General features: G+C 44.3%; 2 protein-coding genes across 2 annotated transcripts; one reads left to right on the top strand and one right to left on the bottom strand.

Moving 5' to 3' along the window:
• Positions 1-1660: 1660 nt before the first annotated feature.
• LOC142312291 (uncharacterized) lies at positions 1661-20440 on the top strand. The gene is made up of 6 exons (XM_075351217.1): positions 1661-1884; positions 1964-2416; positions 2498-2621; positions 2705-2802; positions 2999-3089; positions 18960-20440. The coding sequence occupies exons 2-6, from the start codon at positions 2168-2170 to the stop codon at positions 19826-19828; spliced, it is 1431 nt and encodes a 476-aa protein (XP_075207332.1). The 5' UTR covers positions 1661-1884; positions 1964-2167; the 3' UTR covers positions 19829-20440.
• A 23372-nt stretch (positions 20441-43812) lies between these two features.
• LOC142312988 (uncharacterized) lies at positions 43813-71764 on the bottom strand. Its single transcript, XM_075351977.1, has 5 exons — positions 71510-71764; positions 71305-71428; positions 70345-70442; positions 70057-70147; positions 43813-45657 (listed from the first exon to the last, which is right to left on the bottom strand). Exons 1-5 carry the CDS (start codon positions 71762-71764, stop codon positions 44516-44518), a joined length of 1710 nt encoding a protein of 569 aa, XP_075208092.1. The 3' UTR covers positions 43813-44515.
• Positions 71765-72089: the final 325 nt, after the last annotated feature.

Here is a 72089-nt window from a genome sequence, read left to right as displayed (position 1 = left end):
AATCCAGAAGGCTGACCGAGGTGTGACTACACAGGCGCATAGTGATCAGGTCTCACACATGTACCTTTGAGAGGACCCCTGGGGATCCCAGGAGGGGGAAAAGCCTTCACCTCCACTGGAATAGTGGAGGGGGCCAAAAGCCTCCATCTCCTCTCAAGGGGTGTGGTAAGAGAGTCTGGTTGCTAGGTGGCGTAGGCAAGAACAGGAGAGGAGGAGCAGTGAGCCAGTTCAGTGCAGAGTCCAGGGAGCTCGAGAGAGGAGCAGATCCCGTGGGCTGCTGTAGTCTGACAGCGTCCGCGCAGTGGCTACCGACGGGGGAGAACGGTCAACTAGGAGTGCTACCCGAAACCCATCTCAGCTAGAGAGAGAGCACGGAGTGGGAAGTAAGGAGACTGCTAGGGAGTACCAGGCCCAAACGGGCGGCAGATCCCGAAGCGGAGATAGATCCAGCTTTCTTTTGCTAAACCTGCCGGTGTGGGGCTCTCAAAGCCCACGCCACAACACCACAAAAGCCGCAGCCACGTAGCCACAGATAGGGCCCATAGGTCACAGGAGGCAAGTAGCTGGAGTGGCCTGGTCCAGGCGACAAGCAAACGGCAAACGAAGGGGAGTGAGGCTTCAGCAACTTCCCTGGGTGACCCCCATAGGGACTAAAAGTCGGGGTTACCCCAAACCACCAAGGGCTAAGGAAGGCGAGTTGGTAGTCACCATCATCGGTCAGCCTGAAGGATACCTGGTTCCAGCCTGGTTAATCCCAGCTACGCCCGGGTTACTCACCCTGCCATCTGAAGTGAGTAAAACCCCTGAAAGACATTCTGCTTGTGTGGAGTTATTCTGCGCCTTGTGGTTCTACACACCTACACAGGGCCCTGGGGCTTGCCTCACTCTCAGGAGGCTATTACAACTGACTGCATCCACCATCAGCCCCAGGCATCCCTCAACCTGCAGTGGCGGTCCCCACTGACCGCAATACTGAGAGTGGCGTCACGATCAACAGAAGATTTCCTACCGGTGACAAGATCCAGCCGCGTGGAGTCCCTGAAGGTAATGCACCGACACTGCATCCGCGGGGCTTCACAGAAACGTAGACAGATTCAGGATGATGGTCGTATCACTCAGAGAGAAATTGTAAGCAAAATCGACATTTCACAAGAACGTATAGTCACATTATTGCTCTGCTTGGTTATGGGAAGATCTGTGCACGATGGCTGCCCCGGATGCTGACGTCTGATATCAAAGCCGCAGACTGGACATTTACCAGGAAATCCTCTCACGTTACGAGAATGAAGGTGACGCCTTTCTGCCTTCAATTGTGACCGGAGATGAAGCTTGTGTACACCACTACGGACCGGAGCCGAAACGTCAGTCCATGGAATATCAGCACAAAGGCTCGCCCCAGAAAAAGACATTCAAGACCCCGTCCTCAGCCGGGAAATCCTGGCCTCAGTGTTTGGGGCGCAGATGGCGTTATCCATGGGGATTTCCTACAACGTGGAGAAACAATCAATTCAGAGCGTTACATCACAACACCGCCAACTGTGAAACAGCGACTAACATACACTGAGGAGCTGACCATGTGACCCCCTGACTCCTCCCCTCCATGTGACATCATCACAGGTCCTGGAAGCACAGAGCAGCCATATATCTAGTGTGCGGCTCTGCAGGTGGAGGTGTGTGGAGATTCCCCATTACTGGGGCAGGGGGCATTAACCCCTTCAGCTCTGAGACTATTTGGGGCGGGGCGAGGTTCCTCTCTCCCCCTCAGATATAATGGCGGCGGCTTTATCTGTCTCGGTCACATACATTCTGCTGATATTCCGGCCTCTGCACTGGGAAATGTCGTCTCCATCTTGTTCTATTCTCAGGGTTTTCCCTATAGTGAAGGTGTTTTTTGTATCTCCAGTAATTGTATTATTACAGCGGATTCTCTATGATGTTACATCGTCATCTTCTCCCCATTCAGGTCCCTACAATATCGGATCCTCTCAGTGGGGATCTTCTATAGAAGAGAATTCTCCTGATTGCCCCGTGAAGGATGGATATGGACAGGGACAAGATGGCGGAGAGGATATTACACCTCACCCTAGAGATCCTCTTCCGGCTTACTGGAGAGGTGAGAGATTCTGATGACGTCACATTACATCATTCTTATCTATGGGAATAACAGATGGACAGAACTGGAGAGGTGAGGACTCTGGAAATGTCTGGAGTGAGATTTCTTACTGTGTCTCTCCATAACCAGGATTACACAGTAGTGAAGAAGACCTCTAGTGAGCGCTGTCAGGCCCCTGTGTCTGAGGGAAGACCCCTGAGCCCAATCACGGGGCCTCCACCTCACCCCCCGATACATGAGGACATCAGTGACCAGAAGATTCTAGAACTCACCTACAAGATGATTGAGCTGCTGACTGGAGAGGTGACACTGCTGGGAATGCTGGGACATTATACAGTAACGCTATGAAGGGATCGGGGGTGACGGTATCATTGTATGTGTCAGGTTCCTATAAGGTGTCAGGACGTCACCGTCTATTTCTCCATGGAGGAGTGGGAGTATTTAGAAGGACACAAAGATCTGTACAAGGACGTCATGATGGAGGATCCCCGGCCCCTCACATCACCAGGTAATAGACAGGACTAAATACACACGGCCTATAATTATCTGTATGTAAGGAATGAATTCAGTCCCTGTATGTGTCTCCTCCAGTTCTATCCAGTAAGAGGACAACACCAGAGAGATGTCCCCGTCCTCTTCTCCCACAGGACTGTAAACAAGAAGACCCCGATGTTCCTCAGGATCATCAGGTAGATGGAGAGAAGGTGTCATGAAATCTCCCTATGATGTGTAGACGGCTGTGAAGGTCTCGTGCTCAGTCTTGTTTTATCCCCAGTATTATATGTGTTATACTTGTGTAATCAGAGCGGTGGAGATGGCAGGATTAGAGCTGATCATAGATGGGACTTCTCCATCTGTCTGTGACTTTTACAATATTTGTTTCAGGGTGAAGATCTGACCCATATTAATACTACAGAGACATATGTGAGGGGTGATGAGCGGAGTAAAGAGGAGATTCCTACAGATAACCGCCCAGGTGAGTAGTGACCACTAAATGCAGAGAAGTCACAGATTCTTCTCAGTCACCGGCTGTGGCTGCTTTATCAGGGTTGTAGTCCGGCCATATCAAATGGTCACCATTCTGCTGCTAGACCACCACATGCTCCTCCACCCAAAACTGTCCCCATTATTGTGGGCATTGGAGGCCTTTCTGTTAGGCCTAAAACACACTTCCGCATAAAAAAACGTCCGTGTGACACGGTCCGTTTTTCGGGTCCGTGTTATTTTTTTTGGGGCGTTTCTCCGGTACGTATGGCATCCGTGTGATGGCGTATGCGAGCCGTGTGTACATGTAAAATGTCCGTGTTTGTGTGTAAAATGCCCGTGTATGTGTACGTGGAATGTCCGTGTGGAATGTCCGTTTGTGTGTTGCACAATGTCGTTGATACATGTCGGCTGACAGCAGACAGAGTTGCGCGATAAGAATGAACTCAGGTGAACTTCACCCGACTTCATTGTCATGCCGCGGCTCTGTCTGTGTGCCGCGTACTGATTAGCGGTCACCTGTGAAGGATTCACCAGTGACCGCTAATCCCCCGAGTGACTGAAGTGAGCAGCCCTCTCTCATACTTACCGCACCCCGATCACCAGAAGGGTGAGGAACTGTTGTGCAGAGAATATGCAAAAAAAACAATTACTTTGAATATGCCGGCCGCTCATTAATCAATCTCGTATTCCCTGCTTTCCCCGCCCACCGACGCCTATGATTGGTTGCAGTCAGACACGCCCCCCACGTTGAGTGACAGCTGTCTCACTGCACCCAATCACAGCAGTCGGTGGGCGTGTCTATACTGTGCAGTAAAATAAATAAATAATTAAAAAAAACGGCGTGCGGTCCCCCCCAATTTTAATACCAGCCAGATAAAGCCATACGGCTGAAGGCTGGTATTCTCAGGATGGGGAGCTCCACGTTATGGGGAGCCCCCCAGCCTAACAATATCACTCAGCAGCCGCCCAGAATTGCCGCATACATTATATGCGACAGTTCTGGGACTGTACTCGGCTCTTCCCGATTTGCCCTGGTGCATTGGCATTCGGGGCAATAAGGAGTTTTTGGCAGCCCATAGCTGCCAATAAGTCCTAGATTAATCATGTCAGGCATCTCCCCGAGATACCTTCCATGATTAATCTGTAAATTACAGTAAATAAACACACACACCCGAACAATTCTTTATTAGAAAAAAAACACTAACAAATTGCCTTGTTCACCAATTTTATAAGCCCGAACAAGCCCTCCATGTCCTGCGTAATCCAGGATGGTCCAGCGTCGCATCCAGCTGTGCTGCATGAAGGTGACCGGAGCTGCAGAAGACACCGCCGCTCCTGTCAGCTCCACGCAGCTAATAAAGGGAATAGCGCGATCAGCTGAGGTTACTCGCGGCCAACGCTGAATACAGCTGATCGCGCTATTCCCTTCATTAGCTGCGTGGAGCTGAGCTATGGGCTGCCAAAAACTCCTTATTACCCCGAATGCCAATGCACCAGAGCAAATCGGGAAGAGCCGGGTACAGTCCCAGAACTGTCGCATATAATGTATGCGGCAATTCAATTTCTTTTAGAAAAAAAAGGAAAGTAATTAACACAAAGTTCTGATATTTTTACCGTCAAGAGCCGAAAAATATTTTCTTTGAATTCTATAAATGTCCATTATTGGAGTTGAGCGAGTACCTAACTAATTGTACTTGCTATACTCATAACGAGTACTGTCTAATACTAGCGTATGCATTCCGAATAGCATGTGCAATGCAAGTCAATGGGGAATACTCGAAATGTAATGAGTAACCCTAATTCCGCACTGTTCGCACGGGCAGCAGTGATTGCACCGTAAGTGATCTTGGCATGTTGCTCCCCACTCTGTCGCTCACCACCAACTTCCTCTGCCACTCACCCCCCCCCCAATGTGTGCTCACCTCGGGCCTCCGCTCCTCGTTGCTATGTACTGTGATCGCTGACAGGACAGGCTGCCGGGGGCACAGGTCTGAGGAGAGTGCATGCGGCTGGAAGCTGTGATGGCAGTGTGACATCTATAGTGCAGTGCCGCTCAGGCTGCAGATCACCCCTCCTCGACGCATGTCACCTCGGATCACGGCCAGCAGCACAGTATATGGGGGAACTGGATACAGTGGGGCATTGGGATACAGTGGAGCACTATGCAGCACAGTATATGAGGGTACTGGATACAGTGGGGCATTGGGATACAGTGGAGCACTATGCAGCACAGTATATGTGGGAACTGGATACAGTGGGACATTGGGATACAGTGGAGCACTATGCAGCACAGTATATGAGGGTACTGGATACAGTGGGGCATTGGGATACAGTGGAGCACTATGCAGCACAGTATATGTGGGAACTGGATACAGTGGGGCATTCGGATACAGTGGAGCACTATGCAGCTTTAGACACATTAGGATCATTTTGCGGTCACCAGCAAAATGGCTCTGCATTGTGATCCTAAACTTCATTCTCTCTTATCCTCTTGGAAACACCCAGAAAGGGAGGTGGAGGGGTGACAACACACACGAGAGCAGATTGCACCCACTTTTACTGCAGTTGTAATGTGATTTTAGTTTTACAGTAGCTCTACAGCAGGATTTCAGCAGCTGCTCCCCCTAGTGTTTAAGACTGGAAAATATCAAACTTTTAATTTTTTTTATATGCCGCTTAATTAAAAACAAATTATAGTCTTTAAACAAAACATTAAAACATTAATACTTTACATTCTTTCAGTTATTGAATTTTTTTTTTTTTTTCACGACACCCTCCCTTTAAAGGTCACCAGATTTGGCCACTATAAGCTTCGGCCACCACCAGTAAGCCCTTACACTGCCTGGCGAAAGTATTCGGCTCCCTTGAATTTTTCAACCTTTTCCCACATTTCAGGCTTTAAACATAAAGATTAAAAAATTTCAATATTATGGTCAAGAATCAACAACAAGTTGGACACAATTGTGAAGTTGAATGAAATTTATTGCTTACTAGCTGTACTACCCGGCTTTGCCGGGTTAATAACTGCTGTTAACAAAATAGAATGTATTAACATTCCCAGGATAGAATGTATAAATAGAATATATTAACGCCCGGGATAGTAACTGTCTCTCTGTTTCTCTACCATTCTCTGTCTGTCTCCCCTTCTGTATATATCTCTCTGTGTCTCTCTCTCTCTCTTTGTCTGTCTGTCTCTTTCCCTGACTGTCTCTGTCTCTTTCTCCGTCTGTCTCAATCTCTTTCCGTCTGTCTGTCTATCTATTTCCTTGTCTGTCTGTCTGTCTGTCTGTCTGTCTATCTATCTCTGTCACTTTCCCTGTCTCTCTTTCCCTGTCTGTCTCTTTCCCTCTCTTTCCCTGTCTGTCTGTTTCCCTGTGTCTGTCTGTCTCTTTGTCTGTGTCTGTCTCTTTACCTGTCTGTGTCTGTCTCTTAACCTGTCTCTCTCTTTCCCTGTCTGTCTCTTTCCCTGTCAGTCTGTCTCTTTGTCTGTGTCTCTTTCCCTGTCTATGTCTGTTTCTTACCCTGTCTGTGTCTGTCTCTTTCCCTGGCTGCATTGTGACACGCCAGCATTCCATATAAGGGCATGGATGCGCATTCTTCTGAAGTTCTGGCTGCACTGTGGCTCTCAGCTCCATTCGCTTTAATGGAGGCAGGTTTTTTGGTGAATAACTGTAAAGAGCGGGGTTAAAATTTCCCCTCAAAACATAGCCTATGACGCTCTCGGGGTCCAGAAGTGTGAGTGTGCAAAATTTTGTGGCTGTAGCTGCGACGATGCAGATGCCAATCCCGGACACACACACACACACACACACACACTCAGCTTTTTTATACAACACTAGCTGTACTACCCGGCTTCGCCCGGGTTAATAACTGCTGTTAACAAAATAGAATGTATTAACAAAAATGTATTCTGCACACAAAAACCACAAAACAAATAGATAGAAATGTAAATATTAAATTGTTGCCTATATTAACCAATCAGAGCTCAGATTAATTAACTGTAGCAAAATAGAAGCTAAGCTGTGATTGGTTGCTATTGGCAGCCTGATAAATCTCCAGGCAACAGAAAGCCTCCCCCTGACAGTATATATTAGCTCACACATACACATATAGACAGGTCATGTGACTGACAGCTGCCGTATTTCCTATATGGTACATTTGTTGTTCTTGTAGTTTGGCTGCTCATTGATCAGATTTTTATTTTTGAAGGATAATACCAGACTTGTGTGTGTTTAGGGCGATTATGTGGCGAGGTTGGTGTATGTGTGGTGAGATGTCTGCTGAGGGTGGTATATGTGTTCAAGCACGTGGTAGTGTGTGGAGCATTTTGTGTGTGTGTTCATATCCCCGAGTGTGGCGAGTATCCCATGTCGGGGCCCCACCTTAGCAACTGTACGGTATATACTCTTTGGCGCCATCGCTCTCATTCTTTAAGTCCCCCTTGTTCACATCTGGCAGCTGTCAATTTGCCCCCAACACTTTTCGTTTCACTTTTTCCCCATTATGTAGATAGGGGCAGAATTGATTGGTAAATTGGAACGCGCGGGGTTAAAATTTTGCCTCACAACATAGCACCCGGCGCTGCCCGGGATAGTAACTCTGTCTGTCTCCCCCTCTGTATATATCTCTCTATGTCTCTACCTCTTTGTCTGTCTGTCTCTTTCTCCGTCTGTCTCAATCTCTTTCCCTGTCTATCTATCTCTGTCACTTTCCCTGTCTGTCACTTTCCCTGTCTGTCACTTTCCCTGTCTGTCTCTTTCCCTCTCTTTCCCTGTCAGTCTGTATCTTTGTTTGTCTATCTCTTTGTGTCTGTCTCTTACCTTGTCTATGTCTGTTTCTTACCCTGTCTGTGTCTGTCTCTTTCCCTGGCTGCATTGTGACACGCCAACATTCCATATAAGGGCATGGCTGCGCATTCTTCTGAAGTTCTGACTGCACTGTGGCTCCGAGCTCCATTCGCTTTAATGGAGGCAGGTTTTTGGCAAATAACTGTAAAGAGCGGGGTTAAAATTTCCCCTCGAAACATAGCCTATGACGCTCTCAGGGTCCAGAAGTGTGAGTGTGCAAAATTTTGTGGCAGTAGCTGCGAAGGTGCGGATGCCAATCCCGGACATACACATACACACACACATTCAGCTTTATATATTAGATTATATATTAGATTTTAAACTTTTGTAACATATAATAAACTGAAAATTGGGGCGTGCAATATTATTTCTATGATACTATGATTGATTACTTTTGTCAGATTCAAGTTATTTCTGTGACCATTGTGGGTTTTTCTTTCATTAAACGAGGGGCACCAAAAATTTTGACCATGCTTGTATATACAGTGCCTTGCAAAAGTATTCGGCCCCCTTGATTTTTTTTTTCAACCTTTTCCCACATTTTAGGCTTCAAACATAAAGATAAAAAAATTAAATTTTTTATGGTGAAGAATCAACAAGTGGGACACAATTTTTTTCTAAAATTTAAATTTATTGCTGAAAAGTGGGGTGTGCAATATTATTCGTCCCATTTACTTTCAGTGCAGCAAGCTCACACCAGAAGTTCATTGAGGATGTCTGAATGATCCAATGTTGTCCTAAATGACTGATGATGATAAATATAAGCCTCTGTGTAATCAAGTCTCCGTATAAATGCACCTGCTCTGTGATAGTCTTTTAGTGTTCTGTTTAAAGCACAGAAAGCATCATGAAGACCAAGGAACACAACATGCAGGTCCGTGATACTATTGTGGAGAAGTTTAAAGCTGGATTTGGTTACAAAAAGATTTCCAAAACTTTAAACATCCCAAGAAGCACTGTGCAAGCGATCATATTGAAATGGAAGGAGTATGATACCACTGCAAATCTACCAAGACCCGTCCGTTCCTCAAAAATTTCATCTCAAACAAGGAGGAGACTGATCAGAGATGCAGCCAAGAGGCCCATGATCACTCTGGATGAACTGCAGAGATCTACAAGTGAGGTGGGAGAGTCTGTCCATAGGACAAGAATCAGTCGTACACTGCACAAATCTGGCCTTTATGGAAAAGTGGCAAGAAGAAAGCCATTTCTCAAAGATATCCATAAAAAGTGTTGTTTAACCCCTTCAGCCCCCGGCCTATCTTGACCCTAAAGACCAGGCCATTTTTTGCAATTTTGACACTTTGTCACTTTATGAGGTTATAACTCTGGAACGCTTCAACGGATCCCGGTGATTCTGAGACTGTTATTTCGTGACATATTGGGTTTTATGTTAGTGGTAAATTTAGGCCGATATTTTTTGTGTTTCTTTGTGAACAAAACGGAAATTTTGCGAAAATTTTGAAAATTGTGTAATTTTCAAACTTTTAATTTTTAAGCTCTAAAACCAACGAGACATATGACACAAAATAATTAATAAATAACATTTCCCACATGTCTACTTTACATCAGAACAATTTTGGGGAAAAAAATTTTTTTAAGGAAGTTATAGGGGTTCAAGGTTTATGAGCAATTTTTCATTTTTACAACAAAATTTACAAAGCAACTTTTTTTAGGGACCACATCACATTTGAAGCAATTTTTGAAAGGTCTACATGACACAAAACACCCAAAAGTGACACCATTCCAAAAACAGCACCCCTCAGGCTACTCAAAACCACATTCAAGAAGGTTATTAACCCTTCAGGTGCTTCACAGTAACTAAAGCAATGTGGAAGGAAAAAATGAACATTTTACATTTTGCAACAAAAATGTTAATTTAGCCTCAAATATTGCATATTCACAAGGGTAGCAGGCTTAAATGAACCCCCAAAATTGGTTGGGCAATTTCTTCTGAGCACGCAGATACCTCATATGTGGCAAAAAAACACTGTTTGGGCGCACGGCAGGACTTGGAAGGGAAGGAGTGTCATTTGACTTTTTGAACAGAAAATTAGCTGGAATCGTTAGCCGCACCATGTTGCGTTTGGAGAGCCCCTGAGGTGCCGAAACAGTGGAGCTCCCCCACATGTGACCACATTTTGGAAACTAGACCCCTCATGGAATTTATCTAGATGTTTATTGAGCACTTTGAACCTCTGAGGGCTTCACAAAAGTTAATAAAGTTGAGCCGTGAAAATAAAAAAAAAAAAAGTTTACCACGAAATTGTTACTTCAACCAGGTAGCTTTTTTTTCACAAGGGTATCAGGAAAAATTGCACCATAAAATGTATGGTGCATTTTCTCCTGAGTACACAGATACCTCATATGTGGTGGAAATCAAATGTTTGGGCGCACAACAGGGCTCGGAATGCAAGGAGCGTCATTTGACTTTACAAACGCAAAATTGTCTGGGATAATTAGCGTACTCCATGTTGTGTTTGGAGACCCCCTGAGGTGCCGAAACAGTAGAGCTTCCCCACATTTGACCCCATTTTGGAAACTAGACCCCCATGGCATAAAAAAAAAATCAGGGCGCACACACGGATGTTCTGCAAAAAGGGGGGGGACTAGGTGGGATGGAAAAAAGAAGTCCTGTCCAAAGTCGAGTACGACTGCAGGACGATTGCTGATCAGGTACCTAATTGTTCAAGTTTTGTCCTTTTTTTTTATTTGGGGTGCACAAAAAAAAGCAAAAACTCGAGCAACAATTACGTACCTGATCAGCCAATCACGTAGCTGATCAGCACTTGGCTGCAAGCGGGTGGGGGAGGAGGGGGGGAGAGGGAGTGGGAGATGCGATTGGGGATCGTTAGAAAAGAGCCACGAACAATACTTACAGGATGGATCAGAACAGCGGCAGATGGGGGGGGGGGGCGCAGATGGGGTGGGGGAGCAGATGGGGGAGCAGTGGCATATAAAGAGAGCATCTGTGAATGTGAGACGGCGGCGGCTGGGATAGGGTGGCGGTGGATGGGAGAGGGCGCAATGGATGCAGGAGCGGCGGAGGATGGGAGTGGGAGGTGAGATTGGGGATAGTTACCTTACAGGATGGATCTAGGCAGCAGGATCACAGGAGATGAAGGAGGCAGCAGATTGGGGAGGGTGAGAGGTGGGAGAGGGAGCGCAGATCACGGGGGAGACAGGTGAGCAGAGCACAGATCACGGTGGTGAGAGGTGGGGGAGAGCGGACAGCAGATCACGGGGGTGACAGGTGAGGGAGCACAGATCACGGGGGTGACAGGTGAGGGAGCACAGATCACGGGCGTGACAGGTGAGGGAGCGCACATCACGGGGGAGACAGGTGAGGGAGCGCACATCACGGGGGTGACAGGTGAGGGAGTGCACATCACGGGGGTGACAGGTGAGGGAGCGCACATCACGGGGGTGACAGGTGAGGGAGTGGCAGCCGATCACGAGGGTGACAGGTGAGGGAGCGGCAGCTGATCACGAGGGGGAAGGGGCGGGCAGCCTATCACGGGGGTGAGAGGTGGGAGTCTGCGGGCAGCAGTTCGGGGAGAGCGGTGGCAGATGGAGGAGGGCGGCGGCGGATCGGGAGGCTTTTCGCCGGTTTGATACAGTACAATGGCAGCGCGGCAACTTCCAGGTTCCATGCTCCGGTCACATAACAGCATGGGACCGGAGCTTGTCACCCTGACATTGTACTGTTACACTCACTGTACTGGCATGCTCAGGACCGACAAGTGAAGCTGAGGGTGCGGTCACCGGCACCAGGTCCATGGTGAGTGGAGAGATCGGTCACAAGGCCGGTCTCTCCAATCAGAGCTGCTGGAGCAAGGGGAGGGTGAACCAGCTGAGGTCACCCAGCTCCAGCCAATGGCTAGTGCTACAGCTGCACTGATCAGGGCTGGATTTCAATGTTTCAGCCACTTTCAATGGCTTACACATTACAGTGGCTGTGATTGGCTGAGCGACGTTCGTCAGCCAATCACAGCCTTCGTAGGTCCGGGAGGAGGCACCACCCCTCCTGAGGTAAGGTACAAATCCCCTCCTTCCCGAATCTGTGGTTTGTGTGAACCGATTGCAGTCACCGGGGCTCCGGTGCCGCGATTCCGCCATGACGGAAAGATCTGTCATGGGTCTTTAAGTACCAGGGCACCATGACGTATCTTTCCGTCAAAGGTCGTGAAGGGGTTAAAGTTTGCCACAAGCCACCTGGGAGACACACCAAACATGTGGAAAAAGGTGCTCTGGTCAGATGAAACCAAAATTGAACTTTTTGGGCATAATGCCAAACGATATGTTTGGCGTAAAAGCAACACAGCTTATCACCCTGAACACACGATCTTCACTGTCAAACATGGTGGTGGCAGCATCATGGTTTGGGCCTGCTTTTCTTCAGCAGGGACAGGTAAGATGTATAAAATTGATGAGAAGATGGATGGAGCCAAATACAGAACTATTCTTGAAGAGAACCTGTTGGAGTCTGCAAAAGACCTGAGACTGGGATGGAGATTTATCTTTCAACAAGACAATGAAGCAAAACATAAAGCAAAATCTACAATGGAATGATTCACAAATAAACGTATCCAGGTGTTAGAATGGCCAAAGTCTAGACCTGAATCCAAGCGAGAATCTATGGAAAGAGCTGAAAACTGCTGTTCACAAATGCTCTCCATCCAACCTCACTCAGCTCCAGCTGTTTGCAAAGGAAGAATGGGCAAGAATTTCAGTCTCTTGATGTGCAAAACTGATAGACACATATCCCAAGTGACTTGCAGCTGTAATCGCAGCAAAAGGTGTCTCTACAAAGTATTAACTTAAAGGGGATGAATAATATTGCATGCCCCAATTTACAGTTTTTTATTTTTTAGAAAAGTTTAAAATAAGCAATAAATTTCGTTCAACTTCACAATTGTGCCCCACTTGTTGTTGATTCTTCACCATAACATTAAAATTTTAAGCTTTATGTTTGAAGCCTGAAATATGGGAAAAGGTTGAAAAATGCAAGGGGGCGAATACTTTCACAAGGTACTGTATATACAGGATTCTAGAATACTGTTTTTAAGAGCCCAGGCCACTCTGTATAACATAAAAAACACTTCTATTGTACTCACCTAGGGGGCGGTCCAGTCCGATGGGTGTCACTGCTCTCGGGTCCGGCGCCTTCTCTCTGCTGCGATGGGCGCCTTTCTTGTTCACAGGCCCATATGGATGATGTGTCCTACGTCATCAACTAAGGCCAGCATTGCAGTCCTGCGCAGGCGTACCCTGCTGAGAGCAGATCAAAGTAATGTAATGCGCAGACGTGAGGAAAGATTAAAGACTGCCCGCACATGCGAACTACAGCAGGGCTGATCAAAGTGCACCTGCACAGGACTGCAATGCCGGCCTGTGTGGTTGACGTAAAACGTGTCATCCACATGAGGCTGGACAGAAGGTGACCAGCCATCGTAGCAAAGAGGAAGTGTCGGACTGAAGACCAGCGACACCCATCGGACCGGGCCCCCAACTGAGTAATATAAAAGTGTTTTTTACATTATACAGAGCAGCTTGGGCTCTAACTTACAGTATTCTAGAATGTTAAATCAAACCAAAAAATGGAGTAACACATCCACTAGAATATATCATTTATTGAAAAATTCTTTATCGCATATATCAAATAACCGTACAAAGGTCAAAATATAAGGAGGAAAATTATAGACCTAAATCCCACTAGTATGGGAGGAGCCCCAAGAAATTCCAATTACATTCAAAAGGAAAATCTCTGACTACAAAGCATCAGTCTCAGGTTGGGATAGCGAGTGTGTGTGTATGTGTGTATATATTTATGTATATATATATATATATATATATATATATATATATAATATATACATACAGTACAGACCAAACGTTTGGACACACCTTCTCATCTCTAGAACAACTATTAAGAGGAGACTTTGTGCAGCAGGCCTTCATGGTAAAATAGCTGCTAGGAAACCACTGCTAAGGACAGGCAACAAGCAAAACAGACTTGTTTGGGCTAAAGAACACAAGGAATGGACATTAGACCAGTGGAAATCTGTGCTTTGGTCTGATGAGTCCAAATTTGAGATCTTTGGATTCAACCACCATGTCTTTATAGAAAAGGTGAATGGATGGACTCTACATGCCTGGTTCTCACCGTGAAGCATGGAGGAGGTGTAACCGTGTGGGGGTGCTTTGCTGGTGATACTGTTGGGGATTTATTCAAAATTGAAGGCATACTAAACCAGCATGGCTAGCACAGCATCTTGCAGCGGCATGCTATTCCATCCGGTTTGCGTTTAGTTGGACCATCATTTATTTTTCAACAGGACAATGACCCCAAACACACCTCCAGGCTGTGTAAGGGCTATTTGACTAAGAAGGAGAGTGATGGGATGCTACGCCAGATGACCTGGCCTCCACAGTCACCAGACCTGAACCCAATCGAGATGGTTTGAGGTGAGCTGGACCGCAGAGTGAAGGCAAAAGAGCCAACAAGTGCTAAGCATTTCTGGGAATTCCTTTAAGACTGTTGGAAAACCATTTCTGGTTACTACCTCTTGAAGCTCATCAAGAGAATGCAAAGAGTGTGCAAAGCAGTAATCAAAGCAAAAGGTGGCAACTTTGAAGAACCTAGAATATAAGACATATTTTCAGTTGTTTCACACTTTTTTAAGTATTTCATTCCACATGTTTTCATTCATAGTTTTGAAACTCTTTGAATGAGAAGGTGTGTCCAAACTTTTGGTCTGTACTGTATATGCATATAATATTGAGATAGCGACACAAATGTTGGCTGTAAATAAGCATAATGTGTCGCAGTGGAGAAGGTGCCGTGCGACATGAACATGAAAATGTTACTATGGGACCTGTAGTTCCACAAGTCTTGGTATTGTATTTAAGGGTCAGGTTAGGGCCGTTTCACACATGTGACTGGAGCTTGCTGCGATGCCATTGTACAGTATTAACACTGTACTGGAGTGTGACGGATCCGGGAATCCGGCGAAATGCCAAATGTGTGAAACGACCCTTACCTTTCAAAAATAGCCAGTGTGCTGGACAGGTCTGGATAATCACATACCCTGCCCATGGGTGTGTTTGACATGTGGCCACGTGGTTCTGTAATGGAGTCTGTTGTTTGGCACATAGCAGACTGTGTGGAGTCTGTGAGCAGTGTGTGGTGCCACGCTGTAGGAGAAGCAGCCTGAGAGAGGTTTCTAATCTCTGAGAGGCAGGAGCCTCTATGGAACACAGCTGAGGGATGTCAGCCTGTATTTAGAGACTGGCAGAAGCCAGACTGAGAGAGACTGCCAGGAGGCAATGTGTGAGGAAGCTGCCAGGCTTCCATGAAGAAACCTCATGGAGAGGTGTGTGGACTCTTTTTAGTGAATGTGTACAGAGACTGCTAAATCTCTTGAGAGGAACGGACTGAGAGTCTGTGCATTAATCCTGACTAGGGTCAATGTCATCACTGGGTGAGTCCACAGTTAAACGGACTGTAATACCGTGCATATTCCTTTAGGCCATAAGAGGCTTTTGTGTTTAAGTTGCAGTGTGGGTTTTGTAGCATTAAATAAACCAACAGGTCTTTTAAATGGAAAAGTGTTCTTGTTTATCTCAGTGATAGCAGCCAAGTGAGTGTCCCCCAGTACATTCAGTGAGTGCAGCCTCACAATATATTTTATATAGTGAGGTAGCGACCACCAATGTTATAAATGGTCGCTATATGTCGCAGTGGAAAAGGTCCCCTGCGCCCTTAAACTAAAAAAAATGTTACTATAGGACCTGTAGTTCCACAAGACTGTGGTATAGTACTTATGGGTCAGGTTCCCTTTAACAATAGGCGGTGTGATAGACAGATGAGTAGAATAACATACCTCCACCTGTGGGTGTGTCTGGTATTAGTTAAGAGCCAAGAGCCTGTGTGGAGTCTGTAAGGAACAGACAGGAGTCTGCAGAGTGTTTATAGCAGTGTAAGGGAGACTTGCTCTAGACTGTCAGAGACTGGGAAACACTTGCAGCCAGGCTGAATAGTCCAGAAGGCTGCAGGAAGGAACCACAGTGAGTGGTGTTCGCTGGCAGGAGCCAGCGTGTGGAGACAGCCATACCTCCACTATGGACATTTAAATGGACTGGAAGCCCATGGTATGTGATGGTGTTTACCTTTTCCTTTAAGTCAGGAGAGGCTTCCTTGTGTGTTTTTTTTGGAAGTGCAGTTTATGTTGGTTATTAATAAACTGCTGGATTTTTGGGAAAGACTGTGTTACCTGTGTATGCATAAGCTACCTCACACTGCTACAAGCGAGTCAAACCCCCAGGTTGCGGTGTGTAACATCACAATATATATATAAATGTCTATCTCTCTCTCATATCACTGCTAAATTAGCCATAGTGGATCTACCAACAAAAACAACTCACACAGTAGGGTATATCAATGCTGGAATGTCAGCTTACCCATATTGAATGAGAAAGACCTCCTGAGGAGCCTCGGAAGACCCGATACACATTTCAACTATAGTGGCTTTCTTAAGGGAATGCCATTGACAGCATCATGCTGCCTCACGTAGCATTATGCTGCCCCATATTGTTGCGGACGGGGGCCGCCTCAGGGCTGCTCGGCTCCATGTCCGTTACTGCAGCTCGAGTGGTGACCGAACCCCGGGCTCGCACGGCCGGCCGTCCTCACAACCATAGGAAGGGGGTATTTACAGGGGATTGATTTGTCTGTGATGCCACCCGTGGGTTGCGGTGAGAGTTGGTAGCTTCGCTGCTGCCTGGTGATGAGACGCCTGGGGCTGATGGAGCGGGGCAGCAGGATGGAATCCCCTCCACGGGTAGGGGAGGTGTAGTCCCGGGGCCCAGGTGTATGGGAGTAATAGCTGCTGGAAATGGCGTGCCGGGTTAGACCGGGGATAAGTGGTGTACTCACAGTTCATAGAATCACACACAAGTCCAGTGGTAAACTAAATTGCCAGTGACCGGTTGCCTCCGGCGGGTGTATTCAGGTCCCACACCCGGGTATACCAAACAGGGGTCCCTTCCTCCTTCACTTCAATGAATGTTTGTGTCTTTACTCAGACGACTCCGCTTGGAACAGGGAAGTCCACTACCGGTACTGTGTATGTTTTGGGAGCTGTGGCCCGCGAAATCTGACCGTTGGGATTTCTGTGGGTTCTGACGGACACCCTATCCCCCATGTTGGGCTGCCGTTTCGCTCTCTGGGCTTCTGCGGAACAAGGCCTGAAACATTACCCCCAGCTGGTTAATTAGCAAGGGGGCTTGCAACCGTCCTCGTCCTAGGGTCCAGGTACCCCGACTGTGCACGGCCTCCAGACTGGATTCCCGCTGTTGGCACCAGCGGGCTACAACCCTGCCCTGGTCCACTTAAGGTCTCCCGCGACCGGACTTCCGTCGCCTACGGTCCTGCTTGCCATCTGCCACCTAGTCTGGTAGTCCAGGGGCCCCTACCCCTGACTCCACTGCACGTCCACACTCCTCCACTGTCAACTTCAACTGTCTGGACTCGACTCTTGTGTTCCCGGCCCTGACACCTCAGGACCCCTAGGTGGGCGCTCCCATCCGCCCACTGATGTGTCCCTATTGTCATGAGGGGGTGACTAGGCTTTAATGGCTTTGTGTTGTACCTGGGTGTGGGTTTTGTGTTCGAATCAAGGAGGGTGGACTACTTCTGTGACTACCTGGTTTTGCCGGGGTGTCACAATATAGTATTATGCACCCTCACATATAGAATTATGCGTCTCACATAGCATTATACACCCTCAACATAGCCTTATACACCCCTACATAACATTATGCGACCCCACCGTGCACTGAATAAATACATACTCACCTCTCCCTGTTCCCTCACCGCTGCTCCTCGTTCGCCTGCTGTCTGTGCTTTGCACATCTCAACACATAACGTCACTACTGTGCTAAGCGGGCAGCACACAGACAAAGGGGGACAATGATGAGAGGGAGCACTGTGCTCTGTCTCATCATTGCTATGGGCAGCCGCCCCAGCTCACAGGCCCCATAGCAGTGAAGTGGCCTTCCTCTGTTCGCGGTCTGCCATTGCTGATGGATTACCAGTTTGGTAAAATCTTGGCCTACAAAATACTATTTGATGGGTTAATATTAAAATATACGGGAGGCAAAATGAACAAAGAGGGTTGAACATCATAGTCTACTGCTTCCTGCTATGAGGTCTACTGTTAGATTGTAAACTGTTTTTGTTTTAGTAAATAATTAGAATTTATATAGCTTGTAATGTTATGTTTAGTTATGTTATACTCGCGGGTGCAAACAGCCGTGGACCTACTGGGCCGCAGCACTGGCTCAACTAGGAGGAACATAACTAAGTGACTATCTCATCTTCACTAGAGCTTGTGATGGCGAGGATAGGCTTGGGCTGGAAGGTAGCCACTTAGTGGTACTCCAGGGAGTCCCAGTACTGCAACAGCTTGCTTCATGCGTCGGTGATAGGATACTGACAGTCACTGCAGGTCTGGCAGGCACAGCTGGTATAGATAGATGCAGCAGATATACCAAGCACCACAGATACTAGGATACAGACACGTGTTCGCACCCACAGCATAAGACTCAGGAAACAAATCTGACAACTAGCAACACGTCTCTAAGGATAGACCATGTTGCCCAGGCAGCTACAATAGGGGGAGAATGCCTTAAATACCTAGTGTCTCTCAGCCATAGGTTGAGAGACACTTCCTGGTTAGGGCATGCTGGTCTTTTAAGATTACGTACTCACACTCTAAGCGCACTCCCAAACATTCCGCATGGTGTGCAAAGGCCCTGGGCGGTAGCAGGAGGGACCGAGGTCACGGAAGACACCACTGAGTGACCGGGAGGGTAAGTGTGCTGGAGTCTCCACCGGGGAAAGGCTGTAGGACAGTGCGGGGATGCCGGTAAAGGCACTACAAGCTATTTTATAAATTATATCCTTAAATTTGAATATATTATTACAAATATTTTTCTTTTCTTGGCAGATGATTGTACCAGGAGATTAGAGGCACAAATGACATCTTCAATTTTAAAATCAGATGACCTTGATATCACACAAGATATAACTGAAGTGAATACCACTATTCCAGATATACCATCATCCCTTCACAGCAAAGATCTATTATCTGCTTTTTTTAAACAAGTCTTATCCTCTAGTTACCAGAGAAATCACACAGCAGAGAAGCCTTTTTCATGTTCAGAATGTGGGAAATGTTTTGCAGATCAATCATGTCTTGTTAGACATCAGAGAATTCACACAGGGGAGAAGCCTTTTTCATGTTCAGAATGTGGGAAATGTTTTAACCAAAAATCATATATTGTTTCACATCAGAGAACTCACACAGGGGAGAAGCCTTTTTCATGTTCAGAATGTGGGAAATGTTTTAAACAAAAGTCGCATATTGTTTCACATCAGAAAACTCACACAGGGGAGAAGCCTTTTTCATGTTCAGAATGTGGGAAATGTTTTGCAAGGAAATCAGATGTTGCTAAACACCAGAAAACTCACACAGGGGAGAAGCCTTTTTCATGTTCAGAATGTGGGAAATGTTTTTCAGGGAGATCAGATCTTGCTAAACACCAGAGAACTCACACAGGGGAGAAGCCTTTTTCATGTTCAGAATGTGGGAAATGTTTTAACCAAAAAACGCATCTTGTTACACATCAGAGAACTCACACAGGGGAGAAGCCTTTTCTATGTTCAGAATGTGGGAAATGTTTTGCAGATCAATCAAGACTTGTTATGCATCAGAGAACTCACACAGGGCAGAAATCATATTCCTGTTTAGAATGTGGGAAATGTTTTAACCAAAAATCACATCTTGCTACACACCAGATAACTCACACAGGGTAGAAGCCATATTCATGTTCAGAATGTGGGAAATGTTTTGCAGAGAAATCAAATCTTACTTAACACCAAATAATTCACACTGGGGAGAAATCCTTTTCATGCTCAGATTGTGGGAATTGTTTGACACAGACATGGCATTTTTTTTAAACATCACAAAACTCACGGGTAGTAGCCATTATCATACCTAGAAGGTGAGAAATGTTTTACTTCAATTATAGTGTTGACAACTAAAAAAAAATTCACATGGGTAGAAAATCTAGATTTGAGAAACCAAACAAGAAAACACAAGAGACAAGTAAACAAGAAAGGGAAAGCACGTTAGAAGTTACATTAGAATTATAATATATATAGTTACTAATAGATGTCTGTTTTCTAAAAAGCAAATAAAAAGCAATATTCCATGTGCATTGAACATTTCAAATTGTTATATATTTATATATTCATTATATGGAGAAGAGTATTGCAACCCTCCCCCCAAAAATACCCAACATTCTTCCTCCCTCTTCTTCCTAACTCCCAATCTCAGTGATCTGCCATTCATTACAGTTACTTTCAGCGCACAATCTCCATGTCTGAACAATGTCTGTAACTTCTCTATACTACAATAATAAACATGTTCATATTACAAATTACTATTTCCATCTACGATTCATTCCTTCTTTGTGGAAACATCTGATGTGATCAAGTGTCTAAAACCACTTTCCGCAAAGTTTAGTATTTTTTCCTCATCATTGGGAACTGATTCTCTTCTCTATTCCCCAATACACATATTATAGGTTCTAAGGGGACTTGGATTGTAAATTCTTACTAAATTGTCCCAATAACCTGACACCAGAAACATTTTTAAAGTCTGAGTATCTAAACTAATGTTCCTCATTTCTTCTTCCTCCATTTCCTTTTTGCTGGAGTAGAGGTCGCCCAACCTGTTCCCTCATTATGGCATTAAATATCTTGGATAAAATACACCGGTGCCTGTGATTGGTGGCTGCTAGAGATGAGGAAACAAAAGGCGCAAATAGGGTCTTACCCGGCAATAACCGTTTAGAAAGTAAAGATGAAACACTCACCTGATGAGGTTGTGCCAGTCACAACTCCTTGTAAAGCATGTGAGTGTCAGCGTGGTTCCAAGCAGCGGCCCCGTAATGATCGTGGTGAAGGGATTTTTTATATATGTATATACATATATGAGAAACGGGTTTAAGCCGCGCTAAAGAAACAATATTTCCAAGGTATTAAATTTAGATCTCTTTTTTATTACAGTTCCAACGCGTTTCAGAGACATAATAAGGTTTTATGTCTCTGAAACGCGTTGGAACTGTAATAAAAAAGAGATCTAAATTTAATACCTTGGAAATATTGTTTCTTTAGCGCGGCTTAAACCCGTTTCTCATATATGTATATACATATATAAAAAATCCCTTCACCTGTGATTGGTGGCTGTCAGATGTGCCCCCACACTAAGTGTCAGCTGATTGCTTCCAATCCCAGCTCGTCTATATCGTAGGCTGGGGTCACACTGACTGATGGCTTCCAATGCGATATGCTAATGACCCTTGGCTCAAGATCTGCTGCAAGTGTGAGCAGAGTGTCATTGAATCACAGTTGCAGAGGAAAAGTAGGGATTCATTTCCCCATCTACTCCATTGTCAGCCTGTGTGTATATCGCACTGCACTTGGTGGTCATCAGTGCAGTCCAATGTTTCTCTCCCACCCATAGACTTGTAAAGGTGCTAGTAATAGGAGATTCGCAGACAATCGCAGCATGCTGCGATGATTTTTTTTTTTCCCTCAGTCCAATTAGGGCTGAGGAAAAACTCACAGATGTCAGCTTCAGCATTGTCTTACATGGGGCCGAGTGCAATGAGAGATTTTCTCGCATTGCATTTGGGCAAGTCATATGTCAATGTGACTCTACCTGTACAGTAAAAATAAATAAATAGAAAAATTGATGTAGGGTCCCCTCATATTATGATATCCAGCACAGATAAACCCACGGCTACAGGCTGCAGCCCCCAGCCCTGCTCTTATCTTGGCTGTGTATCAAAAGAGGAACTGCATGCAGCTGTTTTTTGTTTTTTTAAAAAAGTTATTTAAATAAATAATTTAAAAAAACAGTTTGTGGTGTCCCCCCCCCTCCCTGGTTTTAATACCCAGCCATAATAAAGACCGATATCTGGGGCTGGTATTCTCAGACTGGGGAGGGCAATGGTTATTAGCGCCCCCCCAGCCTAAACATAGCAAGCTGCAGCAACCTCCCAAGATTGTTGCATCCATTAGATGTGACAAGCTTAGCGCATTACCCAGCTTTTCCCGATATTGTGGTAGCATTTGGGGTAATGAGGGGTTAATAACAGCACACAACTGTCAGCAAGGCCAAAGTCAGTGTAGTCAAGTTCAATCGCTGTGGGAACTCGTGTGGATTATGTCGGACCTATAGGGGTGTTTAGGAGGCTAATACATTGTGTGTAGAATTATTAGTTAAGTTGTATTTCAGAGGATTTTTTTTTATTATTGATCTACAACTATGTTCTCAATCAACCCAAAAGACTCATAAATATCAAAGCTTAATATTTTTGGAAGTTGGAGTGGGTTTTTTTTAGATTTGGCTATTTAGGAGGATATCTGTTTTTGCAGGTAACTATTACTGTGCAGAATTATTAGGCAACTTAATAAAAACCAAATATATTCCCATCTCACTTGCTTATTTTCACAAGGTAAACCAATATAACTGCACAAAATTTAGAAATAAACATTTCTGACATGCAAAAAATAAAACCCCCAAAAATTAGTGACCAATATAGCCACCTTTCTTTATGATGACACTCAACAGACTACCATCCATAGATTCTGTGAGTTGTTTGATCTGTTTACGATCAGCATTGCGTGCAGCAGCCACCACAGCCTCCCAGACACTGTTCCGAAAGGTGTACTCTTTTCAGTCGCTGTAGATCTCATATTTTATGAGATACCACAGGTTCTCTATGGGGTCCTGAAAAGGTCCCACAAGTTCATCTTTGATGATACCAGCCCATACCAGTACCCCACCACCACCTTGCTGGCATCTGAGTTGGAGTGGAGCTCTCTGCCCTTTTCTGATTCAGCCTCTGGACTACTTATCTGGCCCTTCAAGAGTCACTCTCATTTCATCAGTCCATGAAACCTTTGAAAAATCAGTCTTAAGATAGTTCTTGGCCTAGTCTTGACATTTTATCTTATGTTTCTTGTTCAAAGGTGGTCGTTTTTCAGCCTTCCTTACCTTGACCATGTCCCTGAGTATGGCACACCTTGTGCTTTTTGATACTCCAGAAACGTTGGAGCTCTGTAAAATGGGCAAACTGGTGGCAAATGGCATCTTAGCAGCTTCACGCTTGATTTTCCTCAATTCATGGGCAGTTATTTTGCGCCTTTTTTTGCCCAACATGCTTCTTGCAACCATGTTGGCTATTTGCCATGAAACGCTTGATTGTTCAGTGATCACGCTTCAAAAGTTTGGCAATTTCAAGAGTGCTGCATCCCCCTGCAAGACATCTTACAATTCTGGACTTTTCAGAGCCCGTCAAATCTCTCTTCTGACCCATTTTGCCAAAGGAAAGGCAGTTGCCTAATAATTAAGCACACCTTATACAGGGTGTTGATGTCATTACACCACACCCTCCTCATTACAGAGATGCACATCACCTGATTTACTTAATTGGTAGTTGGCTCTCAAGCCTCAAGCTTGGAGTAGGACAACATGTATAAAAGGAATAATTTGTTCAAAATACTCATTTGCCTAATAATTCTGCACACAGTGTATATGTTTTCCTTTCCCTAGCGACCCAGTGAACAAAACCTCTTAGGGTGAAACGTATACATTGGTTGTGTTAAATTATATGGTTTCTCCTAAATAAAACCATTTTTTTCACTTGCAAAGCCAAGACAAAGTGTGAGCAGTGTATTTCTAAGGACTACAGTTAATTCGGATTTGTCAGATAATTAACCCCTTCAGGACTGGCCGATTTTTCGCTTTCCTTTTTTTTTTCACCATTCTTCTTCTGAGAGACGTAACTTTTTTATTTTTCAGTCAATATGGTCATGTGAGGGCTCATTTTTTGCGGAACAAGCTGTACTTGTAAATTAAACCATAAGTTTTACCATTTAGTGTACTGGCAAACGGCAAAAAAAATGTCCAAATGCAGAAAAATTGCAAAAAAAGTGCGATAGCACTATTGTTTTTGAGATATTGTATTCACTGTGTTCACTATATGGTAAAACTGATGTGTGAGTGTGATGCCTCAGGTCAGTGCAAGTTCGTAGACACCAAACATGTATAGGTTTACTTTTATATAAGGGGTTAAAAAAAAATCGGAAGTTTGTCCAAAAAAAGGGGCACACGTTTTACACCATATTCCGTGACCCCTAGCGTTCTCATTTTTCGGGATCTATGGCTCAGTGATGACTTATTTTTTGCGTCTCAAGCTGATGTTTTTAACTGTACCATTTTTGCACAGATGCAACATTTTGATCGCCTGTTACTGCATTTTGTTTTGTAATTTTTTTGCCGCTACGCCGTTTACTGATCAGATTAATTGATTTTATATTTTGATACATAGGGCGTTTCTGAATGCAGCGATACCAAATATGTGTATATTTTTTATTTTTTTTTAACCCTTTCATTTTTAATGGGGCGAAAGGGGGGGGATTGAACTTTTAGGAGTTTTTTTAAAAAATTTTTAAAACTTTTTTTTTTTTTACTTTTTTTATTTTACTAGTCCCCCTAGAGGGCTATAGTGACCAACAATCCGATCGCTCTGCACTATCTGCTGATCACAGCTACACAGCTGTAAATAGCAGATACGCTCACTTTCTGCATCACTGGGCTGTGGGCTGAGTGAAACTGAAAGTAGTTGATGTCTAGTACAGGAGTCATCACATGACCCTGTGCTACCATGACAACTACCGGAAGTCATGTGATCACGTCATGTGACTTCCAGTATCGGGCGGTAAGTAAAAGTTTACCGCGATCGCGATTATAATGGCGCAGTCACATATTGACAGCGCCATTTTAGGGGTTAAACGGCACGAGCAGATAACAATTCTGCTTGTGCCTAGCAGGCACACATCTCAGCTGTGAAAATCAGCTGAGATGTGCGCCAATCATGGCATGCTGCCGGCGGCAGACCGCGGGCAGTAACATTATGACCGCTAGGACGTAATATGACTGCCCGCGGTCATTAAGGGGTTAAAGGGAACCTGTCAGATCATTTATGTGTTCTAACCTACAGTGTGATGTGTGTGCTAGTAACCCCTTCCTACCCATCCCTGTTTTATTAATGTGTAATGTGAATGTATAAAAATGTGTTCTATTACTTATGTGTACCCTATGTAAATGAGCAGGGGCTGTAGTCTCATGGGCGTCGCATCGCCCTGTAGGTGTTTGCATATTTTCCGTGGTATCACGCCCCTGTGGCCGTGATACCATGGCTTTACATCAGCAACGTGACCGTTGCTACTTGAGATCCCATGCATGCGAACTTGCCATTCCCGCAGTCTTGTTATCTGGGTGCTTGCTTCTTGTCTTCATACGCGCTCTGCGCATGCTCAGAAGACTTCTGCGGTTCCGGTCATGCGCAGAGCGCGTCTGAAGACAAGAAGCAAGCACCCAAATAACAAGGCTGCGGGAATGGTAAGTGCGCATGTGCAGCATCTCAAATAGCGACGGTCACATCGCTGATGTAAATCCATGGTATCACGTCCACAGGGGCGTGATACCACGGAAAACATGCAAACGCCCACAGAGCGATGCGACATCCCTGCTCATTTACATAGGGTACACATAAGTAATAAAACACATTTTTATACATTCACATTACACATTAATAAAACACAGAGATGGGTAGGAATGGGTTACTAGGCCACGCATCACGCTGTTTGTACGTTAGAACACATAAATGACCTGACACAAGGTGCCAGATTAGCACCAATAACTTGCAGGTATCTGAAAGTGTTCTCTCATTTTGATTAGTGTTATTTTACATTTATCTAATTTACATTTTTATTATGTGCTTTTGAAAAAATTAAATTTATGAAATAAGCTTAAAATACTGCGCGTTTCCTCATGTTAGGATATAGTCTCATAGGACGACACAATGACCGCAACATTTAGGAAATTGTGTGTTGTTCTCTAATATTGATCTCCAGTGTATAGTTAATAAATAGCATTTATCGTATTATACTTTAGTCTAAATGACTATTTTGACTCCAGAGGCAGTCTCTGGAAATTGCGAATGGACGTTGGAGTGAGAAAATGAGAAATCTGCCATTTTACTGCCCAACACATAGTGCCCAGTTTGGGCTCCAGGAAACACAAACACCGTAAATTTTTATGTGGGTTCTTCTCTGTGGTAATGCCCAATATGTGGATACTAACAGTGTTTGGGCCACTGCAAGACTATGAAGCAGCGATGACATTTGTCTTTGGAATTTTTCTGGATTGGATTATGAAGCCATATCGCTTTTCAAGAGTTTTTAAGCTATAACCAATGTGGAAACATCCCATTTTTACAATGACAGAGTAGACTTTTTTTTTGTATCATTTTAGCCAGAAAACATTATTTGGTGGATTATTATTCAAATATTTGAGATTTAAACATCTTATTCTAGTGGTACTTGCTCAGAGGTCTACTGTTAAATTGTAAATGGTTTTTGTCTCAAGTAAATAATTATTATAATTATAGATTGCTACATAACTTGCAATTTATTTAGCTATTTTAGAAATTATATCCTAACATTTTTATATATTATTAAAAATATTTTTTATTCTTGGCAGATGACTGCACCAGGAGATCAGAGGCACAGCTGACATCTTCATTTTTTAAATCAGAGGACCTTGATATCACACAAGATATAACTGAAGTGAATGCTACTATTCCAGATCATCTCTTTACAGCAAAGATCTATCATCTGATTCTCTTTAACAGGTCCTACCTTCTGTTTTATCACAGACTATAAAGAAAAATATGTCACAAATCAGGCTTTCAAAATAGAAATGCTCTTACAGTAAAAAAGCCATTTTGAACTTTAGAATCTAAAAAAATACATTAAATAATTCACACAGGGGAGAAAGGATTTTGTTCTGAGTCTGTTAGTTACCAGAAAACTCATACAGGGAAGAAGCCATTTTCATGTTCAGAATGTGGGAAATGTTTTGCACATGAATCACAGTTTGTTATACATCAGAGAATTCCCACAGGGGAGAAGCCATTTTCAGGTTCAGAATGTGGGAAATGTTTTGCACATACATCAGTACTTGTTAAGTATCAAAGAATTCACACTGGAGAGATGACCTTTTTTTGTTCAGAATGTGGGAAATGTTTTAACCAACAATCACAACTTATTAAACACCAGAGAACTCACACAGGGGAGAAGCCTTTTTCATTTTCAGAATGTGGGAAATGTTTTGCACACAAATCAGATTCTGTTACACATCAAAGAACTCACACAGGGGAGAAGCCATATTCATGCTCAGACTGTGGGAAATGTTTTGCATGTTCATCACTACTTGTTCAGCATCAAATAATTCACACTGGAGAGAAGCCCCTTTTTTTGTTCAGAATGTAGGAAATGTTTTAACCAAAAATCACATCCTGTTACACATAAGAGAACTCACACAGGGGAGAAGTCTTTTCATGTTCAGAATGTGGAAAATGTTTTGGAGATAAATCAACTCTTTTTAAACACAAAATAATTCACACAGGGGAGAAGCCATTTTCATGTTCAGAATATGGGAAATATTTTACACACAAATGCAGTCTTTTTGAACATCACAAAATTCACACGGGTAGAAGCCATTGTTATACATAGAAGTTTTACTTGAAAATTGTAATTTCTTGACCACTAAGAAAAATTCACAAACCATATACAAGTGCATCTCAATAAATTACAATATCATCAAAAAGTTAATTTCTTTCAGTAATTAAATACAAAAAGGATTGATTGCTCTCAGTGAAACAAAATTAAAATCTTGTAGTTCTGATACCTTTGAATGTCTAACTAAAATAATATAAATGATGTTACAAAGCAATAAAAAGTCCAACCAGAAAAAAATCCGGCACCTCTCACATGCATGTAATCAGTGATGGAAAGACATCCCCACAGACTCTTCAGGACTACAGGTGCTAAACTCCAGGCAGTAGTAAAGTTCAAAGTAAAAAAAAAGAAGAAAAATAGAAGTAGCACTCCCCATTCTTGTGAATAAAAGTTTTTTTCTTTATATATAAATTCATCTTAAAAGCATGAATAGAGGGAGTAGCTGGAACATAACAGACTACGGCTGTTTCCTATGTCTGAACACACTTCAAGGAGGGACCTCTTTGGAATTTGATGTTACAAGTCAAGCTTTCCAGATTTCTCAGGTCCCTTCATCAGGCATGGTATAACACAATATACTTGAAGAAACTCAAATATATACACATTGCAGAGGCATGATATAATAAAAGGACATTTAAATAAACAAACACTGAGCTTAGAGAGTGAATCCTTAATTAGCTTTGATTAGTGGTGTGAAAGTTTTATTGTCCTAATATCCATGTAGGATCAGAGGTCTGGTGCCCTCCCAGTCTCTGGAGCAGACTCCTCAGATTTTGTAATGAGTCATAAATCCTCCTGACAGATTTAGTCCTATGTGGACAGAGTCAAACATTGTAATGGATTTGTATTCCCAGACCCTTTGATGATTCTGTGATCTGAAGTTGCCTTTTATTATGATAACTTTCATGTGGTTTATGAAGCACAGAAATGTTTGGCCACAGGTAAATGGATTATTACATTTAACCCATGCCTGGATTGTGTGCCTCTCCACTCTTCCTCCAGACTCTGGGTCCCTGATTTCCAAATGAAATGCAAAATTTACTTTAATCTGAAAACAACACCTTGGACCACTTAACCATAGTCTAGTTATTTTCTCCTTGGCCCAGGTAAGATGTTTCTGGCGTTGTCTATTGGTCATGAGTGACTTGACATAAGGAACGCGACAGTTGTAGGCCATATCCTGGATACGTCTGTATGTGGTGGCTCTTGACGCACTGACTCCAGCAGCAGTCCACTACTTGTGAATCTTCCCCAAATTTTTTTAATGGCCTTTTCTTAACAATCCTATCAAGGCTGCGGTTATCTGGTTGCTTGTGCACATTTTTTTTACCACACTTTTTCTTCTACTCAACTTTCCATTAATATGCTTGGATACAGCACTCATAGAACAGCCAGCTTCTTTAGCAATGATCTTTTGTGGTTTAGGCTATGTGCGCACTTTGCGTCGAGGTACTTGCAGTTCTAAACGCATCCTCTGGCAGAAATTGTCTTTGTCAAATTTGGTTTTGACTACAAAAATGCTATAAATACGCTTGCGTTTTTACCTCGTTTTTACCGCGTTTTTCATGCTTTTTCACTGCTTAAAATCAGATGCGTTTTGACTACAAATACAATGCTAAATAAAGTTTAAACATACAAACACTTTAAAAAAAAAAAGGAAAAAAATCATAACAAATATCAAGATTAATATCAAACCAAAAATGACTTATTTTTATTAAAATGATAACTGTGTGCTAATATTTATGCTTAAAATTACATTTATTTATTGATTTTCATAAATTTAATTGTCGGACTATGTGTGTGTGTAAAGGGACATATATATTTTTGACATAATATTTTGTCAAAAATGCATGCATTTAATTGGTTAAAAAACCATGTTTTCTGCATCAAAAAAGCATGTTAAACGCTAGATTTTTTAAGTAGATTTCGTTTTGCAACTTCTCATTGATTTCAATGTTAGCAAAACGCTGCCAAAATGGCAAAAACAATTGACATGCTGCTTCTTTAAACGCTGACTTTTGACAAATTTTCTGCAACTAAAACGCTGCGTTTTTTGTTTTTTTTTTTAAACAATACATTTTTTATTAATTTTCAAATCGTCAATGTACAAAATGGACAAAAACGCTGCGTTTTTAACTGCATTGTGCACACAAGAAATCCCAATTTCCCATAGACTTTGCTTGACAATCAAAACGCATGCCTTTTGGCATTAAAACGCAGTTGAAAACGCTGCAGAAACGCATGAAAAAAAACGCAAAGTGCGCATATAGCCTTACCCTCCTTTTGGAGTGTGTCAATGACTGCCTTCTGGACATCTGACAAGACAGCAGTCTTCTCAATGATTGTGTAGCCTACTGAACTAATCTTAAGGACCATTGTAAATGCTTAGGAAGCCTTTGCAGGTGCTTTGTGGTCATTATTCTAATTTTCTGAGAAAATGACTTTTGGGTTTTCATTGGCTAAAAGCCATAATCATCCACATTAACAGAAATAAACACCTGAAATAGATCATTCTATGTGTAATGACTCTATATAATATATGTGTTTCCCTTTTTGTATTGAATTACTGAAATAAATTAACTTTTTGATGATATTCTAATTTATTGAGATGCACCTCTAGTTGACAAAGTGTAAAAGAAAACACAAAAGAAACAGTCAAAGTAAAGGCAAGAAAAGAAACAAGAAAGGGAAAGCATATTAGAAGTTATATTAGAATTATAATATATATAGTTACTAACAGACATCTGTTTTCTAAAAATCAAATAAAAAGCAATATTCCATGTGCATAGAACATTTCACAGTGTTATACACTGAGGAGCAAAAGGGTAAAAATGTTTTTAACCTTTTACTTTCAGGCTCCATATCTTCCCACCCGCTATTTTATTGAACGTGAGACTACCATCGTTTTTTAAGCAATCATTTTGGATATTTCATACATAAATTTGACTTGTAACTATTTAGTATGTGATTAGTGATGCAGATTCTTGTCATGTTACTGCATTTTTCTGTTTTCGCCTAAAAATCAAAATTTTTATTCATTTGTCAGCATTTTGTAAATCCACCTTTGGTTTTCAACACTGCCTGAATCCTTCTCTGCATGTTCTTGATCAGATTCAAACATGTCTCGACCGAAATCTGATTCCAGGTCTCTTCCACACGGTTCCAATGTTTGTGCATACTGGTCTATTCTTTTGGTATATTCACAGTGGTGATTCCAGCAGCCAGGTCCAGAAAAAAATAATACAAATTACATTTTAATTGAAGATAATTAAAAAAGTCCATTTAGGTCACAGACAGGTCCATAACTGAGAGGACACGATTTGAACGTCTAGTTCTTAAGCTGGGTTCACACTAAGCGACAGCGACAACGACGTCGCTGTTACGTCACCATTTTCTGTGACGTAACAGCGACCTTGTAAGTCACTGTTATGATCACTGCTTAGCTGTCAAACACAGCAGCCGAAGCAGCGATCATAACGACACGCGTCGCTGTGCTGCAACATGTTCAGAGAGCAGGGAGCCGCGCACACTGAGCACTGGCTCCCTGCTCTCCTAGCTACAGTACACATCGGGTTAATTACCCGATGTGTACTGCAGCTACATATGCAGAGAGCAGGGAGCCGCGCACACTGCTTAGCGCGGGCTCCCTGCACTCCTAGCTACAGTACACATCGGGTTAATTACCCGATGTGTACTGCAGCTACATGTGCAGAGAGCAGGGAGCCGGCACTGGCAGCGAGGACGGACACTGGTAACGAAGGTAAATATTGGGTAACCACCTTGGTTACCCGATGTTTACCTTGGTTACAGCTTACAGCAGGCTGTCAGACGCCGACTCCTGCTCCCTGCACATTCAGGATTGTTGCTCTCTCGCTGTCACACACAGCGATGTGTGCTTATCAGTGGGAGAGCAACAATAAAAAAACGAACCGGGGCTGTGTGTAACGAGCAGCGATCTCACAGCAGGGGCCAGATCGCTGCTCAGTGTCACACACAGCGAGATCGCTAATGAGGTCACTGCTGCGTCACAAAAACCGTGACTCAGCAGCGATCTCAGCAGCGATCTCGCTGTGTGTGAAACATCCCTTAGTCAATCTCTAGCTTATCTGGACAAAAAGGACTCATTAAAAACAGGACTTCTACTTGGACATAGGCTCAGAAAAGGGGGAGGAAACATTACATGCAAATTTAGGCTTATTATCTCAAAAGGCAAAACACATGACAATAAAGGCACTACAAAGGCCATAATAGCAGGTGGAAGAAAAAAAAATCAAAATATAATTTACATTCAGGTAAACCTAGTTATTAGAATTAATAATTTTAATAAACATACAACATGTCACTTCTCAGGTTCGTAGCTGCAGGGAATCTAGTTCCCATTAAAAAAATCCACCTTGTTTCTCTGTGGAGCAGAAGCTCCTTCAAGTTACCACCTCTTTTGGGCAATTTCACTTTCTCTATTGCGGTAACTCGCAGGCTATCCACATTACCCGCATGCATTTTTAAAAAATGTTGTGAGACACCCGACAAACTTCTCGTGGTCGTATTATTAGCATCATAAATGTGTTCAGACACTCTTTTCTTTAGGGGTCGTGATGTGCTACTGACAAGTTATATATGAGATTAAATAAACGACATGATCTGAACTGGAATTAATCATGGAATTTATCTCAAAACTTTTGTTGTTAACATAAGAATTTTTTTTTTTTAATTGACCATGTACTTACATAGTCCGCAGGACCGGTGTCCACATTTGTAAGAACCGCTAACAGATAACCAATTGCCTGTGGTGTTTTTAAAATCACATAAAAATTGAATAAAATTTTCCCTTATTTTTGATATAAGATGTCACCAATTCTTTCACTTTTTATGAGATTTTAGGTCACTTTTTCAATTTTTCTTTATGCAGAATTCTCTGATTGTATAATATCTCAATAAATCATCATGGACGGGACGAATTTTCTACTAACATATGGATCACATGGAGGATCTTGGATATATGTCCTCCAGAGGAACTTCCCTGTTGATGAAGATTTGCCTGACTCCTGTATAGAAATGTTAATTATGCATTTAACCCCTTAAGGATGAAGCTAGTTTTGTCCCTAATGCCCGGGCCATTTTTTGCAATTGTGACCACTGTCACTCTCACAGATTATAACTCTGGAATGCTTCAGTGGATCCCGGTTATTCTGAGATTGTTTTTTTTTGTGACATATTGTAGCTCAGGATATTTATAAATTTAGGATGATATATTTTGCGTTTATTCATGAAAAAATCAGAAATTTGACGAAAAGTTTGAAAATTTTGCAATTTTCAAACTTTTAATTTTTATGCCCTTAAACCAGAGAGTTATGTCACACAAAATAGTTAATAAATTACATTTCCCACATGTCTACTTTACATCAGCACAATTTTTTAAACATAATTTTTTGGTGTTTGGAAGTTAGAAGGGGTCAAAGTTCATCCGCAATTTCCCATTTTTTCAACAAAATTTACAAAACCATTTTTTTTAGGGAACACATCACATTTGAAGTGACTTTGAGAGGCCTAGGTGAAAGAAAATACCTAAAAGTGACCCCATTCTAAAAACTGCACCCCTCAAAGTACTGAAAACCACATCCAAGAAGTTTATTAACCCTTCAGGTGCCTCACAGGAATAAAGCAATGTGGAATGAAAAAAAAAACATTTTACCTAAAAAATGTTGCTTTAGTGCCAATTTATTTCTTTTAGAAGAAGTAACACAACAAAATGGAACCCAAAATGTGTTCCCTAGTTTCTCCTGAGCATGCTGATACCCCACATGTGGCCAGAAACCTCTGTTTGGACAAATGGGAGGGCCCGGAACAGAAGGAGCAATATTTGAATTTTGGAAAGCAAATTTGGCTGAAATAGATTGCGGGTACCATGTTCCATTAGCAGGGCCCCTAAGGTGTCTAAACAGCAGAAACCCCCACAAGTGACCCCATTTTGAAAATTAGACCCCTTAAGGATTTTATCTAGAGATATAGTGAGCATTTTGAACCCACAGATACTTTACAGAATTTGATAACATTAGGCCGTCATATTGAAAATGTCCATTGCTTTTCACAAAAATATTGCTTTAGCACTAAATTTCTCACTTTTCAAGAGGTAACACCAAAAAGTGGACCTTACAGTTTGTTACCCACTTTCTTATTATCGCGGTGATACCCCACATGTAGTCAAAAATCTCTGTTTGGACAAATGGTAGGTCTTGGAATGGAAGGAGCAATATTTGAATTTTGGAAAGGTTGAAATAGATTGTGGACACCATGTCATATTTGCAGGGCCCCTAAAGGTACCTGTACAGCACAAATCCCCCACAAGTGACCTCAATTTGGAAAATAGACCCCTCAAGGATTTTATTCAGGGGTATAGTGAGCATTTTGAACCCCCAGGGGCATCACAAAAATGTTGCTCTAGCAGAAAGTGTCTAACTTTTAGGATATGTGCCCACGATCCGGCAACACTGAGTCTGCGGAGATGTGAGTGTTGTCCACGGATGAACGCAACTGCCCATGACCTTGATCCAGGTGTGGCTGCTGCTGACTTTAGCTCTATTCTCTCCACGGAGAACTCTCCTCTCCGCAGCATAAATTGACAGTCTGCACCGCCAGATGTCAGTTTATGCTGTGGAGAAAATAAGCACAGTGGCAGGAGATTTCTAAAAATCCTTCCATTGCGATTGTACTGTAAAATAAAGCGAAAACACAGAGTCCAAAATGCTTGAAACCCTAATTGCGGGCATGCAGCCAAAAAAACTAGGAAGGATGGATAGATAGATAGACAGACAGATGTCTAACACATATAATGTCCCACCTCATTGCATATTCTAAGCTGGTGCCCTTTAGTGACTTTCATGTGGCACTAAAGGGTGCTTAGCCTTGTATTTATCCAAAAAATAAATAATTAAAAAAAAAAATAATGACGTGAGGTCCCCCTATTTTTGATAACCAGCTAGGGTAAAGCAGACGGCTGTAGCCTGCAAACCACAGCTGGCAGCTTTACGGTGGTTGGAGATCCAATTTGGAGGGCCCCCAGGCTGTTTTTTTATAATTACTTATAAATAATAATAATTACAAAAAAAAACAAAAAAAAAGTACGGTCCCCCCCAAATTGGATCACCAGCCAAGGTAAAGCGGACAGCTGTGGTCTGGTATTCTCAGGGTTGGAAGGTCCATAGTTATTGGCCCTTCACAGCCTAAAAATAGCAGGTCGCAGCCTCCCCAGAAGTGGCGCCCCTATAAGATGCGCCAATCTTGGCGCTTTGCCCCAGCTCATCCCGTGCCCTGGTGTGGTGGCAAACGGGGTAATAAATGGGGTTGATACCAGATGTAATGTCACCTGGCATCAAGCCCAGAAATTTGTGATGTCATGGCGTCTATCAAATACCCGACATCACAAACTGTGTTGTGATGTGAAGACTCTGGACCTTCTAGAATATGGGGGGACGCTCAGGGAACGTATCTCCCATTTTCTAGGAGTGCAGACCCTCCATGTGAGGAGTGTGGGTGCAATGAATCTGCACCGACACTCCCGGGTCACAGCAGCAGAGTGCGTGCAGCCAGCGCAGCTCCACAGCTGTACTCACGGAACACAGGAAGCTGAGCTGACAGGCGCTCTGCACATGTGACCAGCGTGTGCTGTGAAGGAGGAGGGATGTGTGGGATCAGCACTGCACAGGTACCATAGAACACCGGGGGACACTGGGGGGGTATGGGAGGTGACCTGGCAGGGCCTGGGGAGGAGTTTTCTGTCGCATGTATCATGGCACATGCAACAGAAATCAGAGGAAAAGGGTAAATGTGGCCGGTGCGCTACTGTGCGCGCGGCCATCTTGGATTTCCGGGAGGGGGTTGGGGGTCGGGGGGGACACTTTGGCGACACCGGGGGACCGGGGAGGAGATTTATCTCCCATCTGACATGTTTGTTCATGCCAGATGGGAGATAAATCATTTACCGGCGCTGTCAGTTACTGTAACATGATCATCGGTATACGGTGTATACCGGTGACCACGTGAGCGGGGACCGAAAAAACTGACCCAAATCATGATCTCCAGGGTCTCAGCTAACCCCGATAGCTGAAACCCCGGAGATTTTCTGACTCTGGGGGGCGCTATTCACTTATTTCTGCCTGCCGTTTATAAACGGCAGATCGGAATAAGTACCTTATTCTGCCGCTGTTTATCCCCATAAGGCTGTCGTAATGGGGTTAAGGTTATACAGGGGGTCTCGTGTTGTTATCTTTTAGACAAAATATGTATTTTTCTATATTAGCATATATTGGGAATATACACCTGTTTGGATGATGATATGAATTTTCTCCATGTGCCAGTATTTAATACTTAGGAGCGCTCACATGTTGGTACGTGTGATCCACGTTTTGTGTTATAACCAACATAATTACCACGCTTGTTGATTTTTGTATGCATATATGTCCGTTATAATGATCTGTGTTACTTTGATTCAGGAATCTGGTTTTCTGAATAGAGGTTTATTTTGCCATTACCATAGCCCCGTTCCAATATGGCCACAGGTTACACTGACGTCAGAGCGCGCCCTGCCAGTCGGAGGCTGTCTCCCCTCTCCAGCCGGCGCCCAATTGAGAGACGCTTGTTGTGCATGCGCACAGCGTTTTCCGGTACGCCGGCTGCAGTGGATGACGCGGCTTCCGCCGCGCGGTGTGTGCTGTGGATGACCTCAGGTGGGCTTTATGGTATCAATGGGTGATCCTGTTACTGCAGTGTGGTCTGACTCCTGGTTTGTATCTCCTGGTTCTTCTCCTGGCTTCACAGGGGCTGCCATAACTATTTGCACTGTTATACTGGATGCTTGCATATTGATTCTATTGAATATATTGAGTGCCGTGGGTTACTTATATATACCCTATATCTTGTCATCTGATGTGTAACTTGATTTATATGCCTATTATACTATGGTTTTTGAGCTATTATCTCATATGCATGTATACAGTTTTACACTGGTAATTTTTTTATATATATTCGCTCCCTGTTCATGTTGCACTTGCACTTTATGAACTCTAGTTATGGCCAGTTAGTGAGATTTATTTATATTATTACTCTGGGTAGAATCCTATATACTTTTTTCAACCCAGGAGTCCACATTTTGGTAATCTGTTTTTTTCAATATTCATATTGACCATACTGCACCAGTTTGTTTTTTTGCATGGTTTTATGGGGTAGGGTTCTTTTTATCTGTGGGTACCAGCACAAATAAATGTTTGTAGTTTTTTGTAATATTTATATGATGAAATAAAATTTATAAATTTTTAACCATAGAGGTTTTTTGATATTTATATATCCTCATGGAGACTCTATTTATCGGGTAATAGTTTTGATATGGTGAGTGTTGCTATATTTATGTCTAGCTAGCAATGGAGTTCTAATTCCTTTTTTGGCTTAAGTAGCTATACTCATTGCTAACAATTGCCCTCTGCAAGTTACCAAATGTGTTAAAGACTCGGGGGGTCAGTACATTATCCTGACAGGAATACTTAAGGGGGCTCCAGTTGTTTTTTGTAATATATATGCACCAAATACAGGACAAATCCCCTTCTTGGAGTGAGTTTTTGCTAAAATAACCAAAAAACTCCCTTCCACATTATTCCTAGGTGGGGACATTAATATGCCTTTTTCGGAAATAAGAGATAGAAATTCCCTGAATAATACACAGCCGGGACCAAACCTGATCAGTCAGGCAAAGGCTTTCTGGGCCCTAGTCCATAAATATGCGCTCTTTGATCTATGGCGGGTGACAAACCCTATTTCTCGACAATATTCATTTAACTCTCACCCGCATTCTACACATACACGAATTAACACCTTTTTGGGTAATCTTCCAGCCTTGCGACTTACCAAAGACTCAGAAATTAGCCATATTACAGGGTCGGATCATGCTCCGGTTATGCTGGACATTTGTATATCCGCCTCGGCAAGGAGGATATGTCATTGGAGATTAAATGACCACCTCTTAAAGGTCCCCATGCACCAAGCTAAACTTCAGGACCAACTGGAAGATTTTTCCAGTTAAACAGTGGCACTGTTTCCTCACTGTTATGAGGGTCAACTGTATCTCCCTGGCATTCTACTTGAAGAGAGATGCTAATAAACAGCGCCGAGAGCTCACTAGTCTTTTGGTGCAATTAGAGCAAGAAATGCTCATGTACCCCTCTACTGCTAACCTAAGGCGCATAGTGGAGGTGAGGAACAGGCTGAAGGATTTAGCTGTCAAAAAGGTAGAAAAAGTGCTGGTGTATACAAAACAGCGGTACTATGAAAGGGGCAATAAAGCCCACTCTATACTTGCGGCACAAGTCAGAGAACAAAGAGCACAGTCTACGCCTCTGGCTATTAGAGATACAAAAGGGCAGTTGATGTATGACCCTCAGCAACATGCAAATGCCTTTAGAGACTATTATGCCAGACTATATTCACTCCTCTCTGCTCTTCCAATGGATATAACAGAGAGGGATTGTTTGCTTAACGAGTATCTCATGGCCAGATCGCTGCCAAAATGAAGAACAGAGACCTTACGTGCATTCAATACCCCAAAGTACTATTGAACTAACTTCTACTATCAAAGAGCTCCCACAGGGAAAGGCACCAGGACCCGGTATCTTTTCTTACTTATACTATAAAACATATCAAAACATACTTGTCCCACACATGCTAACCATGTTCAATTCGTTCCTGAAGGGTGCCCCAATTCCCCCTTCGATGTTGCGATCTCACATAACAGTGATCGCGAAGCTAGGTAAAGATCCAGCTGACTGTGCCAGTTATCGGCCAATATCCTTGCTTAATGCAGATTTAAAAATATTTGCAAGAATATTGGCCAATAGACTATCAATGCTTCTGCCACAGTTAATCTATGGGGACCAGGTGGGATTCGTTTTGGACAGGCAAGCGGGAGACAACACCAAAAGAACAATAAGTCTTGTTGACACTCTGAACCATCAAAAAGAGTAGGGATTGCTACTTAGCCTTGATGCGGAAAAGGCCTTTGATAGGCTAGGTTGGCCCTTTTTGTTTGCCACCCTTCAGCGATTTGGCATTGGGGGGCCTTTTCTTCAAGCTGTCAAGACTTTATATACCGGTCCAGAGGCGTTGGTAAAACTCCCTCACGCATCATCATCAACTTTCCCTATACATAACGGTTCCAGACAGGGGTGCGCCCTCTCCCCCTTATTATTTGTATTATGCATAGAACCTCTGGCAGCACACATTCGGGAAAGCCCAGACGTTCAAGGGTTCCGGATTAAGGGGCAAGAATATATACTGTCTCTCTTTGCAGATGATGTCCTTTTAACAATTTAAAATCCCTTGATATCTCTACCCAATCTCCATGCTATCCTGACTGAATACGGACACCTTTAGGGTTATAAAGTTAACGCCACAAAAACAGAAGCCCTTCCACTGAATTTAAAGCCATCTGTTCTCTCCTAGTTAGAGTCAGTATTTGCATAGACAGTACATGGAAAAAGGACAGCTTAAAATACTTAGGGATATATTTAATGGGTGACTATAAAGAATTGTATGCGCAAAATTTTTCAGCTTTCTTTGAAAATCTAAAAAAGATGTTGGCCAAATGGGACAAACTTCATCTATCCTTTTTCGGGAGGATGGCTGCTATTAAGATGACGATTCTCCCGAAATTGTTGTACTTGTTAGAGACGCTCCCCATACCGATCCCTAGAATGGTGATCCGGCGATTTCAGAAATGGCTGAACAATTTTATTTGGGCCTATAAGCGTCATTGAATTGCTCAGTCGGTGTTGCTTGCCTCTAAGAGGATGGGTGGGTTAGCTTTCCCAGATATGTGGAAATATCTGGCCACGCATCTAAGACGTATTCACTCTTGGACTAGCTTGGTCACGTCAAGTAAGTGAATGGAGGTGGAGAAAACTTGGTTGGCCACTACTCACCCTGATGCTCTGTTACGAATGGATGCCTTGGGCCCCCTGGATACGTCTCTCCTGGGGCCCATGGCGTTCACCAGACGGATATGGCGAGGGGCCATGAAGGTCTTCTCACTAACCTCAGCCGGATCCTCATCGATACCATTTCTGTACACTCCGGCGCTGCAGGATAGCTCCCTTAGGGCTCTTCTCCACTTGTGTTTACAAATTCACAGCGACACTCGGCTACAAATGTGAGTCGAGTGTCCTGTGTATGTCCTGCGTGTGGTTTGCATACAGTGTGTGTTTTTTTCCTCACATAGCATCCGTATGACATGCGAGCGTCATGCGAGTGCTATGTGAGTGTTTATGCAAGCAGCGTCAGACTTGGCTACCAGAGGAATCTCCAGTAATCCCAGGCCTGGACGCGGTTACCTGCACTGAACTCCGGAGCTGTCACCTGAGCTCCAGAAATCAGCCTGGTCTGTCTGCAGCTGTGCTGAACTGAACAGCAATCGCCGGGGAATCAGTCACTCGGCGCTTGTTGTTCAGGCTGCACTCTGGAGCTCAGGTGACAGCTCCGGAGTTCAGTGAATGTAACCGTGGCCAGGCCTGGTATTACTGGAGATTCCTCCGGTAGCCAGTCTGACGCGGTATGCAAGTCTCAAGGATCCGTGTGACATGCGTATGCCATCTGTATGACATGCGCATGCCACCCGGATTCTGATTTTTTTCTCGCTCCCATAGGATTGCATGGGGGTGCGAGAGCTGAGACTCGGTGAAATCGCAGCATGCTGCGATTTCACCGAGAGCACGAGACGTGCCGTAAAACATTTAGGAAGAGGACACGGCCTCATTGATTAACACTGGTACGAGTGCGATCCGATTTTCTATCTGATCGCACTCGCACATAGAAATCGCAAGTGGAGAAGAGCCCTTAGACATATATCTGCCCCGTGGGTGGCTGCCCGCCTCTTTCGTTTTGTTGACATAATCGATCCTTGTACCAACTCACTCCTCTCTTTCCCAACCTTATGTGAAAGGTTTAACATTCCGAAGGAGGCTTTCTACACATATATGAGAATACCCCACTTTGCCTTGTCCGTGACCAGATCCACTTCGTTTCCCAACCTTACCCCATTTGAGAATCTCTGCAGGCAGAGTCCTTCGACAAAGGGGCTAATTTCATGCATATATAGCATACTCACTTCTCACGTAGAAGTACAGTCATGGCCAAAAGTTTTGAGAATGACACCAAAATTATATTTTCACATGATCTGTTGCCCTCTGGTTTTTAATTGTGTTTGTCTGATGTTTACATCACATACAGAAATATAATTGCAATCATACTATGAGTACCAAAAGGTTATATTGACAGTTAGAATGAGTTAATGCAGCAAGTCAATATTTGCAGTATTGACCCTTCTTCTTCAGGACCTCTGCAATTCTCCCTGGCATGCTCTCAATCAACTTCTGGATCAAATCCTGACTGATAGCTGTCCATTCTTGCATAAGCAATGCTTGCATTTTGCCAGAATTTTTGTTTTTTGTTTGTCCACCCGTCTCTTGATGATTGCCCACAAGTTCTCAATGGGATTAAGATCTGGGGAGTTTCCAGGCCATGGACCCAAAATCTCTATGTTTTGTTCCATGAGCCATTTAGTGATCACCTTTGCTTTATGGCAAGGTGCTCCATCATGCTGGAAAAGGCATTGTTGGGCACCAAACTGCTCTTGGACAGTTGGGAGAAGTTGCTCTTGGAGGACATTCTGGTACCATTCTTTATTCATGGCTGTGTTTTTAGGCAAGACTGTGAGTGAGCCGATTCCCTTGGCTGAGAAGCAACCCCACACATGAATCGTTTCAGGATGCTTAACAGTTGGCATGAGACAAGACTGGTGGTAGCGCTTACCTCTTCTTCTCCTAATAAGCTGTTTTCCAGATGTTCCAAAAAATCAAAAAGGGGATTCATCTGAGAAAATGACTTTACCCCAGTCCTCAGCAGTCCACTCCCTGTACCTTTTGCAGAATATCAGTCGGTCCCTGATGTTTTTTCTGGAGAGAAGTGGATTCTTTGCTGCCATCCTTGAAACCAGGCCTTTCTCAAGCAGTCTCCGCCTCACAGTGCGTGCAAAAGCAATCACACCAGCCTGCTGCCATTGCTGAGCTAGCTCGGAACTACTGGTAGTCCGATCCCGCAGCTGAAACAGTTTTAAGATACGGTCCTGGCGTTTGCTGGTCCTTCTTGGGCGCCCTGGAGCCTTTTTGGCAACAATGGAAGCTCTCTCCTTGAAGTTCTTGATGATGCGATAGATTCTTGACTGAGGTGCAATCTTTGTAGCTGTGATACTCTTCCCTGTTCGGCCATTTTTGTGCAGAGCAATGATGGCTGCACGTGTTTCTTTAGAGATAACCATGGTTAACTGAAGAGAAACAATGATACCAAGCATCAGCCTCCTTTTAAAGTGTCCAGTGGTGTCATTCTTACTTAATCATGACTGATTGATCGCCAGCCCTGTCCTCATCAACACCCACACCTGTGTTAATGGAACAATCACTAAAACAATGTTTTTTAAGGCAGGAATGCAATGATGTTGAAATGTGTTTTGGGGGTTAAAGTTCATTTTCTTAGCCAATATTGACTTTGCAAGTAATTGCTGTTAAGCTGATCACTCTTTATGACATTCTGGAGTATATGCAAATTGCCATTAGAAAAACTTAAGCAGTAGACTTTGTAAAAATTAATATTTGTAGCATTCTCAAAACTTTTGGCCATGACTGTACAGCATACATATATGACAAAATAAGAGACATATTTAGGGAAGGGGATATCGAAACCGATGTGGCGGTTCATATGGGAGTGGACAGCAAAGACCTCTTTATGCACTACGCAAATAGAAAACCAGTATAAAATTATAATGCATTGGTATCATACCCCAGAGGTCTTTGGCAGGCTCTTCCCCGGCATGTCAGATCGGTGTTGGAGGTGTACAAACAATAAGGGATCTCTTACTCATATTTTCTGGGACTGTGAAACCCTTGCTCCCTTTTGGGAAGAGGTGAGAGAGCTGACCCATGGAGTTTTGGGGTATAGGATCCCATTGGACCCATTTAACTATCTTCTCAATGTCCCTCCACCCGGGATTGCAAAAGATTCAGCCAGGCTGCTCCTTCATATATAGACTTCGGCAAAGTGTTTAGTAGCCTCATTCTGGAAACAGACTAGCCCCCCGACCCTCCAGGACCTGGAATCGAGGATCATGGAAACAAGGAGGATGGAGTATCTTACAGCATGCATTAATAATCAGTTAGATACATTTTTGCGTATATGGACTCCTTGGGACCTTTTTGTAGACGGATGATAACGGAATATCGGCGTAAAAAGTCGTCATGTCTTAGAGCCTTGTTTGGATGTTTGAAGCACATCACATTTTTGATATCCTCCTTCATATCTGCTCCAGCCGTCTTTCCCTCTGTTTTATCCTTGTCTGATGTCATGTTGATACTTTGTCAAAGCACCATGATTATACAGTATACAATTTGAAGTTTGTATGAAAACGTTTAATAAACAGTTTAAAAAAAAAAGCTTCATTGCACCATCTGTAAACAAACTGTTGCTTTGCAATGCCAAAAGGGTGTATTTTGTATCATCTATCCATAGAATAATTTCCCAGAAGGAGTGTAGTTTTTCAAAATACTCTGTCAAAGATCAGACTTTACTTTTTATGTTTTCTCCTTCAGCAATGGTTTCTTCCTTGGGCTTTGCCCATAAAGCTCTGCTTGAGTTAATGTGCAGCATATGGTACTTGTTGAAACTGTTATCCCAGACTGTTCCAGATTGGCCTTTAGGTCTTTGGATGTTTGATGTGGTGTTTTGTTTGACCATTCGCACCCACCTTCGAAGACATCTCTTGTAAATGTTCCTCTTTTCCCCATGTCCCGGGAGGCTCTTGATGGTTTCATGCTTGGCAAACGTCTTAATAACATTGCACACTGTTGAAAAAGGTCTTTGCAGATAGCATTATACCCTTTGGAAGTCTTGTGTTTGCAGTTCTGATGTTCTCAAACAGCTCGTTTGTCTTCTTTATTGTGACAGTGGAACAGGGCCTACCGTGGCTTTTTAAAACTCTGAAGTCATCATTCATTGGCTACTTCATGTCACATGGGCACTAACAATTTATCACAGGTGATTCTCATTTGAGATTTACCACAGGCAAGTCAAAATGTGTTTCCATACTAATTTAATGTAAAGGGTACCGATACCAGTCTCACAGCAGCTTTAGGTTTTTTTGACTTTTCCTTCCTATTGTTTTTTGGTTTTAAATTGTTATTTACGATACGATACGATACGATACACTTTTTTGATCCCGTGGGAAATTATGGTATCACAGCAGCACAACTTAAATCATAACATGAATTACTTAATTAACAAGACAGTAGAGTTGACAGAAGAACAGTATACATTTTATCATTTGCTCTTTTGTATTTAACATGATACACGAGTGATCTATACACAAAAGCTGTTTCACTTGATTCATTTTTTTCAGGAGATATTCCACATTATGTACTTAAATTTCACGGGTGTCAATAACGATAAGCAGGACTGTATATGGTTTCTCCAGATGTGAATTTTTCTTAGTGGTCAACAAATTATAATTTTCAAGTAAAACATTTCTCACCTGCTAGGTATGATAGTGGCTTCAGCCCTTCTGAGTTTTATGATGTTTAAAACGATGCCATTTGTATGTAAAATATTTCCCTCATTCTGAACACAAGGGTTTCTCCCCTGTGTGAATTCTCTGATGTATAACAAGACTTGATTTATATATTTATTTATATATACAAGACTTGATTTATATTATTTCCCACATTCTGAACATGAAAATGACTTCTCCCCTGTGTGATTTCACTGAAACATATTAGACTCTGAAGAAAATATTTTCTCCCCAGTGTGAATTATTTTGTGTTTAGCTAAACCTGATTGATCTGCAAAACATTTCTCACATTCTGAACATGAATATGGCTTTGCCACTGTGTGAGTTCTCTGATGTTTAACAAGACTTAACTTACGTGTAAAACATTTCCCGCATTCTGAACATGAAAAAGGTTTCTCCCCTGTGTGAATTCTTTTGTGTTTAGCAAGACTTGAATGATCTGCAAAACATCTCCCACATTCTAAACATGAAAAAGGTTTCTCCCCTGTGTGAATTCTTTTGTGTTTAGCAAGACTTGAATGATCTGCAAAACATCTCCCACATTCTAAACATGAAAAAGGCTTCTCACCTGTGTGAATTCTCTGATGTTTAATAAGACTTGATTTACCTACAAAACATCTCCCACATTCTAAACATGAAAAAGGCTTCTCCCCTGTGTGAGTTCTCTGGTGTAAAACAAAATGTGATTTTTGGTTAAAACATTTTCCACATTCAGAACATAAATATGGTTTCTCCCCTGTGTGAGTTCTATGATGTGTAACAAAATCAGATTTATGTGCAAAACATTTCCCACATTCTGAACATGAAAAAGGTTTCTCCCCTGTGTGAGTTCTCTGATGTATAACAAGTTGTGATTTTTCATTAAAACATTTTCCACATTCAGAACATAAATATGGCTTCTCCCCTGTGTGGGTTCTCTGGTGTGTAACAAAATGTGATTTATGTGTAAAACATTTCCCACATTCTGAACATGAAAATGGCTTCTCCCCTATGTGAGTTCTCTGGAACATAACAGACTCTGAAGAAAATCTTTTATCCTTTGTGATTTTTTTAGGGATTTTTCCATATTCTGAAGTTGAAAACAGCTTTTTTGCTATAAAAGTACTTTGATTTTTAATGCCTCTTTTGTGAGTTTTATTTTTCTTAATAGTCTGTGAGAAAGCAGAAGATTGGACTTGTTTAAAAGAATCAGATGATTCATCTTTGCTGTGAAGAGATGATGGTATATCTGTAAAACAGGCATTCACTTCAGTTATATCTTCTCTGATAGCAAGATCATCTGATTTAAAAATTGAAGATGTCAGTTGTGCCTCTAATATCCTGGTACAGTCATCTGCCAAGAATAAAAAATATTTTTAATAATATATACAAATTTAAGTATCATTTATAAGTTTGCTTCTAACATTGTTTTTTTTTTTAAACTCGTTTTATTGAAGGTTAAGTAAATCATTACAATAAAAGATAATTCAGCAATTTGTACAGTAAAGAATGTGTAAATTGGTTAATAGCTAGATTAATAATGCATCAACAATCAGGTCAACATCTATTACTTTCAGCTTGGCATTAGTACAGTAGATAATTCAAAGGTGTCAGCTCGCGAGCCATATCCAACCTGGGGCAAAAAGCCCATATTGACAAGGAATATACAATCCAGGTGTCAGGGACCACGTCACATTACTGATACGGAGTTTCATGAATTACATATTTCTCCTCTCCCATCACTGGAGCAATATCTAGTATTACTGCGATAGTAATGACTGTAGGTTATCGGTCAGGGAACCGGGTGATCCTCCGGTCAAGGGCGAACCCAACCATCTACCCCATATTTTGTCAAATTTATGTAAAGAACCTCTCGACTTATATACAAATTGTTCTAACGGAATTATAGCATTAACCAATGCAATCCAAGAGGCTCTAGTTGGGGGATGAGTGCTCATCCAATTTAGTATAATGCCCTTCCGGGCCAAAAACAGGACCTTTTTTATTAATAGATTCTCATCTTGGGACCAGGAGTGTACATCTACCACCCCGAATAAACACAGGATTGGGCTCATAGCAACCGCTTTTTGAAGTATGGTGGAAAGAGTTGCTACAACCTCACCCCAATAGGAGAGAGTGACCCAGCAATCCCATATCATGTGCCAGAAATCAGCTCCGTCTCTCCCGCATCTCGGACAACCCACCCCCACCAAATTATTCATCTTTTTCAGTCTCTGGGGAGTGATATAACTCTGGTGTATTATATATAATTGGATCAGTCTATTGTTAATTGCGGGAGAGACCAAAGTGTGGGATTTGACAATGTCATCCCACACTACATCATCAATTTCAGAGATCCTGGGACTCCACCTCTCCCGGACAGAAAGAGGACTGTTCATGGCTTTGGCCCGAATGAGGGAGGAGTTTAGTTTGGAAATAAGACCGCCAGGGCCCTGTGATCTGATAATTCCAATGACTGGGAAGGAAGAGAATCTAGCCCCACGACCAGAGAACTGAGCCCGAAAGGCGTGCCTGATCTGGAGATACTGAAACCCATGAGATTCCGGCAGTTCGAATTCCGCACGCAGTTGCGCGAAAGGGCGGAGTTCACCATCACGGACAATTGAACCCAGGGAGACTATTCTGCGATTCCTCCATTCACCAAACCCCGGCAACCCACAAAAGTGTGGAAGGTCCAGGTTATCCCATAAGGGGGTCTCAATTGGTATGTCATGAAATCCGAATATGGCTTTAGCCTCTTTCCAGATCCTGGCCCCTAGTTTGTGTATCGGGAGGACACGGCCCTCAGGGGCTCTCTTGTGATCTGTCAACAGTGGCCATAGGAGATCCACACCCGTGAACTCTGCCAAGAGTCCCTCCGGAGAACCCCTCACCCCAGGAAGTGTCCATTGACCCAGATATTTCAATTGTCCGGCCAGGTAATATATATAAAGATCAGGAAGGGCCATACCCCCCATGTCTTTGGGTCTCCGAAAGTCCAATTGGCCAAATTACAATCTGGAAGCACCCCAGACAAAAGGTGATCATTAAGGATTCCAGGGTCCAAAAGAAAGAACGGGGAATCTGCACAAATACATGCTGGGTAATATAAAGACACTTTGGTTCCACTATCATTTTAAGGAGGTTAATCCTTCCCGCCACTGAGAGCGGGAGTTGGCTCCATCTATTAAATTTCTCCCCGAGGTGTGATAACAGGGGGGCAATATTTCTTGCTATCATCTCCGAAGGGCTTCTTGCCAGTATAATCCTAAGGTATTTAAAGTGATCCACTACTGGAACCCTACATATGTGAGTGTTCGCCATTTCCTCTCTGTCCCGAGACAGAAAGAGGAAATACGACTTTGACCAGTTTATTGACAGAACCGAGAACTCCCTGAATTGGTCAATTAGTTCCACAGCTCTAGGAATGGAGGATTCCGGATCAGATGCAAACAATAACAAGTCGTCTGCATACAGAGACAAGCGTTCATCTCCCTTACGGTGCCTCACTCCTCGGTAAATTGGGTCCGCCCGAATGCGCACTGCCAACGGTTCCATGGCCAGGGCGAATAGAAGAGGGGATAGGGGACATCCCTGTCTGGTTCCCCTCCCCAAAGGAAAAGTTTCTGACACCCCGCCACCCACCTGAATGTTAGCAGATGGTGCTTTATATATAGTCTCAATCCATCTAATGAATTCGTTGCCGAAACCAAATGCCCGCAGCACCTCCAGCAGGTATGGCCACTCTATAGAGTCAAAGGCCTTGGTCGCATCCAGTGAGACCAGAGCCCAATCCTCCTCTAACTTGGTGCCCATCTGTAAGACCACCTGCGCCCTCCTCAGGTTATCCGAGGTACTCCTACCTGGAATTAATCCAGACTGATCTTCATGTATTATGGAGGAGATTACTTTGTTGAGTCTAGTTGCTAGTATTTTGGTAAGAATTTTATAGTCAGAGTTCAACAGAGAGATCGGTCTGTATGAGCCACAATCCAATGGGTCCTTATCTGGTTTCAACAGCAGAACGATGGTTGCCTCATAGAAAGAGTCAGGCAACTGTCCCCTGTGGAACGAAGCCTCAACCGTTTCCAGGAGGGCTGGAGCCAGCCCCCCCTGATATGTCAAATATTTCAATCGGGAGTCCGTCCGGACCGGACGCCCTACCCCTATTAAGGGCCCCCATCGCCTCTACCATCTCCTCCATACTAATGGGCTCATCCAAGGCCGATCTCTGGGCCGAAGTCAATCTGGGAAACTCCAGATCTCGTAAATAATCAGCGATCTCCTCCCTTGACACTGTCAGTTTGGATTCATATAGGTTCCTATAGAAGTCCAAGAACACCTCCAGAATGCCATTGACGGAAGTGACTGGTTCGCCGCTAGGGTCTCTAATCTTAAGGATCGCAGGTGAACTATTGGATTGGTGCACCAAGAACGCTAGTAAACTACTAGATTGGTTCCCTTGCTCAAAATACCTCTGGTTCGTGAAGAAGACATGTCTCTTAGCCTTATCTTGCAAGTACAAGAGATATTTCCTCCCAGCCTGTAGCCATTGAGATCTGTTTCCCTCAGAAGGGTCCGAGGTAAATCTATGTTCTAATGCTCTATTTTGAGTGGCCAATTCCTCCTCCTCTCTGGCCTCCTGTTTCTTGAGATAGGAGATAGAGGAGTGACAACATCCCCTCAAATACGCCTTAAGTGCATCCCAATAGGCCGAGTGATTCTCTTCCACGGAGTTCGTCTCAGTATATGCCCTGATTTGATCAGGAATCCTTTCGTTGGTTCCAAAGAGTGAAAGCCACCAAGGGTTAATCTTCCGTGACAGTTTACGAGATTTACATCCCTCCCATTTAATGTCTACAAATACCGGGGAGTGATCTGATACTGATCTGAGCAAGTGACATACCGATTGTATATGGGCACAAATTCTTTCGTTTCCACAGATGTAGTCAATTCGAGATAGAGAATTTTTCCCGGGAGTATAACATGTATATTCTCTCAGTACTGGGTTATAAAACCGCCACATGTCACACCATCCCACCTCCTGTAGGAATGCACTCAGCCTAGTTTGTATCGTAGCGGAGATCGGGACCTGTCGGGTGCTGAATCTATCCAGTCCTGGGTTATTAATCAAATTAAAGTCCCCCATGCAGAGCACCAAAGCTTGTGGGAATTGTGAGGCAAACTTAGCCGCCTCATACAGTATCGAGATTCCCGTCGCAGGGGGGATGTATATGGCTAGGATCACTATCATTACCCCATCAATATGAGCCTGGATAAACACATACCTCCCATCATTATCCTTTATCTTACCCGGGTCCCAACGAAGTGTTTTGTGGATTAGTACTGATACTCCCCTAGAATATGAGCAATGAACAGAATGAGCTGACCATTGAACCCAAGGCTTCTGAAGCACTCTAGTGGTCTCCAACAATAAATGGGTCTCTTGTAAACATACAATCTGAGCTTTGGATCTTTTGATATGTGCGAATACTGCCGCCCTTTTCCTGGATGTGCCCAGTCCCCGAACATTCCATGTCATCAAGCTTAAAGCCATTGAAAGATACCACTTGCTAGATTGAATGGAAAATGTCAAAAACTTAACCTACAGTATAACTTGGGTAAACGTACCCTTAAATACAAACAATCGGCTGCACTAACGCAGCCGACAAGAACTGGTCCAGTAGTGTGACCAGGAGAGATTTTCCCTAGCAACGACTAGGGGGAACCAACGTGGCTAGATGGTGTACTTGGTACGGGGGTGTCCTCAAACAAGGACTTAAGCGTCTCCTGCAGTCCAATGACTTGAGTTTTGTTAATTACCCTGCTACATAGCCTTTAACATGCATAAAAAAAAAAAAGGACCAAGAATAGAGGGGTATAGAAATAAGGGAGAGAAGAAGGGGGGAGAAGGAAAGAAGTAAAGAAGAAAGAGGACAGGGGAAGGAGGGAAAGAGATGAGAGATAGGAAGAGAGAGAGAGAGAGAGAGAGAGAGAGAGAGAGAGAAGAAGAGAAAAGAAAAAAAAAAAGGGGGGGGAAGAGGGAGGAGGGGAAGGGAGAATATAGAAATGTGAGGAAGGAAAAGAGGTAGCGGAGAGAGAACATAGGAAGAAACTGGGGGGGGGGAGAGGGGGAGGGAGGGGGTGAAAAGGGAAAGCTGGAGAGAAGAGCAAGGGGGGACCTAAAGAGGGGAAGGGGGATGAGGGGGACAAGGGGGGGGAAGAGGGGGGAAGAGAGGGGATGAGGGGTTAAGCATAAGGGGGAGGGGAAGAGAAGGGATGGAAGTGTGAAGGAAATGAGAGGAATATTTGCAGGTAGCCTTAGGTTATAAGATACTATCATACATGGTAACCTAAGAGACTCAATACAGCTCTAAAATGAAAATCAACATTATGAACTTAAGTGCGTTGCCAAATGTTGCGAACCCAAAATAGAGTCCCGTATTGGATCGAGAAATACAGAATGGCATGAGTTCGCTTGAAAGTGTTCTTGGTGCCGCAACAGCGGTCTGGCCCAAGTCCCGCCTGACTTCGCCTCGGTCCGGTCCCACAAGCGACGCACCTGCGGCAGAGTAATCTGGAGCTCAAGCTGAACTTAGCAGTGATCGCAGGCCACGTCACATCCAAAGACGCGACCTCCAGCTAACCAGACGCGAGGGGGCCGACCAGGAAACCGGCTCAATGGAAGGCCAATAATAATCGCACCCAGTAGCTCACATGCTTCCAGAGGGCTACAAGCGCACCAGCACATCCTGATAAGATCATCAGCTTCTCAGCGATCTGGAACCAGGAGATCAGGGAACGGGCGCAACAGCGATCCCGAGCCCCGCTCCACTCACATGACAGAAGAGGAGAAGAAAACAAAAATATTTAGGGTATGTGCGCACGTTGCTTTTTACCTGCTTTTTACCTGCTTTTTTGCTGCTTTTTCTTCTGCGCTGTTTAATGCCAAAATGGATGTGTTCTTCTATTCAAGCAAAGTCTATGGGAATTTGGGTTTCTTGTTCACACTATGTTGTTCAAAATGCTGCCTTTTTGTGGCAGAACTTTGGTCAAAAACTCAGCTTTGCAGTGCAAAACCCAAATGGCAAAAACAATTGACATGTTGCTTCTTTGAAAAGCTGAGTTTTTGACCAAAGTTCTGCCTCAAAAAGGCAGCATTTTGAACAACATAGTGTGAACAAGAAACCCAAATTCCCATAGACTTTGCTTGAATAGAGGAACACATCCATTTTGGCATTAAACAGCGCAGAAGAAAAAGCAGCAAAAAAGCAGGTAAAAAGCAGGTAAAAAGCAACGTGCGCACATACCCTTAGCGCCTTCAGTAACAAGGGACGCCGAATACCAGCAGTGGAGGATCATAAAGCGATCGCAACAGCGATTGCAGACACGACGTCCCAGGAATTAGAATCGCATTACCGACCTCACTCCGGATAAGAAGAAATAAGTGGGTCAGAACCGCGACGCCAGCACAACAACGACCTCCCGGACATCGCCCCTAACTGTGGCGCATCAGCGCTTCCTCTTCAGTGAGTTGATCCAGTTGTCCGCTTCCGCAGGAGAGGTGAAGAACAGGGAGCGCTCTTGATGAACCACTCTGAGACGAGCTGGGAAGATCATGGAGTAGGCAATTTGGTGTGCTCTAAGGCGTTTTTTCACTTGGATGAAGGATGCCCTTGTTTTCTGGAGAGACGCAGAGAAGTCAGGGAAGATCAATATGGAAGCGTTGTTATGTGAGATCGGGCCCTTGCGTCTCGCCGCACCAAGGATCGCATCTCTATCCCTGCTGCTCAACAGTCGGGCCAGGAGGGGTCTGGGCTGCGCTCCTGGAGGAGGAGGTCTGGCCGGCACCCGATGGGCTCTTTCTATGGCAAAGACCGCTGACAACGTCGCATCAGGGAAAGTTTCGGAGAGCCATGTTTCCATGAACTTACATGGGTCGCTCCCTTCTGTTCTCTCCGGCATCCCTAGGATTTAGGATTATTAAATTGTTGCGACGCAGGCGATTTTCCAAATCATCAGCCCTCTGTGCCCAGTTGTTTGCCGCGCTTTCCAAAGAGGATAATCTGCCCGGCGTCTCTCTTGCGTCGTCCTCCAGCGTGGAGATCCGCTGCTCCGTCTCCTTCACCCGCTCTCTTAGATTTTGCAAATCCAGCCTGAGGAGACCCACATCGATCTTAACCTCCTCAATTTTGCCCGTCAGCGACACTTTTGAATTCTGGATCGCTGCAAGTAATTGCGTAGTGACTTGCTGCAAGGTCAGCTCCTGCGATCCCTTGGATCCGGCCTCCGTGTCCTCCTCCTCCTCCGCCTCACTGGCTTCCCGCTCTGCCTGTTTACCGGCGCCATCTTGCTGGGAGTCTTGGACAAATTTCTTCAGCTTCTCAGCCGCCGCAGCACTGTGACCTCTACTCATATTACCGGTCAGAATGATCACCGCACCACAGGTAATCCGGAGGTGTATTTAGGCACCAATTTCGGCAGGATTAATAGGTTATATCAGTGTTGGACTGCGAAGCTGCTCTCAAATGTGACCGCTCATGCTGCCTGCTGGCCACGCCCCCCTGCTTCTAACATTGTTACCGGCGTCCCCGCATGTTTACATTTCTGGCTGCCCAATGGTATCTTCCATGGCCTCAGTCCCTGCTGCTGTCTTCCAGACCTGCGCATGCCATGTGTGAGTGTGCTTAAGGCATCCGTGCACTTATTCCTAAAGGGCCAGTGTACCCTAACCTGGAAGTGCCTCTCAACTTATGACTAAGAGGCACTAGGTATTTAATACATCCTCTCCCAATGGAAGGTGCCTGGGCAACCTGGTCTACCCTTACAGAAGTTTTGCTAGTTGTCAATTCCTGTTCCATTTGCTGAGTGTGTGAATGTGTCTGTATCCTAGTATCCGCTATGCCCGGAAAACCTGCTGCATCTATCTATATCAGCTGTGCCTACCATGCCTGCTGCATGTATCTATACTAGCTGTGTCTGCCATATCTGCTGCTCCTGTCATATCATCTGTATCTGCTGCACCTGCTTATGCACCTGACCACATCAGTGACTGTTTGTATCCAATCACTGACCCCTGGTGTCAGCTGTTGAAGTACGAGAACTCCCTGGAATATCCCCGGCAACTTTCTTCCAGCACTGGTCTATCCTCACCATCAAAGGCTCTAGTGAAGCCGAGATAGCCATTTAGTTATGCCCCTCCTGGTTGACACGGTGCTGCGGCCCACTGGGTCCACTTCTTCTTGCATCCACAAGTATAACAGCTTGCCCAGGCCATGGATCCCACTAGCTCCAGAATAACTCATCTCACAACAAGAGATTGTCCATCAATGGGAACAGCAAGACTGGATCCTGATCTACTTGCTGTGAGTGGACACCTGCTTACAAGTTTCACACCAATGTCTCCACTCGATCCTGTCCTGGCTGTAGTTGACACCCTGGCAGCATATCCAGCTCCAAGCTTCGGTCCTCATCTGTATGTTCATGTTCAGGCTAACGGCGACCCCAAGAAGTGAAGGGAGATTCATAACTCAATGCTCCATGCACTTTGGACCTGTCCAAAAGGAATAAAAGTTCAAAGTGGTCTTTATGATGTTAGACATGACCAGTGCGTCCATTGCTTAGACAAATCAATTATAGTAGAGAATTGAGCATGTTGTCTTGGACCTACAAACCTTCCAGGGGGCATTATGCAAGATAATCGAAGATCAGATCGAATTTCCTTGGCAGAATCTTTACTCCTTAGACTTTGTCACGGAACTCTCACTATAGGCCACTATGCCATTCATTTCCGCACCTTGTTCTCCAAACTAGGCTGGAAGAATGAGGCATTGGTGGCTTTATTCTTGGAGGTCCTGTCTGGCCGAAACAAGGACGAACTGGCCAGCCATAATGTATCATCTTCCCTGAATGACTTGGTATCTCTGGCTATCCGCATTGATCTCAGGTTCCAAGAACACTTCAGAGAGGTGAACTGTAAGAGATCGTTGCCCCTGGCTCCTCACTTCCAAAGACCCATCATGTTGCGATCTGCGATTCCTGCTGCTTCCTCTAAGCGCATGGAGGTAGGTCATGTGAACCTGGCAAAGCATTGTCCGGTGAACCATCGCAACACAGTCACATACATTTCTGTCCTAGCCTAGGGTCCGTAGGAGAGACTACCCTAGGTGAGAGCAAGTCCTCTCTGTCCTTATACATATATGTCCGTATCCTGTTGCAGGACCCGATTTACTGAGTTGGCCTATCTAGTTCTGTCGAAAACTTCCTACAACAGGCCATTGTGGATCAGCAACAGATTCTAATCCAATGACTTCAAGCTCCCATGGCAGTTTCATTTGTGGATGGAAAACGTCTGTCGGAGGCCATCCTGTTTGTCACTGAACAAGTTGAACTCTGGGTGGAAATGCTGCACTCAAGGAAGATCGCCATCTATAAATTTGTAGGGCCGTCACACCCACTGCTACTGGGTCTGCCGTGGCTTCAGTGTCTTGGGCTGGAGATCCAGAGATGTGCTCAGATGGGGTCAGCCATATTTTGCAAAATGTTTCATTTCAGTTAGTCCTGCCTGACGACCAGTGATGTCCTCAATTCCTCTGGGTCTGCCATCCATTTGCTGGGCTTATGCTGATGTCTTTGACAAGAAGGAGGCTGAGATTCTACCTCCATGCAGGCCATATGATTGCCTTATCAACAGAATTTATGGTTTCTCACCTCCCCTTGGCCAGGTCTGTCCTCTGTCCCATGCGGAAACCTAAGCCTTGCCAGAGTAAATCAAGGAGAATCTAGCAAAGGAATATATCCAGAAGTCCTCCTTATTGGACAGAGCAGACTTCTTCTTTGTAAAGAAAAAGGATGGATCCTTACACCCCTGTATAGATTATAGAGGTCTCAACCAAATCAAAGTAAAGAATAAGTAACCGCTGCGGTTTATACCGGAATTGTTCGACTGTCTCCAAGGTTCCAGGATCTTCTCAAAGCTCAACCTTCGTGGTGCATACAACCTTGTCTGTATATGGCCAGGAGACAAAGGGAAGACTGCCTTTAATACCCATGACAGCCACTATGAGTATTGGGTAATGTAATTCGGGCTCAGCAATACCCTGGCGGTTTTCCAGGAATTCGTGAACCATATCTTTGGAAATCTGCTTTACTTATTTATGCGTAGTGGTGTATCTGGATGACATTCTTGTTTTCTCTCCCAATCTGACAACACACAGGAGGAATGTTGGCCAGGTTCTACATAGCTTCAGGAAGAGTTGTTTATACACCAAATTTGAGAAGTACCTTTTTAAATGCATTTCATTTCTCTTCCAGGGCTACATAATCTCAGACATCAGTTTTAAGATGGATCCGGAGAAGGTGTCAGTGGTTCTGAAGTGTGGCTTCGTCCTGACGGAGTGAACACGATTCAGCGGTTCCTGGGTTTCACCAATTATCACTGCTAATTCATTCCACAATTTGTGCCCCAGATTCTCCCTACCATGGCCCTGACTCACAAGGGGGCAAATCCTAAGATGTGGATTTCTGAAGGGGAGAGTGTATTTATCGCCCTCAAGTAGGCATCCTCATTGGCTCCGGCGCTCCATAGGCCAGCGATTAACAGACAGTTCTGTTGTGATCTTCACGCAGAAGTTGGCTTCCGGTAAAAGGCTAACCTGCTGCTTATTCTCCAAGGCCTTCTATGCTGCTGAGCACAACTAGTCAATTAACGACCAAGAATTGTTGATGATCAAGATAGCTCTGGAGATGTGGTGATACTGTCACGGTTGACAGAATGGCTGCCGAAGGTCCCTGTGTTTTGTTGCACAAGTTCCTTATTGATATTTCATTCTTTCTTCCCTGATGTGAATTGAGCTCCATGTATATCTCTGTGAGGGTTAACGCTTTCCCCTTTAGGACCCTGCAGACACCTTAGCAATTCAACTGCTAATCCTTATCCCGACTCCCTGTGTCCATATTTCACCTTTGTTTTGATAGATAGTTGCTGTACTTCTCCTAAAGTCATCCTGGAGATACCTTGTCTGTATTCCTGTTTGTTTTCGCTTTATATTCTTTAGCACTTAGTGGTGTTGACTAGTGCTCATTCTGTCCGGTCACTTCCTAGGGTCGATTTCAGGGTCAGCCAGGATCTACTGTAGGTATCCTGCTCGGTATATAGGTGTGGAACCTATCTAGCGACTTCAGGGGAGCCAGGGACCAGAAGAAGGTTTTATCAGTGGTCACCATCTTTCCCTTCCCTAGAGACAGGGTTCCCCTCCTTCCTCCACTCCCTTTTTGTCATTTGCTCCGTATTTCCCTATACATAGCATGACCAATACCTACTGGCAGGAGCAGTGCATCTTGTGATCATCTACTCTAACCACAAAAACTTGTCCTACCTACAATTGACTCAGAGGCTGAATCTGTGCCAAGCCCAATGCTCGACGTTCTTCACCTATTTTGACTTTGTTCTACATTTTCAGATGGCCGAAAATGTCAAGGCGGATGCACTCTCCAGGTCTTTTCTGTCACCCAACTAGGAAGAAGAGCCTTAACACATTATTCAGCCCACGGGAGCTCCAGTAAGTGTGTCTTGGGTAGCAGCCATAAAAACGTTTATGGCAGAGGCAGACAGGAAGCGCGTGTTGCAGTGGGGTCAACTGGCCTCTAAGCTGGCCAGTCACTCCAGTCAGAAGAAGATACCTATTTCATGGCACTATTGGTGGCCAATGCTACATAGAGATGTTGTAGAATTGGTCTCAGCCTGTCTCTCATTTGCCCGCATTAAGACCCCTATGAAGCTTCTGGCTGGGTGACTACTACCTCTACCTGTGCAGTGTGCTCCTTGGCAACACATCTATGGACTTCATCACCGACCTGCTGGTATCCTCTGGTTACTCTATCACCTGGGTAGCATTAGACGGGTTCTCTGAAATGGCCCACTTCACTCCATTGTCTAGTCTTCCTTCTGCTCCTGTGCTCGCCAAGCACTTTATCCAGCACATCTTCTGCCTGCAGGGCCTTACTTTCCACATTGTGTCCGATACAGGTGTCCAATTCACATATCGGTTCTGACAAATTTCCTGTGGCACTTTGTCAATGAACGCAACAGTGATTGGATCAAGCTTCTACCATGGGTGGAGTTCTCCTATAATAATCAAGTGAGTCCTCCCCTAACTCTCTATTCCTCATCGTATTTGGAGAGCAGCCTAAAACAATCTGCCTGTGGTTATCACCTCCGGCAACCCTGCCTCCGATGTTCTTGTTAAGGGGTTCTCCAAAGTCTAGGTGGAGACCAAGACCTCCCTGAAGCAGTCCTCCATTAGGATGAAACGTTATGCAGATAAGAGACACCTTGCTCCTCCTTTTTTCTGTCCCAGAGACAATGTGTGGCTCTCTTCTAGATATAAGACAAAAAAACATTGAACCAAGGCACATCTCGCATCAGAATCAACGCCACTCCATAGGGCACATGAACAAGGAAAAAAGAACTGGAGCTTACAAGGCTGTTCGTATAAAATATCAAAAAGCTTTATTATAAATTTCTTTATTTTAAAAATTGGTTTCAATCATTATAGAAAATATACATATATGGTGCTAGTAGAGGACAAGGTGAATTACCACATATAAGTGGGGGAGCAAAGGTGATAGACACCCCAAGTAGGGAATAGTTACTAGCAGGGACAAAGGGTCATGAGTAGTCATGAGTAGCTGGCTAATAAGTATGGGGCCTCTGTCCTGACAGGATACATAAAGTGTATAGCCAAATCGGCATAAGTTCCTTTGGACAGGGCAGAGGTTCCAAAAATCAAACTAATCATGGGAGAGAGATCAATAAATGACCAGCTAACAGATATGGCGTCTCTGTCCTGACAGGGCACATGAAAATGTATAGCCAAATCGGCATAGGTCCATTAGACAGGGCAGAGGCCACCCAATAACAGACTAGTCATACGAAAAAGACCCTAAAAACCCATAACTTACACATAGTCAAGAGGGTGATCACCAGAGCGTCCCACAACAGTGAAAGGAGCCTTCCTACGCGCGTTTCGCACGGATTACGTCTGCTGGCTTCCCTGATGAAGCCAGCAGACGTAATCCGTGCGAAACGCGCGTAGGAAGGCTCCTTTCACTGTTGTGGGACGCTCTGGTGATCACCCTCTTGACTATGTGTAAGTTATGGGTTTTTAGGGTCTTTTTCGTATGACTAGTCTGTTATTGGGTGGCCTCTGCCCTGTCTAATGGACCTATGCCGATTTGGCTATACATTTTCATGTGCCCTGTCAGGACAGAGACGCCATATCTGTTAGCTGGTCATTTTTTGATCTCTCTCCCATGATTAGTTTGATTTTTGGAACCTCTGCCCTGTCCAAAGGAACTTATGCCGATTTGGCTATACACTTTATGTATCCTGTCAGGACAGAGGCCCCATACTTATTAGCCAGATACTCATGACTACTCAAGACCCTTTGTCCCTGCTAGTAACTATTCCCTACTTGGGGTGTCTATCACCTTTGCTCCCCCACTTATATGTGGTAATTCACCTTGTCCTCTACTAGCACCATATATGTATATTTTCTATAATGATTGAAACCAATTTTTAAAATAAAGAAATTTATAATAAAGCTTTTTGATATTTTATACGAACAGCCTTGTAAGCTCCAGTTCTTTTTTCCTTGTTCTCTTCTAGATATATCTACCTCAAGATACCTTCCTTCAAGTTGGGTCCCCACTTTATTGGTCTCTTCGAGGTGCTTCAAAAGCTCAACACTGTGTTTTATAAACTGAAGCTTTTGGCCTCCTTGCGGAACACCAACTCCTTTTACGTGTCTCTCTTCAAGCCTGTTGTTCTGAGCCTCTACTTCAGAAATCCTGTACCCTGCTTTCACCGGTAAGTGCGGAAGACGTCTTTGAGGCAAACTGCATCCTTGCCATGAAAAAGGTGAAAGTTAAAACTCTTTTTTTATTTGATTGAATGGGGTTCAGCCCCGAGGAGATGCCAAGGAGAACATTAATGCCCATCTTCTCCTGAAAAGAAAAGGCTGTTACCAATGTTCCTGCACGGTCCTGTCCCCTTTCCCTGATGGAGACGCTGGTACACTTACCCTCCCGACCGCCCAGCGGTGTTTCCATTTCCCCGTCACTGCATCGTCTCCCAGAGCCTGCACATACCATGCAGGTCTCCTGGGAGCACACTTAGGGCACGGGCATGCCTATTCTTAAAAGGGTCAGTGTGCCCTAACCCAGAAGTGCCCCTGGCTGTGCTAATGGCTGAGAGACAGTAGGTATTTAGGGTATCCTCCCCTATGAGAGGTGTTTGGGAAACGTGGTCTATCCTTAGAGAAGTGTTGCAAGTTGTCAGCTCCTGTTCTGTTTGCTCATTCTTATGGTGTATGTGCTAACATGTGTCTGTATCTTAGTATCTGCTGTGTCCACTGTACCTGCTGCATCAATCTGATTCCAGCTGTGCTTGCCTACACCATCTGTCTGGTCTGCACCCGACCACATCAGTGACTTTCACTATCCAATCCCCGACCCCTGGGACCAGCTGTCGCAGTACCGGGACTCTATGGAGTAGCACTTGCCAGCTATCTTCCAGCACAAGGTTAGCCTCAGCATCAGAGTCACTAGAGAAGATGAGGTTGTCGCTTAGTTACTCCCCTCCTGGTTGAGGTGATACTGCAGCTCAGTAGGTCCACTCCCACTTGCACCTGCAAGCATAACAGTTTGCTCAGGCCATGATCCTGCTGGCTCCAGTACTTCTAAGCTCGCAGGTATGCATCAAGAGATGGTCCGTAAACAAAAACAACAAGACTGGATCCTACACTACTTGCAGTCACTGGACACCGACATGCATGCCTTAACACCAACGTCTATATCTGATTCTGTTCAGGCTGTAGTCGCCACCCTGTACCATATGCAGCTCCGAGCCTCAGTCCTCGTCTGTCTGCTCCTGTGGTATTCAATGAACCAATTGAGTTTCATATCGCTGAAAGGCACTTGGTATATAAGGCAGCCTCCCCGTATGGGAGGTGCCTGGACAACATGGTCTATCCTTAGAGACGTGTTTCTGGTTGTCAGGTCCCGTTCTGTTTGCTGAGTCTTATGCTGTTTGTGCTAACACATGTCTGCCTACAATACCTGCTACATCCATCTATACCAGCTGTCCCTGCTGGACATGCAGTGACTGTCAGTATCCTATCTCTGACCCCTGGGGCCAGCTGTCGCAGGATCAGGACTCCCTGGCATCTACCTTCCAGCACAGGCTTTTCCTCACCACCAAAGGCACTAGTGAAGCCAAGATTGCCTCTTAGTTACGCCCCTCCTGGATGAGACAGCCCAGCAGCCCAGTGGGTCCACTCCAGTTTGCACCCGCAAGCATAACAGTTTGGCCAGGCCATGGATCCCACTGGTCCAGATCTCCTCATCTCGCAGGTAGGCAGCAAGAGATCATCCATCAATGGGAACAAAAAGACCGGATCCTGATCTACTTGCAGTCACGGGACACCCGCTTGCAAGCCTTCCGTCTAACACAAACCTATCCTCACCATCAGAAGCTCTTGTAAAGACGAGGTAGTTGCTTAGTTACACCCCTCCTGGATGAGCCAGTGCTGCAGTCCAGTGGGTCCACTCCCTCTCGCATAACATATCTAAAGGAATTACAAGTTATATAAATGGTAATTATTTCCTACAACAAAAAACGTTTACAGTTTAAGGCTAGGTTCACACACTGCGTTTTTTGACGCTGCGTTTTTGTGCGTTTTTTGCGGCAAAAACCGCACAAAAACGCACCCGCGTCAAAAAAACGTGGCAAAAAACGCACGCGTTTTGCCGTGATTTGGTGCGTTTTTTTGCTGCGTTTTGCTGCGTTTTTGCTCACTGCGTCTTTATGCGTTTTTTATCAGTGAACAAAAAAAAAAAAGGTCTGATGTAATTTCCTTCTTCAATGTGTTCTTCATTATCCACTAGTGTATGCAGAAGAGCAGACAGCTGCAGAACTACAAGGCTCAGCATCCTCCATCCAATAGTGTATGCAGTAGAGCAGACAGCAGCTGTCGAACTACAAGGCTCAGCATCCTCCTTCCAGGACTGTATGCAGGATTTTTTTGCCCCCCCAAACAAAAAAAATGACGTGGGCTTCGCCATATTTTTGTATGCTAGCCGGGTACAGCAGGCAGGTACGAGCTGCCCCCAACCCCCAGCTGCCTATTTGTACCCGGCTGGGAACCAAAAATATAGGGAAGCCCTTTTTTTTTAATTATTTCATGAATTTCATGAAATAATTGAAAAAAAAAAAAATGACGTGAGCTTCGCCCAATTTTTGAGTCCAGCCGGGTACAACTAGGCAGCTGGGGATTGGAATCCACAGTGCAGGGTGCCCATGCTTTCTGGGCACCCCCGCTGTGAACTGCAGTCCCGCAGCCACCCCAGAAAATGGCGCTTTCATAGAAGCGCCATCTTCTGGCGCTGTATCCAACTCTTCCAGCTGCCCTGATGCCGGGTGGCTCGCTGGGTAATAATGGGGTTAGGGCTAGCTGTATAGCTGGCCCTAAGCCCGAAATTCATGGTGTCATGCTAATATTAGACATGGCCACCATGAATTTCTAGTAAAGATTAAAAAAAAAACACAACACACAGAAAAATATTTTTATTAGAAATAAAACACAACACAATTAATGACTCCATCTTTATTGAAATAAAGAACCCCCCTCCGCAGTAATCCTGGGTCAAGGGTCCCACGCCGTCCAATCCGGATCCAATATCATCTGATCGGTTTGCTGGAAGGCAAAGCGATCAGATTATGTGTCAGGTTCTAGGGGCTGAAGCACATCACACATCAGCTGATTGTATAAAAGCCGATTATACAATCAGCTGATGCATCGGTGCAAAAAAAAAAAAAAAAAAATACTCACTTATGTGCTGATTACCGGCAGCTCCTGGAGCGATGGGGCGGGAGTCTGATCCTGTGCGATCGCTGCAGCAGCTGCCGGTAATCAGGGATGAAGTCTCCTGACGCATCTGCTGATAACCGGCCGGGCGCCGGCATCAGCCCGAGACTTACGATCAGCTGATGCGTCAGGTGACTGCATCAGGTGATCCATCGCCAGGTCCTGCATCCTGCAGGCATACGCACCCGGGGAGACTGCACACACCCGGAGCAGCGGGACCGGGAGGATCTGGGAGCGGGCATGGCACCGGGAGTCTGCAGACAGGTGAGTATAACTTTTTTTTTTTTTTCTACTGTTCACTTTTGTTTTCGCAGCCGCTTCCACCTCCCGCCCGAACATGACGCCGCACGGCAGCATACATGCCCAGGACGGGAGGTGGAAGCGGCGGTGACGGTACCGGGAGGATTCACGCTTCTGTGTTTACTGACAGAAGGAATTCTCTTCCTGTACACATCACTTTACTACCCACCTCCTGCGTTTATAGCTGCGTTTTTGGTCTTAGAAACGCACCAAAACGCAGCTATTTGCGTTTCTCATTGCGTCTTTCAACATCCCATTGCACTCAATGGATGAAAAGCGCTGTGAAAAACGCGGGAATAATTGACATGCTGCGTTTTTGTGGCACCACAAAAACGCAGCTGAAAAAAAACGCTGTGTGCAGACAGCAAAAATGAAAACTCATAGACTTTGCTGGGGAAGCAAAGTCATGCAGTTTTCTGAGCAAAAACGCACCAGAAAACTGCGCAAAAACGCACTGTGTGAACTTACCCTAACAGTAGAACCCAAAGCAGGAACTAATAGACCATGATGTTCTACTATTTGTTCATTTGGAGGGTTTCCACAATGGTTGTAGCTGAAAGATTCTTGATTATAAAGAGATGTGGCTTCATAATGCAATCCAGCAAAATTCCAAAGCCAAGTGGCCTCGATGTTCCTTAGCCTTGCAGTGGCCCAAATACTATTAGTATCCACATGTTGGGCATTGCTACAGGGGAGAATCCATGTTACGGATGGTAGGCGGTGTGGAGACACGGGGCTCAGTGGGCGCTCTCGTCCACTAAAACCCGCCGCCTTTAGAAAGACAGCGTGGCTCAGGGCTCATCCCAACTGAACGCCGGCCTCCCTAACCGTGGGCGTAACACTACTCAGACAACACAGGGTGAGGGAACCACAATTATTAGACTTTATTGGATCCCCAAACAATTAACGGCACATAACACATAACCAGCAAAACACACAAAATGTAACAGGCAACAGAGTCTCACCCTTCCGCTGGCTCACCAGGGATTTAGAATGTCCATGCCTCACAGGTTCCAAGCTGTCTGAGGTCTGCAAAGTCTGTAACAGGTGACTGAACTGTCCCAACCTGCGTGTCCTCCTTAGGTAGTCCTGGTTTGATGTTACAATCCTGGCAGCCGGAGTCGAAATCCCTAGGCTGTGGATATGGTCTCCAACCAGATCCGGAGTCCCTAGATTGAAGCCATAAGATGTCCTGATCCTCCAGTCAGCTCCAAAGAGCTTAGACTGAATCCATCAACCATCAACAACCACTGGTGGCTTAAAGAAGTCCTTTTTATAGCCACAACCTTCCCCTTGGATACACTGCGTCCTCATCGATTGGTTGGACAAGATTGCTTCTCCCATTGGAGGAATTTCAAGCTGCATGGATAATGTTCATTTAAATGATGTGCTTAGAAAGGCTGAGGGTGTACATGTAAACTGGGAGCCACTGACTAGACAATGGCTACTAAGGTAATTACATTATCAATACACAACTACAATACAATGGTTACTGGAAATGTCTGGAGAACAATAGTCTAGCTTTCAGTGGCCAACACAATAACATTGAGTCAACAAGAGTCTTGTAAAAACAATGAGGGACTTCTCCCCCATCTATAGACAATCTATCATGCTGTCTGGCTGGATTTTAAGAAACTTTAACCCATGAGAGTCCATGTCGTCACATTCCTCCCCCTTCTTAATATTAGCCAGACATGATAGGCTTCCGATCATCCTTCTCCTCTTGACGGCATTGTCCTTTTTAATGGTGAGGTCAGCAACAGAGGCTTGCATCTATACACCTCCCCCTGATTACCTCCCCCAAGTTGAGCAGCCATATTGTGGACAAGCACTAAGGTGGGGTCCATGAGTTGGGCCTGCACAAATCTCCCACTATCAATCCTCCCCCAGTCAATAGCCACAGTGTGGTTAGGCTTACTCACGGTTCTTGGCTCAGAAGTGGATGTTGGAGACCGGGAATGTAAACCATCCCTGGAAAAGATGTTAGAAAGATCCACATCAGGGTCCTGCTTGGCTTGGAGGTGGGTGATGGCTGCTTCAAACTGACTGGATAGTCCTTGTCCTAGGTCATTCTCCAAAATGACTGGTGTGAGCAGGTAGTTCACAAGCCCCACTTTCACTTCCCTTTGAGTGGTATCCGAAACATCAGGCTTGGTGGGGCCATCTATGAACCCCACTTCAACTTCCTCCTGGCTAGACCCCGAAACAACAGGTGTGGGGAGGCTGTCCATAAACTCCATATGGACCTCTTCCTGGTCAGACCCCAAAGTAACTGGTGTGGGGACGGTGTCCATAAGCTCCACATCAGCCTTGCTCTGATTAGTCTCCACAATGACAGGTGTGGGGAGGCTGTTCACAAGTCTCACATCAACCTCTCCCTGGTCCTTTCACGAAATAACTGGTGTGGGGACGGTGTCCATAAGCTCCACATCAGCCTTGCTCTGGTCAGTCTCCACAATGACAGGTATGGGGAGGCTGTTCACAAGTCTCACATCAACCTCTCCCTGGTCCTTTCCCGAAATAACTGGTGTGGGGACGGTGTCCATAAGCTCCACATCAGCCTTGCTCTGGTCAGTCTCCACAATGACAGGTGTGGGGAGGCTGTTCACAAGTCTCACATCAACCTCTCCCTGGTCCTTTCCCGAAATAACTGGTGTGGGGACGGTGTCCATAAGCTCCACATCAGCCTTGCTCTGGTCAGTCTCCACAATGAGAGGTATGGGGAGGCTGTTCACAATCCCCACATCGATCACTTCCTGGTTGGTCCCCAAAATAGCAGGTGTGGGGAGGCTGTCCTCAAGCTCCACCTCGACCTCTCCCTGGTCGGTCCTTAGGTCCAACTGCACACATGCCACTACTCAGACAACACAGGGTGAGGGAACCACAATTATTAGACTTTATTGGATCCCCAAACAATTAACGGCACATAACACATAACCAGCAAAACACACAAAATGTAACAGGCAACAGAGTCTCACCCTTCCGCTGGCTCACCAGGGATTTAGAATGTCCATGCCTCACAGGTTCCAAGCTGTCTGAGGTCTGCAAAGTCTGTAACAGGTGACTGAACTGTCCCAACCTGCGTGTCCTCCTTAGGTAGTCCTGGTTTGATGTTACATCCTGGCAGCCGGAGTCGAAATCCCTAGGCTGTGGATATGGTCTCCAACCGGATCCGGAGTCCCTAGATTGAAGCCATAAGATGTCCTGATCCTCCAGTCAGCTCCAAAGAGCTTAGACTGAATCCATCAACCATCAACAACCACTGGTGGCTTAAAGAAGTCCTTTTTATAGCCACAACCTTCCCCTTGGATACACTGCGTCCTCATCGATTGGTTGGACAAGATTGCTTCTCCCATTGGAGGAATTTCAAGCTGCATGGATAATGTTCATTTAAATGATGTGCTTAGAAAGGCTGAGGGTGTACATGTAAACTGGGAGCCACTGACTAGACAATGGCTACTAAGGTAATTACATTATCAATACACAACTACAATACAATGGTTACTGGAAATGTCTGGAGAACAATAGTCTAGCTTTCAGTGGCCAACACAATTACATTGAGTCAACAAGAGTCTTGTAAAAACAACGAGGGACTTCTCCCCCATCTATAGACAATCTATCATGCTGTCTGGCTGGATTTTAAGAAACTTTAACCCATGAGAGTCCATGTCGTCACAGGCGGTATGAATACAAAAATAATAAAGTCCAAATGCAACCTGGGGTCCACTGTGTAGAGATGATATGCCGCTGCTAAAAATCTTTAGAGTACTCAGATGTGTTAAGTCACACAGGAGTGTGACAAGTAGAAACCCGTGAAGACCTCACGGAGGTTATGCAAATAAGAGGGTGCTCGCTGTAACCTATGTTAGCCTCACAGAGGTTACGGTAACCCAATATCAAATTTCAAGGAAAAGGGGGCACCTTTCCCCTACTGGGATCTCCACCAGCAACAGAGAAATTTGTCAAAATTGAGGAGAAAGAATTGCTGTACAAACGGGATCAACCAGTGGACAGAATAAAATATAAATAAATTTTATTGGTACAAAAAGTTTATGCATACACAAAATTAACACACAAGAAAGTGATTAATTAAAAACAATTAAAAAGTCAAATGGACTATCACAAAACACCCCATGTCTGAACCCATGGTGGGGTACTAGTACACAATACAAAGAAATGCACCAAAAGTAGTATGTTGTAACACACAGCTATTGATGTAAAAGCCGTGCACAATGGATCCTTCACATAGAAGCTATATGGTGCTAATAAAATAACATTGCCATATCTGGCACCACCATCTAGACCCCAATTCCTAAGCCCAGCTAAATGATAGGAAAAAAGACCCTATAATAAGGGAAAATATAGCAAAATCAGTACAACACTAAATACATATGGACCACATCCAATCAGAGATATCCAAAAAAGGTATATAAACATGCTACCTAAGATTGTATAATACAACATGCTGGGAGACAAAGAGGCCTAGAAGGTGTAAAAGCCAAGGATCAATGCATACATGGGGTGTTTCCCCACGCGTATCGCCACTGAATGTGGCTTCCCCATGGGCCAAAAGAAGAATGAGAATAACCCAATATCAAAGATGGAGGATATGCTCACACAGCAGATAACTAAACATCCCTATGTGACCTATAGGGACAGTGGGGTAACCCTCACACTGATCCTAGGACACAAAAAGCACGGCGCCTGCCTAGGCTGCCCACTAACAGTACCAGCCTACTACTGGTGCTGCGCCAACCTGCCTGCCATGCCCCTAGGTACCGACAGCTTACAGCTGGTCACCCACACAGACAGACGTGGCGAGGCCTCAGTGACTAAACCCTATTACTGGCGACAAAGGAAGTTCCCAGACTGGGTACAGAATACTGAATACCAAGATGGCGAGTGATTCAGGGTGCATGAATGGTGTGCTACCTATCACCCACACTCACCTACACAAAATGATCCCTTCTCACATGGCAGTGCCGTCGGGGGGTTTAAATAAAGTTAGCTCCACCCAAAACACAAGGTCCAGTCTGTGATGTCACCCCGGGACAATCTGGTGGCTCCACGTCAGCAGCCCCGCTGATGTCACACCACCAATTAGGTGCCGCCACGTCACAGACGTGCACTAGAGTGATTCTGGGACTAAGGGGTACTCTTTACACGCTGTGACATCGCTAGCGATTGCTAGCGATGTCGCGTGTGATAGCACCCGCCCTCGTCGTTCTTGCGATATGTGGTGATCGCTGCCGTAGCGAACATTATCGCTACGGCAGCATCATACGCACATACCTGGTCAGCGACGTCGCTGTGACCGCCAGACAATCCCTCCAAGGGGGAGGTGCGTTCGGCGTTATAGCGACGTCACTAAGCGGCCGGCCAATAGAAGCAGAGGGGCGGAGATGAGCGGGACGTAACATCCCGCCTACCTCCTTCCTTCGGCATTACCGGTGGGCGCAGGTAAGGAGATGTTCGTCACTCCCATGGTGTCACACATAGCGATGTGTGATGCCGCAGGAACGACGAACAACATCGTACCTGTGGCAGCAGCGATATTAAGGAAATGAACGACGTGTCAACGATCACCGTTTTGTAACGATTTTGCGATCATGAATCGTCGCTCATTAGTGTTACACGCTGCGATGTCCCTACCGGCGCCGGATGTGCGTCACTAACGACGTGACCCCGACGATATATCGTTAGTGATGACGCAGCGTGTAAAGTACCCCTTAGTCTCAGAGCGTGAACATGCTGTCCAGCGATGATCAGTGGTCACCTTCTTGAGCCTGGCTTCAGAACCAGAAATAAACTGCACATCATGCAAGTACAGTGTCCATGCTGAGCTTCAGAACCAGTGGCTGGCCTGGAATGGGAGACCAAAGTGCCTGGAGACACCAGGGATCCATTCTGTGCTGGAGAGGAACCGCAATATGTAACCATCCACATAAAAATTTACGGCATACGTGTCTTGTGGAGCACAAATTTGACACTAATATGGCATATTTGCAATTTTCCCTTTGCAACATCCACCGCATGTTAATTTCCAGAGACTGCCTGTGGAGTCATAGCAGTCATTTAGACTAAAGCAGAATACGGTAAATGCTATTTATTGACTATATGTTGTGGGTTCACTATTGTTTGAAGCGCATCGAAATACAATGTTTGATCACTTCTAATTCTTTTACAGTTTTACAGTTTTGACAAATTTCAAGGTTTTTTGTGTTGTTTTTTTTTTTGTTTTTTTTTTTAAATAAAACATAAAACAAATCAACCTAACATTACAGCTAAGATAAAGTAGAATATGCCACACAAAAAAATCTGAGAAGAGAAACACTGGGATCAGATTAAGCAACACAAAGGTGTTATCATGTGAAGTGACAGATGTCAGATTGGAGAAATGGGGCCTGGATAGGAGCAGAAAACTGGCTGCAGTGGACAGCGATGAAATAAAGGTAGTCACACATAACGAGATCGCTAGCGAGATCGCAGCTGAGTCACCGTTTGGTGACGCAGTAGCGATCCAGTTAGCGATCTCGTTATGTGTGACACTTACCAACGATCAGGCCCCTGCTGTGAGATCTCTAGTCGTTACTGAATGGTCCAGGTCATTTTCTTCAAAGGCGATGTCCTGCTGGGCAGGACACATCGCTGTGTTTGACACTGTGTGACAGGGTCACAGTGACTGCTGAGATCGTTATACAGGTCGCTACTGCGATCTGTATTGTTTCTGCATCGCTGGTAAGATCTCACTGTGTGACATCTCACCTGCGACTCCCAGCGACTTACCTGCGATCCCTATCAGGTCGCATCGTTTTCGGGATCGCTGGTAAGTCGTTGTGTGTGACTGGGCCTTAAGAGTGGCTTTGGTACTAACTACTATAGAGAAAAACTATGACTATACACTGTGTGCAGAATTATTAGGCAAGTTGTATTTTAGAGGATTTTTTTTATTATTGATCAACAACTATGTTCTCAATCAACTCAAAAGACTCATAAATATCAAAGCTTAATATTTTTGGAAGTTGGAAACAATAAGAATCTTGTAGTTATGATACTTGTTAATGGTGAATAAAAATTAAATAAATGATGTTACAACGCAAGCTTTCCAGACTACTGAGGTCTCTTTATCAACTACAAGATTATTATTTTGTTTCTCCCACTGAGAGCAATCAATCTTTATTCACCTGGTGAACACGGCACCAAACTAAGAATCTAGCACGTCACCAGCATCATTACCCTCCGCTTTCTCTTAGGGGTCCACCATACAGATTAGATTCTTCTTCTCGTGATTTTCTAAGTTTCAAGAACATTCTACGTATGCTGTCAATTACAGATTACAGATCTGGGCAGCCAAGATCATCCAATGGCCATAATAATGGGGACAGTGTTGGGTGGAGGAGTATGTGGGGGTCTAGCAGCAGAATGGTGACCATTTGATATGGCTGGACTACAACCCTGATAAAGCAGCCAGAGCCGGTGACTGAGAAGAATCTGTGACTTCTCTGCATTTAGTGGTCACTACTCACCTGGGCGGTTATCTGTAGGAATCTCCTCTTTACTCCGTTCCTCACCCCTCACATATGTCTCTGTAGTATTAATATGGGGCAGATCTTCCCCCTGAAACAAATATTGTAAAAGTCACAGACAGATGGAGAAGTCCCATCTATGATCAGCTCTAATCCTGCCATCTCCACCGCTCTCATTACACAAGTATAACACATATAATACTGGAGGATAAAACAAGACTGAGCACAAGACCTTCACAGCCGTCTACACATCATAGGGAGATTTCATGGCCCCTTCTCTCCATCTACCTGATGATCCTGAGGAACATCGGGATCTTCTTGTTTACAGTCCTGTGGGAGAAGAGGACGGGGACATCTCTCTGGTGTTGTCCTCTTACTGGATAGACCTGGAGGAGACACATACAGGGACTGAATTCATTCCTTACATACAGATAATTATAGGCCGTGTGTATCTAGTCCTGTCTATTACTTGGTGATAAAAAGAGAGAAGCCTGGCTCAACTGTGGTTGGTGCTCAGAAGTAAATACTAGTCCAAATTAAAGTCAAAATACTTCGGCACTCATAAGAGAAAATTAAACTTCAGTCTGTCCAAAATTGTGATTTTATTTATGCAGAAAAGTAAGACAGCATCCAGACGTTTAGGCATTTTTTGCCTTTATCAATGCACACTGCCAAAAGATTTCCAAGAAAAATCAGCTGATGTAATGTACGGTTTTTCAGAGAAGATCAAATCCTAATGAAAATGCTGACTAAAAATACTAGAATTGATGACGTCACAGGTATAAGTATGCCATATCAAGAAAGACGAACCTGTGTACTTGGTAAGCACCAAAATGGAGTCTGGAATCAGGTAGACTATAAGGCCCAATTGAAATTCATGGTTCCAGAGTAGCAATATTGTCTGACAGGTGGTTCTGGAACTACTAGTGCAACAAATTATGGTACTCCATTTGTAAACTGATGAATGCTTAAGGGAAGTAATATACCACAGTAAGGCACATCGTTTCAGACAAGGACCATAATATTCCTGGGAAAACCTGATGTATGTTATGAAAATCAGTGCACCCCAGTCTGGTACTGTATAAAGGTTCTGGATCACAAGAATTCCTTATGTAACATTAAGCAAGAGCAGACATGTAACAGATTCTCTAATGCACAAGAGAAATAGCAGAAATGTGCACAAGTGGGGTCTTGAGGAATGGGTGCCAGATAGAGGGTGTATGGTCAGTGGTTAGTCCTGTCTATTACCTGGTGATGTGAGGGACCGGGGAGCCTCCATCACGACGTCCTTGTACAGATCTTTGTGTTCTTCTAAATACTCCCACTCCTCCATGGAGAAATAGACGGTGACGTCCTGACACCTTATAGGAACCTGACACATACAATGATACCGTCACCCCCGATCCCTTCATAGCGTTACTGTATAATGTCCCAGCATTCCCAGCAGTGTCACCTCTCCAGTCAGCAGCTCAATCATCTTGTAGGTGAGTTCTAGGATCCTCTGGTCATTGATGTCCTCATGTATCGGGGGGTGAGGTGGAGGCCCCGTGATTGGGCTCAGGGGTCTTCCCCATCCCTCAGACACAGGGGCCTGACAGCGCTCACTAGAGGTCTTCTTCACTACTGTGTAATCCTGGTTATGGAGAGACACAGTAAGAAATCTCACTCCAGACATTTCCAGAGTCCTCACCTCTCCAGTTCTGTCCATCTGTTATTCCCATAGGTAAGAATGATGTAATGTGACGCCATCAGAATCTCTCACCTCTCCAGTAAGCCGGAAGAGGATCTCTAGGGTGAGGTGTAATATCCTCTCCGCCATCTTGTCCCTGTCCATATCCATCCTTCACGGGGCAATCAGGAGAATTCTCTTCTATAGAAGATCTCCACTGAGAGGATCCGATATTGTAGGGACCTGAATGGGTAGAAGATGACGATGTAACATCATAGAGAATCCGCTGTAGTAATACAATAACTGGAGATAATAAGGGGAAACATAGAATGAGAACATTCTGGGGGAACATTATATTGTAGGG

The sequence above is a fragment of the Anomaloglossus baeobatrachus genome, chromosome 5 (assembly GCF_048569485.1).
Source record: "Anomaloglossus baeobatrachus isolate aAnoBae1 chromosome 5, aAnoBae1.hap1, whole genome shotgun sequence".
Lineage (NCBI taxonomy): Eukaryota > Metazoa > Chordata > Amphibia > Anura > Aromobatidae > Anomaloglossus > Anomaloglossus baeobatrachus.
The sequence above is the reverse complement of the archived record's forward strand: the minus strand, read 5'-3'. Positions and strand labels throughout refer to the sequence as shown.

Excerpts from the sequence above, each read along its gene's own strand:
- LOC142312291 (XM_075351217.1), top strand. The coding sequence starts at position 2,168 with ATGGACAGAACTGGAGAGGTGAGGACTCTGGAAATGTCTGGAGTGAGA. Across the intron at positions 2,803-2,998 it reads ATGTTCCTCAGGATCATCAG|GGTGAAGATCTGACCCATAT; the intron begins GTAGATGGAGAG and ends TATTTGTTTCAG. Across the intron at positions 3,090-18,959 it reads TCCTACAGATAACCGCCCAG|ATGATTGTACCAGGAGATTA; the intron begins GTGAGTAGTGAC and ends TTTTCTTGGCAG.
- LOC142312988 (XM_075351977.1), bottom strand. The coding sequence starts at position 71,764 with ATGGACAGAACTGGAGAGGTGAGGACTCTGGAAATGTCTGGAGTGAGA. Across the intron at positions 71,429-71,509 it reads TTGAGCTGCTGACTGGAGAG|GTTCCTATAAGGTGTCAGGA; the intron begins GTGACACTGCTG and ends TGTATGTGTCAG. Across the intron at positions 45,658-70,056 it reads TCCTACAGATAACCGCCCAG|ATGACTGTACCAGGATATTA; the intron begins GTGAGTAGTGAC and ends TATTCTTGGCAG.